Source organism: Felis catus, chromosome E1 (assembly GCF_018350175.1).
Source record: "Felis catus isolate Fca126 chromosome E1, F.catus_Fca126_mat1.0, whole genome shotgun sequence".
NCBI lineage: Eukaryota > Metazoa > Chordata > Mammalia > Carnivora > Felidae > Felis > Felis catus.
In genome coordinates, this window is record NC_058381.1 from 23195614 (window position 1) to 23250532 (window position 54919).

The 54919-nt window shown below is 46.2% G+C and overlaps 2 protein-coding genes and 2 long non-coding RNA genes across 10 annotated transcripts; 1 reads left to right on the forward strand and 3 right to left on the reverse strand.

Annotated features, from left to right (window-relative positions):
• Nucleotides 1-1723: 1723 nt before the first annotated feature.
• Nucleotides 1724-15151, reverse strand: HEATR9 (HEAT repeat containing 9). 7 transcript variants are annotated; one of them, XM_003996595.6, is made up of 15 exons: nt 14828-14959; nt 13638-13687; nt 11744-11925; nt 11358-11484; nt 11094-11150; nt 10845-10901; nt 10124-10181; nt 9649-9779; nt 5791-5973; nt 5086-5178; nt 4857-4976; nt 3712-3785; nt 2971-3022; nt 2442-2528; nt 1724-2211 (listed from the first exon to the last, which is right to left on the reverse strand). In XM_003996595.6, the coding sequence occupies exons 1-15, from the start codon at nt 14913-14915 to the stop codon at nt 1831-1833; spliced, it is 1740 nt and encodes a 579-aa protein (XP_003996644.2). In that variant the 5' UTR covers nt 14916-14959; the 3' UTR covers nt 1724-1830. The 7 variants fall into 7 exon arrangements, with proteins under 7 accessions (XP_003996644.2, XP_044900600.1, XP_044900599.1 ...); XM_045044665.1 differs by lacking the exon at nt 13638-13687 and having other exon boundaries at nt 9616-9779; nt 14828-15151; XM_045044664.1 differs by having other exon boundaries at nt 9616-9779; nt 11094-11484.
• Nucleotides 15152-15164: 13 nt separating this feature from the next.
• LOC123381937 lies at nt 15165-26838 on the forward strand. The gene is made up of 3 exons (XR_006589553.1): nt 15165-15284; nt 25501-25572; nt 26036-26838. It is a non-coding gene; the product is annotated as an uncharacterized LOC123381937 (long non-coding RNA).
• On the reverse strand, nt 16173-23115 carry CCL5 (C-C motif chemokine ligand 5). Its single transcript, NM_001009827.1, is given in 3 exon segments — nt 16173-16661; nt 21672-21783; nt 22984-23115. Coding segments are annotated over 3 exon segments (276 nt in total). The 5' UTR covers nt 23060-23115; the 3' UTR covers nt 16173-16573.
• A 3100-nt stretch (nt 26839-29938) lies between the features above and the next one.
• LOC123381997 lies at nt 29939-33137 on the reverse strand. The gene is made up of 2 exons (XR_006589698.1): nt 32464-33137; nt 29939-30363 (listed from the first exon to the last, which is right to left on the reverse strand). It is a non-coding gene; the product is annotated as an uncharacterized LOC123381997 (long non-coding RNA).
• Between the last annotated feature and the right edge of the window lie 21782 nt (nt 33138-54919).

The following is a 54919-nucleotide window of genomic DNA, read 5'->3' on the forward strand; positions in this document are numbered from 1 at the left end:
AGTCTTCTGATGAGGATTGGTGAAATTAGGATTGAGGTACTGCTGAGCAGAGACTATTACCTGGTTGAGTAACAAGATATCCTCTAGAAAGCCAGAAATATGGAAGAGTAGGAGGAGGGGTTAGAGATCTGTGGGCAGGATTTTATAGTAGTTGAGAGCCTAAATTAGGTAATAAGTGCTTGTTTGTACCCACAGGCTGTTAAGGTGCACGGAAATTTGTGTTAGGTTACTCATTGGCCCAAAGGTGCAGAGTGGGTAAGAGAAAGGAAGATCCATTTTTGCCATCTTTGGTCTGTGTGTTTTTACTTACAACTCTGTAAGGCAAAACGTGCATCTGAAAGTACTGGGGTAGGTAGGGAGATAACAGCTGAATGAAACATACCATGTTTTATTCAGAATAACCAGACCACTCTAAAACCTGGAGTGTGGGGAATGGAAAGGAGCATCTGTTTTACTTCGACCTTTCTCTGCTTGATGGGAAGAACTTGACCTCACATTAGGTCACTTCAATAAGATTGGGGAGAATATAGGGGTGGCATGACATTTTTAACCTCCAGTGGTCACAGGCACACATGATAACACTGAAGAGAGGAGAAGAGAGAAACACTCAATTTGAGTGCTTACTGTGTGATGCTAAGCACTCTATTGGGCTTTATATTATTGTTTTGCTCATCATAGGAGCTCTCTCAAGTAGTATGGATTATTCTCATTTTATTATAGGCGAAGAAATAGATTAACTTGTCCAAAGTCAAAGATCAAGTAAGTGATGGACCCTGGACCCTAGGATTCAATTTCAGATTTGTCTGACTCCAAAGCCTGAACTTTCCTTTTTTTGTTTTTGTTTTTGTTTTGTTTTTTTTACGTTAATTTATTTATTTTGAGGGAGAGGGAGAAAGAATCCCAAGCAGGTTCTGCGCTGACAGATCCCGGGATCATGACGTGAACTGAAATCAAGTCGGATGCTTAACCAACTGAGCCACCCACTCACTCCTGGGCTTTTCCTTTTGTAGGTTGTTGGGATTGGTGTGGCAGGTCCTATTGGTAAAGGGAAACTGAAGCCTTTAGTACAAATAAGGGAGAAACTGAAGCAGTTTTCAAGAGTAGAGAGAGTCTGTCACAGGGAATGGCTCTGAGGAAGGCAGAAAGCAAGTGTAGGAGAAGAGACAGAGAAGATGGCTGGTCTTGATTACAGCCTCATTATCTCCTAACCACTGGGAAATGGTTAGGGGGCAATTTAGTAAGAGGAAATGGCCCAAGAGTCCAGCTTTGCAGGATTTTCTCTTTTTCCTGTTTGCAGCCCATTCTAGGCAGAAGCTCATCAAATTCTGGGTATAGACAAGGGCTTGATTTAGGGAGGCAGACTGGCCATTGGAACAGCTCTGTCTCTTCTTCTCTTTCCCTTTTTGAGAAGGACATGTGACTGAGTGAATTAATACTCAGGGCGCCTGGGTGGCTCAGTCGGTTGAGCGTCTGAGATCATTTGGCTCAGATCATGATCTCACGGTTCATGGGTTCGAGCTCCGGGTCGGGCTCTGTGCTGACAGCTCAGAGCCTGGAGCCTGCTTTGGATTCTGTCTCTCCTCCCTCTGCCCCTCCCTGGCTGATGCTCTGTCTCAAAAATAAATAAACGGTTGAAACAAATGAAAAATAAATAACACTTAACCAAGAGTGTGGAGACAGGAGTTTCAATGCAGCCTCTGACAAAAGGAACAGCAGTGGTAGGTAGAGTGACACTCATTTATTCATGGAAGATAAGCATAGGTTGTTTTCCCAGGGGAACCTGAGAAGTAACATCAGGAAGAGAATGGGGGCTAGGCCCAAAGAACTGACCTATTTAGAGGTTTTAGCAAGGATCTGGAGCTGCTTCCTGATCCCTGGCACCCAGGGCCCTGTGGCCTGTGCCTTGTGTTTTGGTTTAGAGAAACATGTTGGGAAGGTAGAAGTGAGATAGAAGGCAGACTCTCTCTGGGCACTCAGCTTTTTCTGTTGGTCTGATGTGGCTCTGGACTTTGCAATAAACAAGGGGTTCAGCTGTGCTAGTTGAAAGTCTTGGATATTTAACTCTTCTGGGTTCTCAGGGTCTTTCCGGAACCTTGTAGGCTCTGCCTCCTCATTGGTCTTAGGTGCTTCATATACAAAGATAACCTTGTTCTTTAGCTTGTTTTGGATCCAAGGATCAGTTGAGGCCAGGAGAGTTAATGTTTCTTGTAGCTGCATTGAAACAAAGGTCCTATGGCTGGTTTACTTCAGGCTAAGGCTGGGAGGGGAGGGGGTGTCCCAGTGAGGGGGTGCCCTGGCCACAGGCGTCCCATGGAATGAAGTCAAGTGTGTGAGGGCTTATTCCCTTTCCTCCCTCCTGACAAAGAGCAAGTGGTAAGGATGGATGGGGGAGGCTTGGAGGAAGGGTAGAGAAGAGGAAGAGGTGGGCAGAAATGCCTTACACTGTTCTTCACAGCCTGGCTCTTTTCCGCATCTAGCATGTCCAACAGCAAGTGGAACACTTGTGGGCTGTGGATCCCCAGGACGCCCTGGCAGAGGCAGAATGTGCCTAAGTAGTCAGCCTAGGAAGATGCCCCATCTGTGCTCTTTTCCATTCTAGTCTCCATGATGACCCTGTCATCTGGCCTGGAGAGAGGGGGAGCTGTGGCTTCCCAGCTGAGGTGTATCCCTTTCCTTCCCTTTTGGGGCCACCGCATTGGGTTCCAGTACATACTGTTCACCAGAAAGAGTCAAGACAATTTCTGCAATACCTAAGCAATGCCTCTCATACCCATCTCCTGTCCCTTATCCCACCTACTTCCAATCCTGAAGAAAAGGTCATTGCTGAATTCGTGGTAGGGCTGGAATTCTAATATAAACCACCAAACCTCCCCAAACTTTACAGTCCTTTCTTCCCTGAAGTAATTGCCCTCAATTGCCTACTCCCCTTGCCATCAATACATCTGGTCAGAGAAGCAGGGCTGGCCTTACCAAAGAGATGACTGCTTCCTGGCGCGCAGTGGCATTTGAGTTCATTAGTTGCCTGTGTGGAAGGAAGTGAATGTGTTATCCAGTTAGAGGGAAGGAGGAGAAGGGCTGGTTGTTTCTTCTGACAGCCCAGAGTGAATCGAGCACAAGGCCAGAGAGTGATGCTGATTACATCAATTTCTCCCTCTTTTTTCTTGGGTTAGGAAAGGGGCTGGGAAGGGAAAGGCAGATACTACAATTTGCCAAAAGGTACCAAATGACAATTAGGACTTGCATCTGTCCAGAATTCTACCTTTTTATTTTTTTATTTTTATTTTTTAATGTTTATTTATTTTTGAGACAGAGACAGAGCATGAGTGGGGGAGGGTCAGAGAGAGAGGGAGACACAGAATCTGAAGCAGGCTCCAGGCTCTGAGCTGTCAGCACAGAGCCCGACGCAGGGCTCAAACTCACGGACCATGAGATCATGACCTGAGCTGAAGTCGGAAGCTCAACCGACTGAGCCACTCAGGTGCCCCCAGAACTCTACCTTTTACAGGTCCCTTTCATGTCCTCATCTTAATTCGAGCTTTTATGTTTTATATTTTATAGCATCCCTGAGTGGTAGGTATTAGCAGTACCCTTTTGCCAATGAAAATCCCAGGGGTCAAAGTAACTTGGCCAGGGGCACAGGCAAGAGAACTGGGATCAGATTCTCAGCTCTCTCTGACCCTGTGCCCCTTTCTGCCAGCCTGAGCCACTCACGCCTCCACCAGGTTCATCATCGTAGGCTTCATCTTCAGCTCTTCCACAGTTTCAGCCACAGCCTGCCTCATAGCCTGAAGAAGGATTAAGGTGGGACAGTAGAGAAAAGGAATGCAGGAGTGTGCCTTTAAGTGCTCACAAACCTTTACCTTGTGCTATGTATGGTCCTTGCCTTGAGGTCTGGTAGGGGAAGCGTGCAGGTGAGTAGACATGTACACTACTGTGGTAAGTGTTACAAATGAGCTAAGTATAGTGTGAAAATAGGGCCTCCTCAGTCTGGGTACCAGCAAGATGTTCTGGAGGAAGCAATGCCTCAGCTGCAGCCTGAAAGGTGAATGGGAGTTAACCAGTAGAAGGGTGGGGGTGGGAGATTTTGGGGCAGAGAGGAGGGCATGTACAAAAGCTTAGAGGCAAGAGAGCACAGAGAGGTTAGGAAACAAAAAGGAGTTCAGTGTAGCTAGGTGACCACACCGAGACTCTTCAGAGTGGGGCATTCTGAGGAGTTACACGGAGATAGCAGGTATAAACCAGGACAGGGTGATCTTAAGCATAGCTGGTGTGTGGCCGTGAGTGGGAGTGGGGAAAGCTGAAGCTAGAGAGGTGAGCAGGCCTTGGGTGGTGAAGGGCAATGTAAGCCATTCTGAGGGCACTGGGGAGCTACTGAAAAATTTTATGCAGAGGTGAGACACAATCTGATTTACATTTCAGAAAAATGGCTTTGGAAGTTCTGTGGCTGGTTCTGTAACAAGGTAGAATAGAGATAAAAGCAAAGGAACACAGAGGAATGCAGGGTTGATTCTGGTGGAGGTGATTTGGGAAAGCTTTCCATAGGAGGTGTTTGGACTGGCCTTGTAGCAGCAATGGTATTATAACAGGCAGAAGGAGGGAGGGAGTGAATAATAGCATGAGATAGTTTTCACCTTGCAGAGGGAGGGAGGGTTGACTTGTCATTGTGCTGAGAGAACTGCCTCCCTTGCAAAGGCAAGGTGGCTTGAAAACATTGGCTGCATTAGGGGAACAGGGAATGCGTTAGAGTGAATGTGATACATTTTGGGGCAGTGTGATGGGAGCCAAGTCAGGGAGGTCTTCAGAGAAGGGAGAGGAGATGGGTTTGGGTTGCCTGGGTTTGGGAGCTTTGGTCTCACAAGGAAAGGTTCATTGTAAGTCTTCCTCCAGAGCAGGTCAAATGTGAATCCCTCCAGCCCTTGTGCCTGGATCTTTTCCAGTCCAATGGTCTTGAGCATCTGGGTGGCTTCAAAGCGGTGCTAAGGGCAGAGGTGGGGAGGTATGAAGGATAGACTCTTCATCATCCCTCTTCATCATTCCCATCCTATTGCTGGAGAAGGAAGGGTGCTAGGTAGCCTTAGGCCTTACCTCCAGGACACTAGAAGAGCACAGCTGGTCTAGGATGGCCCTGATGACTGTGGCTGAGTGTACATGCATCATCTTGACCAGCATCCTAAGTGCCTGTGGGGGGCAGGCAGGTGGGATGGGGTGTACAGGGCCAAGAGGCATCTGGATGGCCAGGTAGGCTTGAGGGCTGAGCCTAAAACTCACAGGGAACAGTTGGGGTCCATTCTCCTGCCTCTTGGCCTCTTGAGTGAGAGCATGAGTTCATGTGTGCACATATGTGCACATTTTTTTTTAATGTTTTTATTTATTTTTGAGACAGAGGCAGAGCATGAGCAGGGAAGGGGCAGAGAGAGAGGGAGACACAGAATGTGAAGCAGGCTCCAGCACAGAGCCCGACACGGGGCTCAAACTCATGAACTGTGAGATCATGACCTGAGCCGAAGTCGGACGCTTAACCGACTGAGCCACCCAGGAGCCCCACATATGTGCACATTTAAAATGAACACTATTTCAAATCAAACATACACAGACATGTGCATGTACGCTTATGTCTACGTGACCCCATACTCATGTATATACATATTCACAGACATACAGAGGACCCCACAGTGTTCCCTGCTGAAGCTTCTTTGGTTGAGTATGACGGGGTCCAAACTGTACCAAAGTCAGCACTGGCCTTTGGTTCCCCAGCACTCCCCAGGGAGTCCAGCCTTCTGCCCCTCACACCTTCATCCGCTGGGTTTTGGACCCTTGGCTTAGGCATTGCAGCAAGAACTCTTGGGCTATTTTGCTGCAGGGCCTCAGGAAACCCAAGCACAAGGCTGCCTCCACAGCTGCTTCATTCGATGACTTCTTTATCAGCATCTGCAGAACAGGCACCAACTTCTCTTCATCCCCGACTTGAGTTCTCTGAGGGAGACAAGAAGTGAAATAGCCAGGGGAACTATATCTTCATCCAGACATTGTTAAGAGGGCAGTTCACTCTTACTTCCAGAGCATTCTTCTTCCTCCCTAAAATGAATCTCATGTCATCAGATTAATTTACCCATGTCCCCTTATTTTTGCTGTCATCCACATGCTCCTAGGTCATATCCCTTCATTTCTCTATGACATCCATCCTGGATGGATGGGTGTCATTCTCTAACACTTCTGCTGTCTTAATTCCTGACATTTAAAAAATATACATGCCATTGATCCCACTCCTGCTATCCAATAACCTTGTCCTTCATTCTGTGTCAGCCCCTAATTCTCAGGTTTTTATCATTACCCATTACTACGGCTTCTCCATGATCTCCATTCTATGGATCCCATTCTCTGACCATCACCGCTTATCTTTCCAGCTAACTTCCTGATGCCAGTAATTGTTGGACTCCACAAGGATTAACAATTCACTGAGCACCTTTTTATTGCTCATTTTCTTCACTCTCTACCCAGCTTAAACTTCATGGTCCTACTATAGTCACTTCTCTGCCTCACTCAACTCCTTTACCTCTTCTTGCTTCATTGTAGTCAACTTCCCACTTTGTGCCTGTACTTTCTGGAGAAAAGCCCACAGTCATGATGGCTGATCTTGCTTTAAACGTATGAACACAAACCTCACGTAGACCCTTAGTCCTACCTAGTAACCATACTGTTTTTCCTTGGGCAAGTCTTTTTCCCTCTCCTGATTCACACCCTGTCCTTTTGGAACCTCTAACACTTCTTCCTCTGTTCTTATTCTCAGCTGATGACCTTGCTTCTTTACTGAGCAAATAAAAGCAACTAGAAAAGAAGTTCCAAAGACACCTAACCACCATTTCTATCCAACTTTCAACACCTGCACCTATATGTTCTTCTCTTCCTCTTACTACTGGGTACTCTGACCATCTATCTAAAGTCAATCTCTCTACTTGTGTGTTAGATTTCATCTCTTCTCACCAAATCAAGAACATTTGTGCACAACTCTTTCTTCTCCCTTCAAAATTATCATTTTTCTGACTACTGGATCATTATCCCTTAGAATAGAAACATGCTGTTATTTTTCTTTTTTCTAAAATCCACCCCCAGTACCAACTACAGCCCTTTCCAACAACACTTGGAAAATTGTCCATTCTTGCCATCTCTAATTTCTTTCCTCCCGTTCACTCTTAAACTCATTATGTCAGACCTATACCCACCCCCACCAAAATTGTTCTTGTTAAGATATTCAAGGATTCCTGCATAATCTGTGTATTGATTCTCAGTCCTTATATTATTTGATACAGTTGATTTGTTTCCTTGATATATGTTTTTCACTTGATTTTCAGAATCTCAAGACTCTTGAGTTGTCTTCCTACCTATTGGCCACCTATCATTATTTCCTGGTTCTTCCTCTTCTCCCTGAGCTCTTAATGTTGGGATGCCCCTAGACTTGATTCTTGGTTCTACTGACCTCATCTAATTGAATGACATTAAATGCTGTCTGTATGCCAACAACTTACAAATTCCTTTCTCTAGTTCAGACTTCTAAACTCCAAATTGTACATACAACTGTTTACCTGCTGTCTCCCTTGGAGGTCCAATAGACATCTCAAACATAACTTGTCCAAAACAGGACTTCCGATATTACCTTCAAACCTGTTCCACCTGCAGCTTTCTCCATCTTAGTCGATAACAACTCCATCCTTCAGCTGCTAGGCCTAAAACCTTGGCTTCATCCTTGTTTCCTCATTGTCTTTTATAGTTCACATTCTACCTGTCAGAATTTTACTAGCCCCACTGCAACCACCGTGGTCCACGCCACCATTATATCTCACCAGGATTGCTTTAGTAGCCCCTAATTGGTCTTTCTGCTTACACCTGACACCCCACCCCCACCTCCCCATATTTCTCAGAACAGCAGTCATAGTGAACCTTTTGAAATGTAAGCTAGATCATGTCACTGCTTTGCTCAAAATGTGTAATGGCTTCTTACTTCACTCAGAGTGAAAAGCCCAAATACTAAAGTCGTCCAGAAAGCAGTGACCTAGTATGATCTAGTCTAGTGGATCTAGTAGATCTAGATCTAGTATAATTGAGTCTCCTGTTTACTACTTTGACATATCTTCATTTCCTACTGCTTTCTCTATTCCCACTCTGCTTCAGCCACACTGGCCTCCTTGCTGTCCCTTGACCATCCAAGCACGCTCCTGCCTCAGGGTCTCTGCATTGATTGGTCCTTCTGCCGGGAATGCCTTCTTTCAGATAACCTGCAAGGCTAATGCCCTGACCCTCTTTATGTCTTTGCTCAGATGACCCCTTCTAAATGAGGCCTTCCCTCCCTTCTGGGTTTAAAACTACGACCTGTTCCTGTCCCCATTTGGCATTCCTGATCATCCTTACCCTGCTATGTAATTTTTGCACTGCACTGGTTACCTGTAATATACTATATAATTAAGTTTATTGGTTATTAAATATCTCCTCGACTAGAAGGTAAGCTCCACAAGAGCAGGGGATCTTAGCCTGTTTAGTTCACTGATGTATCTCAAGGGCCTAGGACAGTGCCTGGCATGTGATAGCTGTTTAATATATATTTGTTGAGTAAATGGATGGATGACGAATTCTACTTCACGTGGAACAGTGATGGGATCAAAGTAAGAGGATCCTAAAAGGGGAAAATTTTTGATTAGTGTCAGCAGACTCTTGATCCCTTTCCCCTCTTGAGAGAGGTTTTTTCTTTAGTAGGTTTTTAAGGATGATAATGATTACCACTTAAAAAGCACAGGCGTTGTGGGACGCCTGGGTGGCGCAGCCGGTTAAGCGTCCGGCTTCAGCCAGGTCATGATCTTGCAGTCCGTGAGTTCGAGCCCCACGTCAGGCTCTGGGCTGATGGCTCAGAGCCTGGAGCCTGCTTCCGATTCTGTGTCTCCCTCTCTCTCTGCCCCTCCCCCGTTCATGCTCTGTCTCTCTCTGTCCCAAAAATAAATAAACGTTGAAAAAAAAATAAAAAAAAAAAAAAAAAGCACAGGCGTTGAACTAGATGCTTCACCTACATTATTGCATTTAGTCTTCCCAACATTGCTATAATTACTATCTTCATTTTATTTATTGGTTTAATCCATTATTGGTTTTTAGTTTTAGAAAGAGGGTGAGAGTGCAAGCTAGGGAGAGGGGCAGAGGGAGAGAGGGAGAATCCCAAGCAGGCTCCACACTCAGCACAGAGCAGGACACAGGGCTCCATCCCACGACCCCGGGATCATGATCTGAGCCAAAATCAAGAGTCAGATGCTCAACTGACTGAGCCACCCAGGCGCCCCTAATCCATTAATTTTTATGTTGGTTTCAGGTGTACAATATAGTGATTCACCAATTCTGTACATTACTCAGTGCTCACCACGATGAGTGTAGTTACTGTCAAGAGTTTAGAAATGGACAAACTGCGGCTCTGAAAGCTGGCTTGTCAGAGCTCGTGTGACCACGAAGTGGCTATGCCAGTGCTTCTGTGCAGGGAAGCTATTCCACAGGGAACTCCACAAAGACAGTGTCTTCTCCCATCAAGGCTAGGAGCCGGGTTACCTTCTCTCTGACCTAACCCCAGCCAACACCGTCAATTACCTTTCCCCAGTTACTGACTCTCCTCCCAGTCACCTTGTCTTTGGGGACAGCAGCCTGGGAGTTGAGAGCCACTCGTAGCCGTGTCAGAGAATCCATCCTTTCCTCCTCATTTTGCCCCTTCAACTGTGTGATGAGAACCTGGATCACGTGCTTATTCAGGCAACCTTGGACAGGGAGGGTCCTCAGGTCAGGGCAGAGCCTCAGGGACTGTTCTTCTCTGCCAGGATTCATTTGACTCGACTGTGCCCTCAAGACAGAAGTTCTCAGTACTAGGTCCTGAGGTGTTACCCATCTTCTCAGGACACTCATGCATGGCTGCAGTTCCAGGGGCCCTCTCTCTCCCTCCAGTCTCTTCTCTCTTTTCACCCCACTTTCCTCTCTCTGCCCACAGTGCTAGGCTGAAGTGACTTTCCTTACTCAAAGGGGAAAGGAGCTCCTCTGCTTCCTTTCTCACCTTTCCCTACTTCTCCCCACCCCCCCACCCGCCCCAGGGAGAGGACATACTCACCCAGGAGGGCCAGGCTTCGACAGGCCTCAGACTTCACTTTCTCTGAACCGGTTTGGGCCTGATTTAAGAGGCAGGTGGTGGAAACATGCCATAAGTTGATGGAATGTCAGAGCTTTCAGAATCATCTCAACTTTTCATTTACAAATGAGGAGACCAAGTCTAGAGAGTGACCTGTCTATGCTCAAACATAGAGTACAGGCAGGGCGGTGCAATGGAAGGAACACAACTTGGGAGTAAGACTTTCGTTCAAATCCCTATCTGGTATCTAGTAGCCATGTGGCCTTGGGCAAGTCACCTGGCCTCTCAGAGCTTCCGTTTATCTTTAGAAAAGTGCAGATACTACCACCTATTCCTAGTTTGTAAGATTTAAATGAGAATATGGACAAGAAAGCATGTTCCCCATTATAAATTGGCATATAAACACGGGGGATTAAATCAGTTAAGGTAGAGAATGAACTCAGTCCAAGTTCTTTCCTGGCTTTTCAGTTGAGGGTCTTTGTTAGACAAAGGGGACCTTCACATTCCTCCATCCCCATCAAGCTGTCCTTCAGAGGAGCCAAGGGCATGAGATAGTGCGTGCTGCACACTGGCAGCTCTCCTCACTGCATCTGACCCAGCATCGTTGCACCCTGGCAAGCCTTGTCTGTGCCCATGTGCCCATGCTCTACACACCTCAGACCCTGTTCCTCCTCTCATGAGCTTCATGTGGCCTCAGACTCACCACCTGCCATAGTGCTTCCATGACAAACTGCTCACTGACGCCCAGGCACCCCAGAGCCTGCAGGAACAGGGGTGGAGGAAAGGGAAGAGCCCTCAGGCAGCACCCCTATGAGTTACTGTCCTTTGGATACAGCTGGAGTTTTGCCTTGGAATACCTCCTCCCTCCCTCACTTCTCCCCCCAAGCATCTTTCTCCTCCCCAGCTCAGCTAGCTCCTGTGACTACGTTCCACCACCCTTGCCACCTCTCACCTGTGCTGCATAGAATTGCTCAGGCTCTCTGGGAGATTCCAGGCTTTTTGTGAGTTCCTGCCCATCCAAGGGAGCCAGTGGAAAGGAAGAAAGGGATAAATATAGTTGTAGAACTTCAAACAGGTGCTCATCCAATCCAGTCCCTTTTCCTTTCCTCCCTCCATTTTGCAGGCAGGGACTGAGGGCTGAAGGATAATGTGAGCCCAAGGTAAGGACACCCACAAAGGGAGTCTCCCCATTCTCTCTCCCACCATGGTCCCTGACCTTTAATCTTTGCCACTTCAGGGGGTCCCCAGCAGGGTCTGAGGGCTTGGATCCCATCTGAGATTGTATAGTCAGCTTGCTCATAGGGAGATGGAATTTTTGGATGGGGGTGCCCTCTTTGAGTTGCCTGTGTGAGAAATTGCACAGGCTGGCCTTGGACCCCTTGTTCCCTCCCTCCTACTTCACAAACTCTCCTCTGCCCTTGATCCTCAGCCCAGCTCAGAGATGGGACCAGAGGAAGACGGATGAGCCTCCTCCTACCCCAGGGTCCTCTCTGGGATCTATAAGCTGGGCTTGCCCCACCCCCTCTCCCACTCCTACCTTCTCCTTCTTCTCTTTCCCAGAAAGTGTGGAGGGTGTGGAGAATAGGAAAGGTCAAAACACACCTAGGGTGATCTCTCATTTTCCGCAGCATCTTCTCGGCCTCCCGTTTTTGTCGCTTATCATATAGGGTGTGCCAGTGTGTGTAGACCTCAGGCTTCTTGAAGTAGCAGTAAGGCACTGAAAGTGGCTTGCTTGGGTGCTGCCTCCAGCACTCTGGGCTAGGGGGAAACTCCTCCTTTGGCATCTGGGGGGTGTGAGTGGCACAACAGTGGCAGGGGGGTGTTCCTCAGCCAGGAAAAGGACCAGGATAAGAAGGGACTAGGTGGGATGCCTGGGTGGCTCAGTCAGTTAAGCATCCCGACTCTTGATTTCGGCTCAGGTCATGATCTCATGGTTCGTGGGATCAAGCCGCATGTAGGCCTCTGTGCTGACAGTCAGGGGTCTGCTTGGGATTCTCTCCCTCTCTCACTGCCCCTCCCCTTCTCGTTCTCTTAAAATATATAAACATTAAAAAAAAAAAGGGACTAGGTAAGAGAGACACCCTTCAGTCTCTCATCTGAGCTAGAGTCCGGGACTTCTACCCCTACCCTGTGTGACTTGGGCAAGTTACTTCACCCACCAAGATCTCAGTCTTCTCATCTGCAGAGTGGAGCTAATAATCCTTGTTCTCTCTGTACCCGTTGTTGCAAAGGACAAATGGAATAAAGATTGTGAAGCCATTGTTGATCTGTAAACCAGTCTTAGTACACAGTTTGGTTATTTGAGGATCTCAGAGCGCTTTGAGAAGGCCATCAGGGCAAGGAGATGGGAAAGGCAAGGGGCGAGGCAGATGTGGAGTAAAGAGGGGAAAAGACAGGCTACTGCTCCTTCATTCAGGCATGCAGCAGGTACTTACTGAGCACCTGCTAAGTGCCAAGCATTGTCCTAGGTGCTGGGGAGGCAGGTGTTACCCTGCTCTCATGGAATTTAACAGTGTCATTGGAAAAGCAGAATTTCTTTAAATACTCTATCTCTTAGGGGCGCCTGGGTGGCTCAGTTAGTTAAGTACCCGATTCTTAGTTTTGGCTCAGGTCATGATCTTAGGGTTCATGAGATCGAGCCCCGTGTTGGACTCCACGCTGACAGCATGGAGCCTGCTTGGGATTCTCTCTCTTTCTCCCTCTCTATGCCCTTCCCCCACTCATGCACATGTTCTCTCACAAAATAAATAAACTTAAAAAAATCTATCTCTTAAATGGTTGTGAAACTGTAGCTCTGATTGTAGTGAAGGGTTGTGTGTAGGTCAGGGGCTTTCTCTGCAGATTTGGCTTGGATTCATTCCTGTTTCTTCTCCAGTCTTCCTCAGAGTCAGTTCTTTGAGCAACAAAAAAGAGGGGCTTCAGCCAGTGGTTTTCATTTTGGTGATTGAGAAGATCATAGTGAAGATTGTCAAATCTTTGCCATTTTTTTCAGAAAGTGTAGTATTGATTCACAATGAGCAGGGTTGTCAGATTTAGTGAAAACCAAGCAAGTGAAAAACAGGACGTCCAGTTAAATTTAGATTTCAGGTATTGGATACCCTATTTGGGACATATTTATACTAAAAAAGTATTCATTGTTTATCTGAAATGCAAATTTAGTTGGGCATCCTGTATTTTATTTGGCAACTATAACTATGAGGATCCCTGTGTTAATGAATAATGATGACTCATTATTAAGCACTGCCTGCATAGCCCAGGCCTTACAGATAATATGTTGTAGCAACTCTACAAATGGAGCAGGACAGGGAGCCTGTGACAGAGGAAGCTCCTGAGACTCAGGGAGGGAAAGTGACTTGTCCAAGGTCACACAGAGTTAGTGGAAGCCCCAGGGGTGAGTGTGTAAGGGTTCTGTGAACTGACCTTAATGAAAAGGGACCATCTGCTGACGCTCCTACTTCAACAAAGTTCCCAGGGTGGCAAAAGTTAGGGGTCTTACCTGGTAGCGGGACAAGGGCAGGCGAACGGGAGCCATGGCTTTTCTGAGTTCTGTGGTACAAATGGTGGGCTAGGAATCACCCTTTTAGGCATTCACTTATTCAGCATTTAGTGAACACTGTGTATTAGAATTATTGGGGGGAACTTTTAACCTGCTTTGGCCCTGTGCTAGACTAATTGAATTTGATTCTCTGGGGATAGGGCTTAGGTATTTTAGAGAGTTCCCCAGAGGATTGTTTTTTCCTTTAATATTTATTTATTTATTTTGAGAGGGAGAGAGCACAAGTTGCAGAGGGGCAGAGAGAGAGGGAGGGAGGGAGGGAGAGAGAGAGAGAGAGAGAGAGAGAGAGAGAGAGAGAGAGAGAGAGAATCCCAACAGTGCAGAGCCTGATGCAGGGCTCAAACTCATGAACTGTGAGATCATGAACTGAGCCGAAACCAAGAGTTGGAGCTTAACTGACTGAGCCACCCAGGTACCCCTCTCCAGAGGATTCTAATGTACAGCTGATGGTGAAAAACAGCGGTCTTATTCAGTGGTTCTCAACCTTGAGTGTGCCATAGAATCATCTGGGAAGCTTGTTAAAATCGATTTCTGGCACTCAGTCTGAGTATAGATTCAGTAGATCTGGAGTGGGGGCTGGGAATTTGCATTTCTAACAAGATACTGATGCTGTTTGTCCTGGGAACACACTTTGAGAACCACTGGTCTAGCTGGTGAGACAACTGTTTACTAGTAACTAACAAAGGGAGAAAAATATGAAGATACAGGCACAGGTGGTACAGATGAAGGCCCCCCCTACTCTGGCTGTGGGGATCAGGGAAGGTTTTCCAGAGGCGATCATACACAGGCTCAGTCTTTAATCCACATAGGGGGTAGCCAGATAGATAAGGGGGAAGAGTGTTAGGTTCAGGGAACAAATTCTTTCAAAGACTGGGAGGTGGGGAATTGGGCAGAGAGCAGGGTGCAGAGAGGTGAGCAGAAGCTGGGGGGACACACAGATGTCCCATCTTCGAGGGCCCTGGTGACTTACTTTGAAGGCTGTGGGGAGCCATCAAAGTGTCCAATGGCCTGCCCTGACCCTTCCTGTGGATTTGTTGAACTCACCAGACCTGTGTCTGGGAGAGGGAGCCAGAGAGCTTTTCTTTTCAGGCCCCACCTTGACTCTGTTCCTGTCTGTATTCCAGCCTCACCTTTGGTCCTCTCTGGGTACTCCAGCCATGGGTACTTGAACATCGATGTGGCGATGTCAAGGATGTCAGCTGATATTTCGTAGGCCATCGTCTTCTTCTCCTGGCGGGGCCAGAGGGAGCCCAGACAGGGCAGTATAGGGCTGTTGAGAATGTGGGGGAACAGCTGGGGGAGACCTGTCCTCTGTGGCACAAGAGGGATTGGTGAGGAGTCGGGGCTTCTGTGGGTAGAAGCTTCTGAATGTTTTGAGCAACCAGGTCTCCTAGGTAAATGGAAGACTCCGGTTCCATTCTCCAGCTCCGCCCCCAACCCCTCTCCGTTTCCATTCTCCAGCTCCGCCCCCAACTCTTGGCATCTAACGGCTGTGGCCTTGAGCCAGTCGCTTTACCTCTAGGAGCTTCAGTTTCCTCATCTGAAAAGCTGGAAAGTCATGTCCATCTGGGAGTCAGAGGGGCTGAGGTGAGGCATAAATGTGAAGGAGAGTCAAAGCATTTGGTGAACTGTCAAGCTCATATCAGCCCATGTGAGGGGCAGGGGTGGTTCTTAGGATTAGTCACCAGGAAAATGGCAGGAACGGGAAAGCCCCTTTTATATACGCACCTCCCTCCTTGGCAGCAAGAGACTGGGCTTTTGTCTGTGTCATGACGAGCTGCCTTCCAGACCTCCTACTTTTGCATATGTTGTTCGCTCTACCTGCAAGTCCTTTCCTTTCCTACCTGCTAAACTGTTTCTCCAATCTTTCCAATTTCATTTAAAGGTTATCTCATCTCTGAAGTCTCTTTTGTCTGCCTGGGTCCCCCTCCTCACCTCCTTCAGTGGTATCCTTCCCCTCCACCACCGCCACCCCAGCGTGACCACAGCCTTTTGAACAATTGCTTCCTTTTAGGTGTGTATCATACATTTAATCTGCCTAAAGGTAAAGATTGTGGCTTGTGGCTCATTCACCTCTCCACTCTCCACCCCTCCGCAACCCCCCCATGCCTGGCATAGTGCCTGGCACACAGCAGGGAGCTGGCTGTGGCAAGAAAACATGAGCCGCCAGGCCATCAGACTCAACATCACCACCAGTAAGCCCATGAGACTCCACATGACCACCAGTAAGCTGACATGTACCCTGATGTGCTGCACTAAGACAGCAGCACCCATGCGGTGTCCCTGCTCAAAATGTTTAACCTGGATCTAATTATGAGGAAACGATCAGGCAGATCCAAACTGTGAAATATTCTACAAAGATTTGATCTGAACTCCTAAGAAAGAAATACTTGAAGACAAAAAAAGTGTGTTAAAAGTCACTAAAAGACATGGCCACTAAATTCAGTGTCAAATATTGAAAATCAAACCAGGAGCCTGCTTGGTAACTGCGACGAGAATTTTAATGGAAAGCTGATTTCTCACATTTGCCAGTCAGCCCTTCGCAGCGAAGGGGCTGCGAGGGGAGATTTGGCCACAGGAAGCCCAGTCTTTCTCCCTTCTTTGCCTCCAGAGACATACTGACTTCCTTTCTGATGGCAGAGCTGCAGCCTGAAGCTCAGAGCCAAGAGACTTTCTGCGCATAAGGCAGAGCCTCAGGAACTCTTGGAAGCTTTAGATGGAGGAGGCTTTTATAACTGCTGCTTAGTGGTGGAATATGCACCCTCCCAGGAGGGAGTGGGAGTAGGGCTGGGTGGGGACTTCCCCAAGCTAGTTAGGACATAAACAAGAAGCAGCAGGAAACTTTGCACAAGTTCAGGTTCTAGGCGCCCTCCATCCTAATTCATCTCCAAAGAGTTGATGTAGTCCCGCACCCATTTCTTCTGTGGGTTGGCACACACCTGGCGCTTCCTCCGGGTGACAAAGCTGTGGGAGAAGAGAACAGGATGAAACCTGGTCAGCACCCAGACAGCCAGGTTTGGGGATAATGGTACTGGGGTGGAGCATTCTTGAAGCTCCATGAGATTGGATTTGTAGCTTTTAAGGAAAGGATGTTTCCTCTTCTCTTGGGTCATATGGCTCCAAGCCAGAAGCAGATCTGTGTGCATTTTAACTCCCACACAAACATATGCAGCCTGGAGAGCTAAGGGGATATGGAGTCTGAGGGGTCCAGGGTTGAGCTGGTCAACCACTAGCCTTTTCTCTGAACTTCTTTGTCTCAGACCCTGTGCTGGGTGCTCTAGATGTAGAGCAAAGAGGTGTCTTCTAGGAACTGAGTGATGGTTGAGTAGGTGAGACATAAGAAGTGGTAAACATGTGATTTTTCTTTAGATAACAGTGTCTGGCACAGGGTAGATACTCAACAAATGAGTACATCTCCGCATGTGGGGGTGAATGAAAGGACATGAACCTGAGTCTGGATTTTACCACTTAACCTGGCAAATAACTTAAGGCCTCTGAATCTATTTGTTTACCTCTAAAATACATAGAGAGGGGCACCTGGGTGGCACAGTCAGTTAAGCGTCAGACTCTTGATATTGGCTCAGGTCATGATCTCACAGTTTATGAGATTGAACCCTGAGTTGGGTTCTGTGCTGATAGCGCAGAGCCTGCTTGGGATCCTCTCTCTCCCTCCCCGCCGCCAAATAAATAAATAAACTTAAAAATATATAAGTAGAGATAATTCCTACTTTGCACTGTTGTCGTGAAACTTAGTATGTGGGAGTTTTGGAATACCACACATGTATTATTATTGGAATGTTATGGGACCTCTTCTTTAGGATGGATCAGACCAACATGACACCAAAGGTCCTTGTACTGGGCATCGTGCTCACAGAGGTTGAAGGTCCCCAGATATTGCCAGCGTCAAAGCACTTCTACCAGTTAACTGGCCAGAATGCAGAGGCCTCTGAGAGCGAGAGGCCTTATCTCTACAGGTGTTGATAGCATGCGAGAGGTCTTATCTCTACAGGTGTTGACAGCATGTGTTGGAGGTATCAAAGCCTGTGGGGCTGGGGCTTGGTCCAGCTGCCTGTCTCATCTGTTTGCTGGGATACTGGTTCTATGGGGAGCAGGGGAGGGGTGCAGGGGTGGAAACCATGGCCTGGATAGCAGTGCTGTGCCAATTAACATGTTCCTTTTGGGCCAGCCCTGTCTACTTGGACCTTTCTCCAAACATTATGAGGCCAAATGTTTTCAAAGTGAAGGCTTAGGTTGTCTGGTGAGAATGAGGATTTCTTGGTTTCTTTTTAGGTTCTGTCCTGAATAGTGCTTGCTCTCAAGGAAGCTGCCTCTCCTTTTCTGAGACTCAGAGCCCCTTGACCATCTCTCTTTCTTCCGCTCTAGTGTGCAGAGGGAGGGGGTGGGGAGACAGAATACTGTGGGCTCTCGTGCCTCCTAGTGTTTGTTTTCTGATTTGGGTGCTGAGGGAGCCAGACCAAGACCCTGCCGTTGTTCAGCCAGAAGTCAGACAGGAAATCCTGTAGACTTGCTATCCTCTGGCCTCAGCCCCCTTAGCCTGTGGCCAGGAAATCAAAAGGGCAGGAAACAAATATCTGGGGTGAGGGTTTGTTTCTCAGGCCTCCGTTTCCTCCTAAAGAATGTGAGACTGAAGAACAACTCCTCCTGGCCAAGCTTCTCTCCCTGCCCCCATTTTGGGGACCCCCTACTTGCCTGATTTCCCTCCTGCCTTTCTGCTTGTTCTCTTGGGAGCAACCACCTTCACCTGCCCCTTGAGAACAGGTGTTCTCAAAATTGCTACCCTTTTCTGTGTGTGTGTTTAATGTTTTTATTTATTTTTGAGAGAGAGTGGGGGAGGGACAGAGAGAGAGAGGGAGACAGAGGATCTGAGGTGGGCTCTGTGCTGACAGTGGAGAGCCCAATGCAGGGCTCGAACTCACGAACTGTGAGCACATGACCTGAGCTGGCATCCGACACTTAACTGACTGAGCCACCCAGGTGTCCTGTGTTTTTTTTTTTTTAATGTTTATTTATTTTGAGAGAGAGAGAGCAAACATGAGTAGGGGAGGGGCAGAGAGGGAGGGAGAGAGAGGGAATCCCAAAGCAGGCTCTGCACCATCATCACAGAGTCCAATATGGGGCCTGAACGCCACAAACCTTGAGATCATGATTTGAGTTGAAGTCAAGAGTCAGACGCTTAACCAACTGAGCCACCCTGGTGCCCCTCTAGGTTTTTTCTGCCCCAAGTCGCTGGGCCTAGGACTTAATGGATGTTTATTGAATGAGTTAGTGAACGGATTGCATTCACTCATCAAGTTTTACTTGTCACTTCTATGTATATAATCATATATTTGGAGGAGGAAGAGCAGTTAACACATATCAGGTACAACTGTGTGCCAGGGAATATTCTAATATTGTTTTTCATTTCATTATTCTCACTTTGACCCAGTGAGGGAAGAACTCCTATTTCACTCCATTTTGCAGATGAAGAAATGGAGGCTCAGAGAGGTTAACTGATGGATGCAAGCTCCTGCAACTGCCTAGGGGCAGAGCTGGGACTCTAACAAAGACTGACTAGCTCTGGAGCCAGTGCTCACCAAGACTCTGCTATAGATTGCCACTCTAGTATCAAGAGACCCTTTCCTCCTATATAAAAAAATTCCGGGGTGACTGGGTGGCTCAGTCGGTTGAGTGTCCGACTTCAGCTCAGGTCATAATTTCAAGGTTCATGGGTTCAGGCCCCATGTGTCTCCATCTTTCTCTGCCCCTCCCCCACTTGCACTCTCTCTCTCTCAAAAATAAACATTTTTTAAAAATTAAAAAAAAAAAAAGCCCTATCTCTAGCGCCAGCACTGTTTCCTAGCTCCCAACCCCCCTTCTCACACTCCGTGCTGGACATTGCCACAGGGTTTTTGTGCTGCCACCTTGGCTCTTTCCTCTTTAAACAGCTCTTCCTTGAGACTTCAGGGGGCTCCACACTTCTCCAGCCATCTGGGTCAAAACCTTCATGTCACCCTTAACCCCCCTGTCATCCTTGCTCCTGACCTTACATCACCTGGCGGGGCTTGCCGACTCGGCCCTTGTCTCCTTCCCTTCCCTTCATGTCCCGTTCAGCCTCAGTACCGCTCGTGTGGATGAGCATAACAGCTTCTTATCTGGACCTGACTTTCCAGCTCACTTCACACTCGATCTGATGCTTTGGCGTAGTTGTGCTGACACTCAAGGTCCCAGTGCTTTCCTACACAGGGATGCTGCGTCAACCAAAGGAGAGTCTTGGCGACATTCGCTCTGCCTAGTGTACCCAGTCCCTCAGGCTTTTCTCAAACAGCACCTTCTGCAGCAAACTTGTCCCTTCTTCCAACCCCAAGGTGGGATGTGCTCCTGCTCTCCTTTTGTAATGTTTTTATTCAGGGTTGCTCTAGTCATTTTACATCTGTCTTTGCCTCGGATTAGACTGAGTCCCATGAGGGCAGCGATGGTGCTTTATTAATCTCTAGCTGCCCATAACAGGTGCTCAAAGAAGGATTGTTTTCTTTTGAAAAATATTTGCCTTCAGAAATAAAATTAGTAGTGCTAAATATTACCACTGACTTCAAAGGATGCACCAGAACTAAAGGCAATGCTGAATACCTATAGCTTTGCAAGTGTCCCAAGAGTTTTTGGATTAAAAAACTTCACCTTTATATAGGAAAGTTCTTGATTGCCCCATTTGCGTTCTTTAAGTCTCTATTATCTTAAATCTCTTTTTTTTAACTTTATGTATTTATGTTGAGAGAGAGAGAGAGAGAGAAGGTACAAGTGGGGGAAGGGCAGAGAGAGAGGGAGAGAGAGAATCCCAAGCAGCCTTTGCACGGTCAGCACAGAGCCTGATGTGGGGCTCGAACTTACGAACTGTGATATCATGACTGGAGCCGAGATCAAGGTCAGACACTTAACTGACTGAGCCACCCAGGCGCCCCTCATCTTAAATTTCAAAAGCAACTATTGACCTTTCTATAGTAGAAAGAGGAGGCTCCAAAGACAGTCTCTATCCCTCACTTACTTTGCAACCTTGGGCAAGTCCCCAAACCTCCCTGGGTCTCAGTTTCATTGTCTGAAACATGGAGAAAATTATGCATACCTAATTGTTATGCATGAAATTTTGTTACCATGAAATTGAGAGAGAACACACAAAGACATTTGATACACAGCAGGCACTTCTAGGTAGTAGGGATTAATTTTTTTTAAATGTATTAGTTTTCATTTAAAGGAAAATCTCGGGGCGCCTGGGTGGCTCAGTCGGTTGAGCATCTAACTTCAGCCCAGGTCATGATCTCGCCGTCCGTGAGTTCGAGCCCTGCGTCGGGCTCTGTGCTGACAGCTCGGAGCCCGGAGCCTGTTTCAGATTCTGTGTCTCCCTCTCTCTCTGACCCTGCCCTGTTCATGCTCTGTCTCTCTCTGTCTCAAAAATAAACATTAAAAAATTTTTTTAAAAAAAATTAAAAAAAAAGAAAATCTCATGTCATTATTTCTTCACCAACTGATAATTTTTTTTTAAATACACTCTAACTAGGATCCTGACCTCTGACCTCTCCTCCCTAGATCCTCTGAGGTTGTAGGTGGATTTGATTGGGTGTGAGATATGGGGGAATGTGGGGTTCTTAATTGGAGAGGGATGGCCACATTGATCTTTTCTCCACGCAGGAACATTGTAGATCACGTTAAAGTAAAATTCACGTCTCTAAGGATCAGAGACCTGATCCAGGGCATCAGAGTGGGGAGGACCCCCTGGGGACCCCTTGTCTAATTCTGTGTGACAGCAGAGGGGGGTCTGAAGCCTCAGAGGGAGGAGCTATGGCTATTTGGGCAGCTGGAGGATGGGTGGGAGCGGATAGGGCATCCTCTTAGAGGGCTCCTGTGGGGGACTGGCTGTGGGACAAAAGGTGTCCCTTCCTCACCCCCCACTCCCCCCAGAGGGTCCACAGGGCTGAGACTCACACGACCGCTGGCATGGAACACTTGCTGCTGGTGTAGAAATACTCCTGGAGGTGGGTGAGCGGCAGTGGGTGGGAGAGGTAGGCAAAGCAGCAGGGGGTGGTGTCCGAGGCATCTGGGAGGAGAAAGAAAGGAGACCCTTGTGTTCATTGCTGTTGCACATGGGGTATTGTGCTGGGTACGTTATCTTGGATAGACTTTTACCCTCCTTTGGCTGAAACTGAGGCTCGGAGAGCTACGGTCACTTGGCCATGGGCACATAGTAGCAGAGTGGGGATTCCAACAGAGAACTGAGAAGATCTCTACAATCCCTTATCTAATCCTTGAGTCTTGCTTGGACCCCTCCCTCTGCACCATAACCCCCTGCCTTCAGTTCTGCGGACATGCTGGGCTTCCTCCTGGCTTGTCTTGGGAACTTTGCCTTATTCTTGCCCTCCTGGGATCCTCAATGGATTCACAAGTTGCTTTCTTTGAGAGCTACGGTGGGGTAGAGGGAGGTTTCCAAAACTCACACTTCATGGCTCAGCCTCAACCCCTAAGAGGGGCCTGAACATATGTATTGCATCCTGGGAGCTTCTGGCTGAGGCATGGTAAAAAGGGCTCTGAACAGAGAAGGAGGAGTTTTTCTTGGTCCGTTAATTCAGGATGACCCTGGAAAGGGTCAGTTGCCATTTCCCAGTAGAGTAGGAGTGTTTAAGGGCCAGGTAGAACTGGATTTGAACACCAGTTTCCCCACTTCCTAGCTGTGTGACCTCAGGCAAGTTACTTAACTCCTCTGGGCCTCTGTTTCCCCATCTGTAAGTCAAGCTCAGCCACTCAAATAGTAGCCTCAAATATTAAATGATGTGGTATATAAAACAATCAGCCTAATAATTGATCCAGATTTTTAAAAAATCCTCTCCCAAGTCCCACTTTTTCCATCTATGAAATGGGGACAATATGACTGTCCCAGGAAGGTTTTACTAATGCTTAGAAGTTTCTTAGAAACCCTGCTGGTGATAGGCATGAGTTAGCTGTGTTTTGAGGTCAGTTTAGGCTACCTCTGACTGCTTATACCTCTGGCATCAGTCCACACTCAGCACCCGAAGGTCTTGGATGTAGACCTTGAGGACAGAAAAGTTGAGCAGAGGGTCCCTGCCATGAAGTGGCTTAGAGATCTATCAGGGACAATAGATCCTTTACTGTGTAAAGCAGTATATAGGGATGTAAATCATAGGGTTCAGACAGCATAAATACTGCAGTTGAAAAGAGGGCAAAGTCTGGGCCAATCTGAAGGTCTGGCCCCCGGGGCTGCAGTGGTCAGGACTTGACTTACATGGGGATGCAGAGGCAGGAGTGCAGAAAGCGGCAGCAGTGAGGAGGACTGCAAAGGCAGCTGTGGAGACCTTCATGATTCCTTTTGGGTGGAGGCTGCGGGAGATCCACCTGCTGTCTCAGAATCCTCTGCAGGGATTCTCTGCAGCTCAGACTGGCCCTTTATAGTCAGGCCAGTAGAGGGGGCACCACCCCACGGGGAGTTTCCAAAACAGTAGCCACACACTGGTTGATATCATAAGTGAAATTGCACAAAACGGAAAAGAAAACTGAAATAGGCTCCGGAAATTTGAGGCTCGCTCTGTCTTCTCACTGTCTCTGATCCAGAGTGAGCTCATCGGTTCCTCCAGAACCGCCCTCCAGGGCAAACCTCCATTTGCCGTCCAGAAGAGTTAGTATAGGCATTTGTGGTGGAAAACCTCTTTCTTTGATGGCATCCTCAGCTTCCTCTTCTAGGGAAGGGATCCTCATCAGAGGTCAGGACGAGGGGTCAGAAGAGGGCAGTTAGGACGGATTTGAAACAACTGGGTGTTTATTTGGTTGCTTTCAAAGTTAATTGCTCTTGCATTACAGATCTGTATTTCCCCTCTCATCCATGGAAGGGTGTTATTTATAAAGTGCTTGATTGGGAAGGGGAGGGTTCTCTGACATATAGCCCCAAAGGAAGCTAGCCACTATTCTAAAGACTTTACAGGTGTCAACTCATTTACTCTCATTGTGCCCATTTCCCCCATTTTACAGATGAAGACATTCATCTGTAAATTCTGGGATCCCATCTCGTTCCTAAGGTCGTCTTCAGTACAAAAGTTACAGAATTTGAAAGCTGCAGAGGACCCTAGGGATTATTTCTTCCATGTTCTTCAATTGCAGAGGGGAGGAGAAGTAACTTGCTAAGAACACACAGCCAATGAACGATGGGATCAGAACCTGGGTGCCCTGGTTCCTGCTTCAGTGCTCTGCCTACTCAGTACTGCTTACATGAAAATCTTAGTGGTTGGGGGGGGGCATTCTTGAACTGAATCCATGAAATGGTCTTGATTAGAGACAGGGTCCTTACTCCATTCCAAAGACTTGGGTAGAGTAAATCTTCATCAATTCCTAATTTGGATAATTCAGAATAGTGACAAGTTGACATCTGAATTATCTAAGAGAAAATTGTCTATAAACAATGACAAAAGCAAACACATTTTAAAAAAGTGTAACTTAAGAAATGCAACCTTCTAGAATGTTTTCTTGCTAGCTCTTGTGACATATGTAACTTGGTATCTGAGGGTGACTGAATCACCCAAAAGGGAACGACCTTACCTTGTTTCTTCCTCACCGTGACTTTGAGGAAGGGTGGTTATTCTCATTTTATAGAAGAGGTCAGTAAGGTCCTCAAAGTCACATGGCTGATTAGTGGGATTGAACCTGGGTGCTTCTGATGACCAGACTCCAGTCTTTTCCACTGACTCATATCAGGCCACTAACAGTTACTGCATCCCAAGTTGGTGCCAGGTGCTACTCTAAGCTTGTCATAGGAAGCCTCTCCTTCCTTCCTCATGACTCATGAACTAGGTTATAATAGAAACACAGCTTTGAAAAATGTGGCCATCTCATTTAAAGAAACCCATTGCAAGTACTTTGGAAACATTCATCTATCTACATACAAATGGTCTGCCTGTTTTTTTTTTTATTTTTTTAACGTTTATTTATTTTTGAGACAGAGAGAGACAGAGCATGAACATGGGAGGAGCAGAGAGAGAGGGAGACACAGAATCTGAAACAGGCTCCAGGCTCTGAGCTGTCAGCACAGAGCCCGACGCAGGGCTCGAACTCACGGACCGTGAGATCATGACCTGAGCCAAAGTCGGACGCTTAACCGACCAAGCCACCCAGGAGCCCCTGGTCTGCCTGTTTTAATTGTTCCCCTCACATAGTTCCCTTAGTTACCAAACATGTGGGGGGGGGGCTGTGTAGCCTGGTGGCCAAGAGCAGGGGCTTTGGTATTTTTCCCATTTTTTAGACAGTCTTTGGCAAATTACGTTATCTCTCTGGTTTTAGTTTCCTCATCTATAAACCAGGGAGGATAATTATGGTCCCTTCCACAGCTGTTGAGACAGTTAAGTTCCCATAAATGTGCTCATGCTTGTAAAGCTCTTAGTACAATGCCTGACACATTAAGTACTTAATAACATTAGCTATTATTATCAGGTTATTATTAAGAGTAAGAAAATGGCAGTCCCTTTGGGATATTCTATACTTTAGGCTTTTTAAAGTGTAGACCAGGCTCCCAAGTGATATGATTAGTGAGCTTTATCACAGAAACTGTGTATTTTGAAGCAGATGGGTCAATGGAGGCTTAGAGAGGTTAAGTGACGTGCTTAAGGTCACATAGTCTGAAGTGGTAGAACTCGACATTGAACCCAAGTCTTAGACTTTCTATCACACTGCACTATTTCTAGAGAAATCCTAAACTTCTGCTAAGGTTCAGTTTTTCCATGTGAGTTCCATTTCTGTTTCCTTTTTCTGATCTCAGTTTCCCTCTTTGAGGAAGAAAGCAAAGTATTTTCCTGGATACCAAATATGCTGAGTTGGGACACTAGCTGAGGTAAGAAGTGAGGGGAAACCAGAGATGGACTAGTATGATCCTCATCTTTACATCCTGATGACCCTTTCTGGTTGTGTGTGTGTGTGTGTGTGTGTGTGTGTGTGTGTGTGTAAAAGGTAGTGGGAATGGGTGGGTGGGTGGGTAGGGTGTTGTGTTGCTGAGCAGGAATAGGCAATGTGTATGTCAGGAGTATGTTTCCTTTTGGTGGTTCCAGTGGATTGTGGGGACCAGAGAGGGGGAAGACCTTAATTACAATTCTATTTCTACCCCTCACTGCCTCCTGTGCAAAATCACATCTGGACTCATGGAATCAGTATATTCTTTGGTTCTGAGGTACTGATTCCATGAGGAAATCAAAGTGCCTATGGAAAGTAAATGGTGTGGTACCTGGTGCAGGGTGCGTATTCAATGAATGGCAACTATCCTTATGATTCACCCAGCATTTTATGTTCCTGAAAACTAGGGACGCCTGTCTGTGTAACCCACACACGGGTGGTTGAGAGGATCAAGGAGAGTAATGACTGTGGACATGCTTAGGAGACTGTAAGGTGAGATACAAACATCACAAAGCCCTCTCTGCCCTTCCCCCACCTTCTGCCGGTATGTCTGGTCTACACCTGCTCAGTCAGTCCTTCTTCACCTGTAAACTGTTCCTGTGAACTGCTGTGAGCCAGGCACTGTTGTAGATGCTGCAGACAGCATGGTGAGCAAGTCAAACACCTGCCCTCTGGAGTGTGTGTGTGTGTGTGTGTGTGTGTGTGTGTGTCTGTGTGTGTGTGTCTGTGTGTGTGAAAATAACAAGTAAAAATATCTTCCTTTATTGTAAGTCACCTTGGCACTGGTCTTTTCTTAACTCCCTGGACATAGTAACATCTTCCGATTTTTGATTTCTAGTCATTTTTTGTATTCTCCCCCTGCTTTCCACCAAACTCTAGGACATGATAGACGCTGAATTCATGCTGGTTTAGTCTTAATAACTTCTTGTAGCATCTTAAGTGAGTACCTGTGCTCTTTAGAGTCGGATTGCTAGATTCACACACAGTGCTATTGCTAATCAGGGCCGACCTCGAGCAGATTGCTTACCTTCTCTGGGCCTCAGTTTCTTCATGTGTGAAGTGAGAGATTGGTTCCAACCTGTGTTGGGCGATGGAGCCCTTTAAGAATCTGGTGAGTGGGGCGCCGGGGTGGCTCAGTCGGTTAAGTGTCCGACTTCAGCTCAGGTCATGATCTCATGGTTCATGGGTTGGAGCCCTGCTTCAGGCTCTGTGCTGATGGCTCAGAGCCCGGAGCCTGCTTCGTATTCTGTCTCCCTCTCTCTCTGCCCCTCCCCCACTCTTGTGAATGTGTGTGTGTGTATGTGTGCTCTCTCTCTCTCTCAAAAATGAATAAACATAAACATTAGGGGCGCCTGGGTGGCTCAGTCGGTTGTGTCCAACTTCGGCTCAGGTCATGATCTCATGGTTCATGGGTTTGAGCCCCGCATCGGGCTCTGTGCTGACAGCTCAGAGCCTGGAGTCTGCTTTGGATTCTGTCTCCCTCCCTCTCTCTGCCCCTCCCCAGCTCGTGCTCTGTCTCTCTCTTAAAAATAAACAAACATTTAAAAAAAATGAATCAACATTTAAAAAAATGTTCAAAGAATCTGGTGAGAGCTGTGAATGCTTTCCATAAACATGTGGAGGCCTACGCAGACACACACACCTGATTTTGCATGAATGAGGTTCACAGACCCAGCAGGCTCATTGACGGGCCTCTCGAGTCCACGGAGCTGGTTGTCATCAGCCCCCACTCCTCCTGCACGTGAGCACATTCCTCGCTACAGCTAGACACACGCTGTCTTCCGCCTAGCAAGCCCTCCCTCCCCCTCCTGGCCCAGTCTCCCTTTTCCTCCTTCATTCCCTCTTTCCCTGAGCTCAGCTGGCTGCTTGCCCAGCTTCACACGGTGACGGTGACGTTAGGAAACCAAAGGCAGGCAAAGAAAGTGAAACCTCATTCCCTCTGGATTCCAAAGTTTTTCTCAGACCTGGAATTCCCCTCACAACACAACCATGTGTGTGTGTCGGGGGGCGGGGGGGGGGGCGGGGGGGGAGGCGCAGCTCTGGTTTTTCTGGCTGCTTTAAAAAAAAAAATGTCCAAAGCAGGGAATCCCAGGGAAGCCTGAGGCCAAGTCATTTCCTTTGATTATTTCCATCTGCGAATTGGAGAGTTGCTCCCTGGCTGCATCCCTCCTGTGTCCTTGTTTACAAATACAAATCCCGGTTTCCTCACAGGAGCCAGGTAGCTGCTCCCTCAGCCCTGTCTCCACAGGGCGCTGCCTGGGGGAGCTGCTCCGGCAGTGCTGTTGGAGGGTCTGTAGGGCAACACGGAGGACTTGCCCAGCTGCAGGCTGGATTCCAGCCCCTATCCAGGACTCTTTCTGCTGCACCTTGCCCTTGCTTTGGGTCTGGCTCTGGTTGGTTCTGTGTGATTCTATTCTACGCCTCCCCCTCCTCTCCCCGTCACCTCCTGTGCATTTCACCAGGTCAGGGGTACTAACCGTGACAACTGTTTTATAGTTTCAACCACATTCAGGCTGGAGGGCTGCAGCTTGGCCTCCCCCTGTGCTTCTCACCTCCACCACACAGAACAGTGTCTGTGTGCACCCGCTTGTTTTCCGCGAGACGGAGAGCGCGTGTGGTGTGATCGTTGATGTGCTCATCGCCTCAGGTCACTGGAGGAGCCCACCGCAAGATGCCTCGGGGATGGGGCAGCCCGGGGAGTGGGGGCCAGGGAGAAACACTGGTTCTTACAGAGTTTCTGAGTGACAGGTGATCTCAGGTCCTACTCCTCCTGATGCTTTCAAGTCGGCTTTTTGTTTTTGTCTTCCTCTGCTCGTTTGTCAGAAGCGGCCCCTTTCTTTGCGCCTACTCCCAGAGTATAACTGACCCCTCCTTTCCACTGTCCCCACCTCCAGGGGAAAGCCTGGTGGAGAAGGACAAACCTGGGGTAGAAGTCAGACAGATCACCTCCTCTCTGTATGGCTTTGGACAAGCTATTAACTGTTCTACAACCTTGGTTTCCTCTCTGGAAGTGGGGCAAAGAATGCCCAGCTCCAGGGACACCTCAGAGGATTAAACGTGCCAGTCAGTAAACTGTCCAGCACCGTTCCTGGCACAAGAAGAACGGGGGTAACCGTTCCTTCTGTTTCTTCCTCCAAATGTCCAGTCTCCAGTGCTTCTCCCCTCCACGTCTCCCCCTCCCAGTAGGGGTGTTCAGCTCAGTTCAGCGTTAAGGGACATGGGGGTGGGTGAGGGGGAGTTGACGGTGTTTTCCGTTAGTCATTAGGCACCGTGCTGGACACTGTAGGCATTATTTCACTTATTAGGAAGAAAACGTGTAGAAAACGGTGATGACTCAGGCCTGCCCTAAGCTTTCCCACCTTCTGTGCATTGGACTTCAGAGACTTCGCCTCCACAGTCTGTCCCTCACTGGAACTCTTTCTTGCGCCGGGCTTGGCTGTGGAGTGAGATACGCCCCACTCCCCTCCTTTTCCCTTGCTGGCTGTGTCCGCAGCCATCATGCAGACCCTTTGTTCAAAGAGTGTCACAGACAGGCTTACAAAGGAAGTGACACAAGTTTCAGAATCTTACAGGACTCTTGTGGTTGTGGTCTGAATTCTGTCCCTTTTTTGAGCTGGCCTTGGGAAGCCCCTTCTTGCCTGCTGCATCCATTCTCAGGGATGGGGGTCCCCAGTCTCTTGCTTCTCCTGTGTGCCACTTCCCCCAGTCCCTCCACCGGCCCCCCTCAGAACAGATGCCTGCAGAACATTCAGGTTACTATAGGGACCTGAGAACTTCCTGAGGCATCGGCATTTTTGAGGACCTCCAGCCTGGGTGAGGAAGTTCCCTTGGGGAATTTCCTTGAAATGGAATTTGGAAATTCTGCACCTTAGTCATTCCTTGTAGAGGCAGTTTTCAGCAGTGAAAACAGAAGGGACTGGGAATTAGGACCTCGAGTGTTAGTCCTAGCTCACTTGAAACCTAGTGAGATTTTTGGGAATCATTTGCCCTTTGTGGGCCTCAGTTTCCTCATGTAGGAAATGGAAGGCTTTCTCAGTTAAAATATACAAGGCTAAAGGAATTCTAGTGTACCGGAGGAGATTTGGGGGTGGGTGTCCTGTTGCCCCTAATTCAGTTCACATCACTCCTCTCGCGGTGAAACTGAAGGGTTATCATGCCTTCTCTCCCTCCCATCCTTCCAAGGCCCGGGACTCAATACTTAGTTCATAAAGTCCTTCCTGAGGCAGAGCTGCATTTATCCACTTCTGTTCCACCCTACTGTTCCTCCACCATCCATCTGTTGTTCATCCACTCATTCATCTTGGTGTCTGTGCCATTTAAGATTCATTGTTTATAAATACAGAAAACAACTTTGACTAAAGTAAGCAGGAAGGTAATGTACTGGGGGGGAAGTTGAGTAGCTTGTGGAGTGGATAAGACATTGGAGAACCTGACTGGGAACAAGAGTGGTAAGAAACCAGAGAAGCTCTGGGTGTTGGGGCAGCAGGTAATACCTGCCAGTCTCATCAGGGTACCACGGTTGAAATCATCGTACTCCAGCCATTCTTCCTACCCACTTCTCAACCTACTAAGGATTCACAGTCCTGGGGAGGCAGATGACCAGCCAGTCTTGTGTCATTTGCTTGCTTTTTGGCTGGGGGAGGATAGGGCACCTGGTCTTCAGTACCATTGAGACTGTATACCGTGGGGGAGAAGCAGTTCTGCTAAAGGTGATATTTGGAAGGCGTAATGGATGCTGTGTAGAAAAATTAAAACATAAAACAAATAATCAAAGAAACAAACTAAACCAATACTCCATCTACCCATTCACCCATCTATTCATCCATCCATCTACTCATCCATCCACCTACCTATCCATCACTCTTCTCCCATCTCCCCATCCATCCACCCATCCATCCTTTCAGCCACCTTTATTGAGCATTCCCGAGGTCATGCCAGGCACTTAGATATACTACAAAGCCACCCATCTGAAACACCCCAAGAGTCTCCTTAAAAAGACTTCTCTGTGGAGCTGAAACAAAGCTAAGGATCTAGGGAAAGGAATTTATGTATATCCATGTATCACAGGGTCCCGAACAACATTGCTAGGGACAGGGTGACTCAGTCTAGATGTGGGCAGAGAAGGGATGGTTTTTGTGGGTGCTTCATCCTGCCAGGAGATTGCTTATCATGGGGGCAGAACAGACTGTGGCCAGATTAGACACCAGAGAACCTGGATCAACCTCTAGTCTCTGCTCCTCTGGAGCAGTGGGCAAGTCATACCTCCTTTTCCTTATCTATGTAGTGGGAGGAATTAATGTAAGAGTCCCTACCTTGCCTAACTCAGAGCACTGCTGTGGAGGTAAAATGAATTAATGGATGTGAAAGGACTTTCTAAGTACAAAGACAGAGAACAGTTTTCACCATGCTTGCTTCTATTTCCAGAGTGGCTGATGATAACACCCACGGCTCATGTGTTATCCTCACTGTGTTCACGCCCTCACTGTCCACCACCGAGCGGTAACCATGGAGAGGGTCTGTTGAGTTTTTCAGTTCCTTAGGCTGGTGGATGAATGTCCACCCCAGAGAAGTGGAAGATCAAGGCTCCATGGGCCCCAAGTAGGCTGGAAAGAGCAGCTGGTGAGTGTGTATGTGTGGGAACAGGTCCTGGTTTCCTGTGGGTGGGAATGAAATGACAAGTGGAAGCCCAAACCATGTGGGTGGCCCAATTATTTTCGGCTCACAATAGGAAGGAGCTGGGTTCTCCAAGTGTGGCGGAGTCAGTGCAGGAGGCTACAGCTGAAACCAGAGGGTGAAGCATGCATGGTCTAAGGGAATTGGCTCCAGATTGACAGGGTTCCAGGCCGTGACCCTGGGTGAGGCATGTCAGCTCTCTGAGCCTGTTTTCTCATCTGTGAAATGGGTGGCTTGCCCGCAGGGAGCCGCCTGTTGGGCGGGCCTGCCTGTCTGCCCCTCAGCCAATCTCTTCCAGCTAAAGACCTTTCCTCATTTAAAAAGCACTCCCTGTGCTGCCTGTCATTGGTGGTGGATGACACGTTGCTGCAACCTCAATGGAGGGAGGGCAGTTTGGCAAAATCTATTAAAAACCTAAAAACACATATAGTATTTAATAAGCCCTAGCAATCCTACATCTAGGAATTTACCTTACACATATACTCACATGTTTAAGGGACTGATTAAGTAATCCTGGCACTTCCATATACTGGAGTATCAGGCAGCTACTAAAAAGAGTGAAGCTGGTCCCTACATGCAGCTATGGAATGATCTGTAAGATACACTAAGAAGCAAGGGACAGAATGGCTTGTGTAGTGTGTTACACATATATAAAAAAAAAATAGAGTCAACTATGCTTATAAATGCATAGATTCTCTTTTGGAGGCTCCTAAGAAATTGGTAACAGTTACTTTCCTTCCTGGCTAGGAAGGGTAGTGGGAGGAGGGACAGGAGTAGGAGGGAGACCTTATTTTCATTGTATATTTTTTTGTATCTTTAGAATTTTATATCACGTTCATTTCTGATGTATTTCTAGAGAGTCATCTGGCAGGCTGTGCCCAGATGTCTGGGGGAGAATTACCATGGAGTGTCCTTCCCAGTCTTAGTCTCTTTTATCCCTCAGTCCAGTGAGAGAACCAGTCCGTGGGGTTCTCTGAGATGGGTTGACTCACCCAGGGGCTCATCTTGGCACCTCCCTTACCCCACCCCTAATGACACCCTTCACCCCATGAGGGAAGTGGGTTTTAGAATCACATTTTGACACTTAGGTGCCTTCCCCAAAGAAGAGTGACATTTGATCATTATCTCCTCTGACAGAGGGTGTTTCATAGTGGAAACTCACGAGCCTTGGAGTTGCTCAAGCTTCAGTCCAAATTCCAGCTTCTGCTGCTTACACTGTGAAAGTTCAAGAGATTGCCACGATCTTGCTAGATGGTTCCCTCCTCTGCTACTGAACTCAAGGTGGGGCAGGGGGCACCACGAGATGAAGTCATTGTATACAATGTCTGGCACGTTATGAGTGCTCAGGAAATGGTAGCAGTTGTGTCTCACTGTCACTGAGGTCATTTCAGCCAGCTGGGCCCCTTACCATGAAGGAGGGAAGAAATAGTAGTGATTGGAACCGCACCCAGCTGGGCAAACACTGATGGCCCCTCTGGGCTTGGCCCCTTGCCCAGTAATGGTGGAAAAGGCACCGTGCCAGGGGTGCCTGTCAATCAGATGGTCTGGGAGGGCCTCAAGTTTGCAGTTAGAGAGAGAGAGAGAGAGAGAGAGAGAGAGAGAGAGAGAGAGAGAGAGAGAGAAAGAGAGAGAGAACCTCTCTGCAGGTCTGGGGTCTGGAGACAGTGAGGGTAGCCCCAAGGTGACTGTTTTGCAGGATGGATTTGGCACTGGGGTTCTCTGTGGAGGCTCTCTTGTCAGAGAAGAGGCTGACTTGGGAAGGAGCAAAGGTCCTGGAGGATGGGATCTGGGACCAGTAGGGACCCTGGAAGCAGGGGTTCTTATCTTCTGTCTCCAGAGATGACCTCACAGTGTGGGGATTGTTCTCTCCTGCCACATAGGAGTTGTCCGAGAAATGGATTCACCTCCTAGCTGTGGAAACACAGTTCCTTCTCCTAGGATGAGCAGTGGTGAGGAGCTGAATTCTCGCCTGGTTGTTGATTCACTCAGCGACTGTTATTGAACTTTGCTAGGCCTTGGTTTCCTTGTTTGTGAAATGGGGATAATAATATTACCCACTTCACTTTGAGGACTCAAAGAAACATGTGAGGTGTCACCAACAATGCTGTTTTAGTAGAGCTGGCTGGTCTAAAATGAGGGCAAAAATCTTAGTGAGGAAATGACTCTTTGGCTTCGGGGGAAGAATGTTCAGATGCATGTTTCATTGTAAAAGGAAAGATGCGGGAGACCCCCTACTTCACCCCACCCTCCCTGCATTGCTTAGAGAGGGCTAAATTGTTCTGCACAAGAAGGAAATAGGATTGGGAGTTGCTCCTGGTCAGTGTGAGAGCCGTTGTGGGGTTTTGAGGGAGAAGAGGGGAGATGTGCAGGGCCCCAGCCTTGGGAAGAAAAATCAGGCCAGAGGGAGATGAAGTCTTTCTGGCAGGGAATGGCCAAGGAATTTTAAGGCAGGGATCTTTATGGCTAATATCCTAGTTCAAATTCTCACCTAAATTATTCTGGGCTACATTCATGCTACATCATATTCTGAACCCATCCTATTTCCAAATGTCCAGTAAACATCTTTTGATATCCAATAGCCTTACATCAGTGCTGTTCTGGGAGAATGAAGGAACGAGGGCGCCGGCCCATGTGGGGAGAAACAGCAGGTGAGGAAATGGAGGGTCAGTGGAGGTGGAAGTTGGAGAAAGGGGTGCCAGGTTAGAACATGAGACTTCGGTTCTCCTTGGAGTGTGGATGGGGTCTGACTCGTGACTGCTTGCAGCATCTGAGGTGGGGGATGGAACAAAGGTTTCTGATATTCCGGTGAGGCTCCGGATGGTCCCATAGTAGAGGCTGCCACATGGATGCTTAAAGAAGGTGGAGGACATGCTGGGATGCAGGCACATGTGGGCTAGATGGGGCCGAGGCAGCAAGGGAGGAGCCACGGGCCCTGCCACACCCAAACAACAGACCACAGGTTCCCCCAGCTGTGGCACTGTGGCAGTCAGGAGGGCTCAGGGGCAAGGCAACACGAGCCATACCTCAGCACAACATCAACTGAAGCCGGCAGGATGGGAACCACGTTCCTCACCCTCAGCCAGGGCCACGAGGCAGCTTAAGTGCACCCTGAAGCCATCTTGGGAGGTAAGCAACAGCCCCGGTGAGAAGTCTGCTACTCCACACTGGCTGTGAATATTTCCCTGAAGTGCCACTGCTTTATTCCAGGGGAGATGGTTTCCCTTAATTGTCATTGTTGGTTTCGTCCACCATTCCAGTGTGATCATTTACTGAAAATAAAGAGAACAGCTTTTTCAGTGTATGTAAGTTGTAACCCGCACATTTTGACACGGCCACGTGATTGATGCTGAAGAAGCACCCCCCGCCGCCACATAGACCCACACCGCCCAGCGAGAAACCACCCTTTCATCTTACAGGCTCTGGCTGCTTTCTAGCCTCAGCACTGCAGACATTCAGACCACTAGGGTCTCTCTTCAAAGCCCCAGTTAACACTTCTGAAAACAAGGGGGAGTCTCCTTTTTGTGTCCTGCAGCTGTCCTTAGGTTGCCTCAAACCCCTTGAGGAGACTTGATTTCCCCCCAGGGACCAGGCAGGAAATACTCAGAAAGTAGGGTGTGGAACTGTTTTCTCAAGAAGAGAAAGAAGAGAAATGGCAAACACAGGCTGAGGCTGAGGCTGAGTCGCAGTGAGGAAGGGCTGGAGCCCGGCGTTTGCTCTTTATTGTTCTGTAGTACTGGTCCTTCTATACCTCTGGTAAGTGGGCATAATATTAGATGATTCTTCCCACAAGGCTCTTTGGGAGGTTTAAGTGAGTTGACAAAGAATTTAACAGTGCCCCGCACACTGGAAGCACTCCATACAACTATTGTGATTATTTTGATTATTCCCTCCCACCTTTGTCCTTTTGGTCCATTCTTTTCCTCTCTGCCCTCCACTTTCTCTATGAGTGCCGTTTTCTATGAGTGCTGTTTGTGAGGAAATGGGAACTCTCCAGTTGGAAGTGAGGGGCTGGCATGTGGAGGTAGAGAGCCTCGTGAGTAACACATCAGGGGCAGCCAAGTCAAAGCATTGTGGACTTTCTACCTCCCTCACCTCCTCTGCTCCTTGAAAACCAGCTCGACCTTGTTTGATCCTGGGAAGATGGCTTAACTTTTCTGAGCCTGTTTCCTTGTGGGTATTATGGGGATGGTTCTGTACTACAAACTGTGGCTGAGATAATTAATTGGCAAGCTCTGTGTAACGGGCCCTGCAGAATGCCTGGACATGGGAAGCGCTCAATACGTGTAGCTGCTTCAGCTAAAATCAGTATTGAAGCTTGACTGGTCAGGCCAGCAGCCTGGGAGTCACTCTTGACTTTTCTTTCTCTTGCACCTTTCTTAGGTTAGGATTCCCCAGAAGTGACCATGAAATAAGGGTTTTAGTGCACGTAGTTTATTGGGAGGTGATCCCAGGAAGTTCCAGTAGGAAAAGTGATAGCCAGGGAGGACTCCCAGGCAGAGCGGCACGTGCTTGCAATAGAGGGGTTGGCCAGGTGTTGCATGGCCTAGATTAAAAAAGATGAGCCGCACCAGTAAGATTCCTCTGTTGGGGCCTTGGCAGTCGGGAATCAGAGAGACTGGGCAGTGGGGGGCATGGTACCCCTAGAAGCTGAGCCCGGAGTGTAGATTCTAGAAAGATAGCCCACAGGGCCCACAGGGAGGGCTGGGTCAGGCACAGACAGGTCCCATCTGGGGGCCTGGACTCCGACACAGCTTTGGATTCTGGCTTGTTCACTTGCTAGTTGTGTGAGCCAGAGCAAGTTGCTTATACTCCCTGAACTCCGCGTGGTTTTCTCATATGGCTGTAAGATGCACCTGGCCTGCAAGGTGGAAAGTAGGATCAAGGTGGCATGTGTAGAGTGCCACTGATACATAAAATATAGCCAGTGAGTGTTTTTCCCCTTTTCATTTCTATCTGCCCCCACCTCTTGCTGCTTGGAGCTGGACAGTGACAGGGTTGCAGGGTCAGAAATGAGTTTGGGAACAGATGTTCCTCAGGAAGTGACAGGGAGAACTCCAGCTAGAAACGGGGAAGCGGAAGCCCTTTCATGACTCAGAACTTCCACTTTCAGGGTCCAAGGCAGGGTTGAGAGGAGAGTTCCCTGCCGTTGTGAGCTGTAGGCAGACAAGCCCAGAGTTTGTCACTCAGTGGGGGATTTCTGGAGAGGAAAAGTCCCCCCAGGAGGCTGGCAGGGAGTCTGATCTGCAAGTAGGTGAAAAAGGAGGTGGGTGGGCACTCTACCAGTCCTACAGCCACAGACTGCCTGCTGAGCCCAGGAAGGAGGCGGCTAGAGGTCCCACTCTGGTTCAGCCTCAGGATTGTGTGTGGGATGTCTGTGGTCAGACCAGAGTCACAGGGAAGCCACAGTGGGAACACCCTCAAGCTGACTCCTGCCTCTTTCATAGATTTCCATGCCAGGGACACGGGGTAAGAAAAACGTAATGATGATTATGCAAGTAAAACACTAACATAGAAAGGATACAAATCATTATAACAGATTCGATTAATGCAGAAGTACCCAGAGTTGTAGCTGGAATCTTCTAAGTCTACAAAGTCAGGTTTATAGGAAAGAAAACTTTGCTCCTATAACTTAATTTGATGTGTTTGCATCCTGCCCTTCTGCTGGTCTGATGGGAAACTTTAACCTCAGCCTTTCTGGGGTGTGCCTGGGTGTTTGGAGGGCCCCTATGATGATCTGTCCCCACAGGTTACTGCTGAGCCTTCCTACCTGGGGTTGCTATGGCCTATGGGTCTGATGACATTCTGAGAGTTTGGGGTCACACTTGAGGACATGGAGACCTTCCCCAGGGCTGCTTTGCCCCACTTGCCTGGACATTGTCCACAGCTCTTTCTTTGGGGTCCCCCTGCTCCCTGGTCATCCTGCTGGGATACCCGCCTCTCTCCAAACCAAACCAGGACTCTCTGGCTTGGAAGAAATCCACACTCCTTACTAAGTCTGGTGAAGACATTAAAAAAGATTACTTTGAATCCTCTTTGTCCTTTCTGTAGAGGACTTAGGCTTTTAGAACACACAAGGCAAAGAGACTCATAGTTTTAGTCACTGCCCTATGTCATGTCTCCCCTGAGACAGGTGGAGGAACTGCGTGGTGTGGATCATCTGTCTGAATGACGAAAGGGAAGAGGTGATAAAAATAGGAAAATACTTGAAAAATGTCCAACCAGAGAATGAAACTTGGAAGGCTGTCTTCCAGCAGCCCTCCCTTATCCAGAGGAAATGTCTGTGAGTAGTTTGAGCTGCATTTCTGCGCATGCGTATTTGGTACTCAGAATTAGTCTCTCGGAGTGCATTGCCCTCTATGTAGACCTAGTGGTATTTCTCTATCTCCTCCCCAGTGCCTGCCCACGATGCCCTTTAAAAAATGCCATGTTAGGGGGGGCCCGTGGGTGGCTCATTTGGTTAAGCGTCTGACTTTGGCTCAGGTCACAATCTCATGGTTTGTGGGTTTGAGCCCCACATTGGGCTCTGTGCTGACAGCTCAGAACCTGAAGCCTGCTTCAGATTCTGTGCCTCCCTCTCTCTCTACCCCTCCCCCGCTTGCGCTCTGTCTCTGTCTCTCTCAAAAATAAAACATTAAAAAAATTTTTTTAAATGCCATGCTAGGGAGCAGTAGAGTATAGCCCAATAGACAGGTCTGGTTGCATCAGCTCCCTCTGCACAATCATGGCTTTTTCCTGATAGATACATTGTTCTCAAAGGAGCAGCATAAAATTGCTGTCTCTGCTTTGCCAATGCTCTCAGTCTTCCAAACCTAAAGTCCTTATTTAAACAACAACAACAACAACAACAACAACAACAACAACAACAACAACAACTAGTGAGGGATAACTTCTATAAAGTGTACACAACTTATAGCTTGATGGGTTTTTAACAAACATGTATATCCTCACGTAGCTATCACCCAGATGCAGATAAAGAACATGTTTGGCTCCCCAGAAGTTTTCTTCATGTTCTCTTGTGAATATCCTCCAAAGGTAACCACTGTCTGACCTCTAGGACTGTCCTGACTATCCCTGAACTTCATATAAATGGACATATATAGTATGTGCTCTTACAGGTATGACTCGTTTGCTCCAAATCATGTCTGTGCAATTCACTCACACTGTGTTTACTGGTGGTTTGCTCTTTTTCATTGCTGTGTAATGTTCCACCACATGGGCTACACCACAGTTACTAAAGCTGAACGAAGCTTCTCTGATTTCAAGTTTCCCTTCCAGTCTGTGCTGAAGACAGAACTTCACAACACAGTTTGTTTGACTTGAGCCCTGCTCTCTGCTCCTCTGCTCACTCTTCTGGGAGTGAAAGGGGCAGGGTTTCCAGTTTCTCTACCTGGCTACATTAGACATTTCTCCTTCTGAGGAGGTGTTCATTGGCTCTGCCTTCTTTCCTGGGGCTATCTAACAAGGGGCGGGTTTACTGGGGAGGAGCTGTAGCAAGGTAAGCACTGCTGCGGAGTTTCTTTGGGACTCCTGATTGGTCAAGGAGGTTGGAGAGAGAGGATCTGGAGGAAATCTTGGGAGGAGCTCTGGACTTTCACAATGCTGTGGTATTGGGGTTATACCAAGTTTAATCAGATCTCTAAGGGCTGGGGTCTTGGTTATATATAAGGATACCCGAAGACAGGAGTCCCCCTGGTTCTTAGCTCAGTTCAAAGCAGGGCAAGCTGGATTCACTTGGAAAGGACATGGAAAGGGCCGGCTGGACTAGTAGGGGAAGCAGGCCTGCGCTGCTGGACTGGAGAATAAGATTTCACTTGGGAGGTCCCTGTCCCTAGGAGGCCCTAGCCAGAGGGTACCTGACAGGCTGGGTGGCCTTCTGGGGACATTAGGGAGCTTCTGACGGTCCTAGAGCGGCAGACAACTATTTCTGGACCCCACTTACCAGTGGGACATACCCTACTGATACCTTCTAGAAGATACTGGGGAGGGAGGAGTTTGTCTGCAGAGGCTGGGATAACTGGACTGTGGTGGGTATGGATACCTCTCCTCTCCAAAACTTTCTGCTTCTAGGCTTCTTCATTCAAGTGTCCAATTCAAGCCTGACCTCTCCAGGCATTCCCCCACAATCCATACGTACTCTTACCTATTTTTCAAAACTTTCCTTTTCTCAGGATGGTATGAATGAACAATACAGCAAATGTATTAGCTTCCTAAACTTGCTTGCATTTCAAAACTGAATGCTTGGCCCCAAAATTGAAGCACCAATAGATGGATGACTGGTACATGACAAGTTGATATGACCCTGGTGAGGGATGGGTGGGAGGGCTCCTTATCATGACCACAGTTTCTTGATAACCACCCCCCCCCACATTCTCCCACGCAATCCCCCTGTAGCCCAGATTACATGATGACACTTTAACCTAGGTCACTATTTGCCTGAGTAAATGACTTAGCCTTGTCAATCCCAACTCAGCCTTTTCTCTAATTAATCTTCCTGTATATATTTGGGAAAGGTGGTTTGCTCAATATCTGCTCTTGTGTCAGCTCCAAAAGAGGCTGCATCTCTGTCCTGTCAGCAATATGAAGGGTCATCAATCATTTTGCTGCTAGTCCAGGCTGTGATTCTTGTCCTCCTCCTCTCTCTTGAGGATCCTGTTACCTCCACTTTGGCATCAGTGGAAGGGCTTATTGATTTTTGGTTGAAAGAGGCAGAGATCCAATTCATATGAACTTAATCAAAAAGGAGACTTAATGATTCATGTAACTGGAAAGTGCATGAAAGCTTCAGGTCTAGCTTGATCCAGAAGCTTAAACAATGTCATCAAGGGTTTCTCGCATTCCACTTTTCATCTCTCCTTCTGTGTGTTGCCCAATTTTCTACTCCTGAAGATGGGCTTCCTTTATACAGAGGTGGGACAAAGCCTAGGCTGTTCAAGCTTTTCATCATCCTAGCTCAGCCAACCCCAGTAAAGAGTGTGCTTCTTTCTTCAAGTGTTTGTTACCAATCTTAGGTAGGGACTTGGTCTGGCCCTGTGTGGGTTGTGTACTCACCTCTTGGTCAAATCTTTATGGTTGGGTGTGGGAGGTGTAGTGGAGACAGACAATCCCATTAATACCATGCAGTGGGTAGACAAAACTGTCCACATTTACTGTGAGGTGTGAATATGGGGTAGGGCACACTTCTATCTACTACCCTGACCCTCTATTTCCCCTAATACTACTGTAACCAAACTAATGTGAGATCACTCCTTGGTGAGTCACAGATGAAAACTACACCAGGTAGACTTGTACAAAGTAAACTTTATTTGTAGCAAATCAGAAAGTCGAGGAGTAACTTCCAAAGCTGTGACTCTCCAAGCAAGGGCGAATGGTTTCCTTTGATTTAGGAATGAACATTGAAATAAAGGAGCCTTGTCATTGCATGTGGACATAGGGCATGTGGTGGCGCACATGCCTTAAGGAAATATGTCTATACATTCATTACGTGTTATGTAAATGAGGCCTATGCTCCTCCTTGGGCAGAGATTTTAGTATTCTAATTAGGTGAAGGTAACCGTGGGCCACTTCTGACTTCTGAGTATAAGTCTGCCTGACAAATTGTATGATCTTTGATATTTGAGCTTGGCCTGAAGGGGTCAATGGCTTAGTCTTTGTTTTCCCTGAAAAGGTTTTCAGAATGAGCAGTTGCACTTGACCTCAAACCCACACCACAAAAATTAGGAACTCAATCCATGCCTGTTGCCAACTCCAACTTTTTAAAAAAATATTTTAAAATTTTTTGAACGTTTATTATTTTTGAGAGAAAGAGAGAGCAAGCAGGGAGGGGTAGAGAGAGAGGGAGACACAGAATTGGAAGCAGGCTTCAGGTTTTGAGCTGTCAGCACAGAGCCTGACAAGGGGCTTGAACTCACAGACTGCGAGATCCTGACCTGAGCTGAAGTCAGCTGCTTAACTGACTGAGCCACCCAGGCAGCCCTACCAACTCCCAACTTTTAATGCCCCTCCAAAACCTGCCTGCTTGTGTACGGTCTCTTGTGCTCTCTGCTGCATTTAAAAAATATTTTCTGGAGTTTCTAGCTTTTATTTGTAGGACGATCAACTTATTGGATGTGTTTGGTGTGTCTGTTCTGCCTTGGTGTGGACTGAAAGCCTCAGCTCCCTGGAAAAGGGGAGAAATCAGGGAGGTGGAAAGGCGTGGGCACCAGGAGGAGCCATCTCAGCAGCTGGGTTTATGCATTATGCACCAGCTGATCTTGCTTCATAGACACAACCCCGTGTCTCAGTGAGCCCTTGAAGGAAATCAGAGTCTAGTCATTGTCGTTCTCAACCACTGGGTGGCTCTGTCCACTAATTTTCCTAACACCAAGTCAGGCTAGAATTGCTTTGCAGTGGCTGCAAACCCTTACCCTCCAGGACCCAGCTTAAAATGCCATCTCCATGGTGGCTCTTCCTGTCCTGACTCACTGCCAGAAGGACTCATCACATTGACTTCTGAACACACCTTCTGCCCAGCCAGCCCAAGGCCTTTGTGTGAATTTTCATGAATAGACATTTAGTGAAGGCTACTAGGTGCAAAGGGTAAATCCAAAGTGGTGGCTCACGCCTCCAAGGCAGCCTTTTTCAACTGACTGCAAAGATATGTGTTGGATGTAATGGATTAACTTCTCTCCTTTGCATCTAGGGTGGTGCTAGTTATGCATCATCCTTGGGAGAATTGAGAAAATAGTCTCACAAATCATCTGTGTTCTGTGGTTCAGATGAGAAACCCTATGTTATAGAGTCTGTGGGGGGAAGGCTCCTTTTCTGGGAAGAACATGAGGGAGAGAGAAAGGGAAGCTCTGCGTATGTGCTTTAGGGTGAAAGCAACTGTCCTCACAAACCACTTCTTGGTCCTGCCATTCACAACATGGTTCCTTTTCCACCAGCTCTTCCTCTGCCACAAGGCCACAAGGGGCAGTGTGGGAACTGAGAGCCGTCATCTTTCCTTTACCAGCGAGAACCTTCTGGATGCAAGCATTCTTTCTCTGGCAGAGGAGCCCTAAAGTACTGACCCTGCTATGAGCCAGATGTGAGACTGGACCCTTTATGTATGTTAACTGGTGTGATTTGCATAATAACCTGAAATTGTGGGTGTTTTGGTCTCGGTTTTACAGCACAAAACCGATGCTCAGAGCGGTTGAATACTTTGCACATCAACACACAGACACGCTCTAAATTCTCACATTAAAAAAAATTCTCCCTTGAGCCCATACCTGTTTCTGGCTCCAACCCTGAATTTTGTTTCCTTTCACAAAAAAGTTCTTAGTAGAGTTCCCTATGGAGCATCCTAGACCCTACTTCTACAGCCCCATTCTCTCACTCCCTTTGGTAGGGCTTCTGTCACTGCTCATCCAGGTCACTGGATATTCCTGAGTTGAACACAGTGGCCATCTCTCTATCCTTCTTTTATCTCTTGGTAGCACTCATCACGTTTGACCACTCACTCTTTCTTGAATTATTTTCTTCTCTTGGCTGCCAGATGACCACACTCTCCTGGATTTCCTGCTATCTTACTGGCTTCTCCTCCCTCCCATTTATGTGAGACTCCTGCTCTGTTCTACCTCTAAATGTCTGAGGGCCCTGGAGCCCACTGCTCATCACCTTCCTACATGACCCCATCTGGTCCCATGGCTTTATATCTCCAGCTTGGCCTTTCCCTGATGTTCCAGACTTACACAACCAGTCCCCTGCTCAGCGTGGCCACATGGATGGATAACTAACAAGTGTCTAAAAATTGTCATGTCCCTATCCTGATTCCACTCCTAACTTGCTTTTCCCCCAGACCTCCTCATTTCTAGACATTGTGCCAACATCCACCTAGTTGCTCAAGCCCTAATCTTTCTCAGTATTTCTTTTTAATTCTGTCCCCCAAGCAGTTCTCTAATTTGCTCATTTTCCTCTACCTCCACCACTTCCTGCCTGGCCCCAGCCACCGTCATCTGTAGCCTGGGCTGCTGTGGGGCTGTGCTAACTGGTTTCCCTTGCCTCCAGTAATCCTTGTCTGCATAGCAGCCAGTTTTCTTTAAATAGGTGGATCAGATGATGCTACTTGGCTGCTTAGAAGCATGCCCAACGGCTTCCCACCTCCCAGTGTAAGTCGCACACTCCTTAATCTGGCTGACAAAGTACTCCTGACATGCTCTGCTTTCCTCGTTCCTCATCCCACTCTCCCGGCTGTATGCTCCAGACATACTGCTCTTGCGGACCAAGCTAGCTCCTGCCCAGCGTTTTGCACTGGTCTGTCCCCTGTCCAGGAAGTTTTCTTCCTCACGCGGCTGATTTGCTTTAGTCATTTAGCTGTTGGGTTACACACATCACCTCCTTGGAGAGGCCTTTCCTCACCACCGAGTCTGAAGTAGCCAACCTGGCGTGTCCCTGGATCTTGAGAACTGCTTGGATCTTTCCACTCCCCACCCCAAGTTCTACTGTCTAGGGGAATCCAAAGTTTTTGCAAGACTTCTGTGACTCTCCAAGGACTTACTTCACACTTCTCAGTCTTTAATTCCTTGTTCTGGGGCCCTGGCCCTTTCTCACATCTATGTTAATCTTGACAGGGAGTTATCCCTCTTTGTAATTTCCTCCCAAACCACTCACATCAAATATTCTGAGAGCTACATAATTGATGGGACTCTTAAGAGTGCCAAGGAGGAGAGGGGCCCCACTGTTCATTGCTCTGGATCCAGCCCCTCCCCCCAAGACCCTCTCCCCACCACTCTCTGGCTCTCAAAGGTAAAACAGTCCCTCCCCTTGGTTTACTCCTTCCCCTGAAGTCTTGGCCCCAGTCTGTAATCCTGTCCTGGGAGAGTTTCCTGCCTTACCTGGGCTTACTGACACATTCTCTTAACAGAGGTTGTTTCCTCCATGAAAGGGATTCTTGTTCTTGCTGCTAAGAGAATAACAACATTTCCATTTTATTATAGTGCTTGTTCCAGACCCTGTAGTTGGGGATTGTCACAACAGCCCTATAAGGTATCAGTTCCACTTTGCAGATGAGGAATCTCAGCTCAATGAATTAGAGGATGATTAACACCAGGCTCAGGAGAGATTCAGTATCCCTCCCTGCATCTGCCTGTTGCTTCCTCAAAATCTTGACAGGAGTCAAGGGGTAGGTGGATGGAGGCCAGGCTCTCAGGAGCCCAGATCATGGAAAAGGAGGACCTCAGACCTTGAGCTGTGGCTCTTTTTGTGGGATGGATCCATTTTTCCCTACACTTACACAATCCTCAACCTCACCTAGATCAGAAGTTTCTTCTGTTTAAAATATGGCTCTCAGTTCTAACGCCAGATCTGCCAATGACTTGTAGTGCAGCCTTGGGCAAGTCACTGTTCCTCCTCTGAACTTTAGTTCACTTATCTCACAGTGAGAGAAAGCTCCTTTGTGTCCTACGTCCTATGGTATTAAAGAAAAGTCAGATGCTGGAATAATAAGACTCATCTACTGAACACTTGCTGTGTGCTATGTATTCTTTTAATCCTCTCAGCATCTGGAGGGAGGTCCTGTAATTGACCTATTTTTACAAACATCGAAACTGAGGCTTAGAAGGATTTAGTTGTCCCAAGGTCTGCCCCAAGTGGCAGAATTGGGTTTTGAACCTAGACTTACCTTTCTGAACTTGGAGCCAAAGCTTTTAAACCATTGCATCAATTAGGTCCTGCTAATACTAGTTCAGGCTGCTGATGACTCTCAATGGTCACTCACACACATGCATACACATATGTACTCTCTTGTGGGGAAACATGTGTACATCTGGCCTATCTTTGGAGGCCTCTCTGAAGGCCAAATACCATTTCTTTTTGTTTTTTTAATTTTTAAATTATTTAAATTAAAAACATTTTTAATTATTTTATTTTTTATTTAAATCCAAGTTAGTTAACATATAGTGTAATAATGATTTCAGGAATAGAATATAAAGATTTCAGGAATATGTAGTGATTCATTACTTACATATAACACCCAGTGCTCATCTCCACAAGTGCCATCCTTAATGTTCATCACCCATTTAGCCCATCCCCCCACCCATCATCCCGCCAGCAACCCTCAGTTTGTTCTCTGTATTTAAGAGTCTATTATAGTTTGTCTCCCTCTCTGTTTTTATTTTATTTTTGCTTCCCTTCCCCTATGTTCATCTGTTTTGTTTCTTAAATTACACATGAATGAAATCATATGATATTTGTCTTTCTCTGAGTTATTTCACTTAGCATAATACCCTCCAGTTGCATTCACATTGTTGCAAATGTCAAGATTTCATTCTTTTTGATCGTTGAGTAATATTCCATTGTGTATATATATACCACATCTTCTTTATCCATTCACCAGTCAATGGACATTTGGGCTCTTTCCATACTTTGGCTATTGTCAATAGTGCTGCTGTAATCATTGGGGTGCATGTGCCCCTTCAAATCAGCACTCCTGTATCCTTTGGATAAATACATAGTAGTGTAATTGCTGAGTCATAGGTAGTTCTATTTTTAATTTTTGAGGAACCTCCATACTGTTTTCCAGAGTAGCTGCCCCAGTTTGCATTCCCACCAGCAGTGCAAAAGGGTTCTTTTTTCTCTGCATCCTTGTCAACATCTGTTGTTTCCTGATTGTTTCCTTCCTTGCCAACATCTGTCATTTCTAGTTGTTAATGTTAGCCATTCTGACAGGTGTGAGGTGGTATCTCACTGTGGTTTTTATTTGTATTTCCCTGATGATGAGTGATGTTGAGCATCTTTTCATGTGTCATCTGGATGTCTTCTTTTGGAACCCTTTTATGCCTTTTGCCCATTTCTTTATGGGATCATTTGTCTTTTGGGTGTTTGGGAGTTTGATAAGTTCTTTATAGATTTTGGATACTAACCCTTTATCTAACATGTCGTTTGCAAATATCTTCTCCCATTCTGTTGGTTGCCTTTTAGTTTTGCTGATTGTTTCCTTTGCTGTGCAGAAGCTTTTTATTTTGATGAGGTCCCAGTAGTTCATTTTTGCTTTTGTTTCCCTTGCCTCTGGAGACATGTCAAGTAAGAAGTTGCTATGGCCGAGGTAAAAGAGGTTGTTGCCTGTTTTTTCCTCTAGGATTTTGATGGCTTCCTGCCTTATGTTTAGGTCTTGCATCCATTTTGAGTTTATTTTTGTGTATGGTGTAAAAGTGTTCCAGGTTCATTCTTCTGTATGTCACTGTCCAGTTTTCCCAACACCATTTGCTGAAGAGACTATCTTTTTTCCACTGGATATTTTTTCCTGCTTTGTCAAAGATTAGTTGGACATAGGTTTGTGGGCCCATTTCTGGGTTCTCTATTCTGTTCTATTGATATATGTGTCTTTTGTGTGTGTGTGTGTGCCAGTACCATACTGTCTTGATGATTTGTAATGCAGCTTGAAGTCTGGAATTATGATGCCTCCAGACTTGGTTTTCTTTTTCAACATTGCTTTGGCTATTTGGGGTCTTTTCTGGTTCCATACAAATTTTAGAATTGTTTGTTCTGTGAAGAATGCTGGTGTTATTTTGATAGGGATTGCACTGAATATGTAGATTGTTTTGGGTAGTATCAACATTTTAACAATATTTGTTCTTCCAATCCATGAGAATGGAATGTTTTTCCATTTTTTGGTGTCTTCTTTAATTTCTTTCATCAGCTTTCTGTAGTTTTTAGTGTATGGATTTTTCACCTCCTTGGTTAGGTTTATTCCTAGGTATTTTATGATTTTTGGTGCAATTGTAAATGGGATTGATTCATTGATTTGTCTTTCTGCTGCTTCATTATTGGTGTATAGCAATGCAACCAACTTCTGTGCATTGATTTTATATCCTGTGATTTTGCTGAATTCATGTTTCAGTTCTAGCTGTTTTTGCTGAAGTCTTTTGGGTTTTCCACATAGAATATCATGTCATCTGTGAAGAATGAAAGTTTGACTTCCTCCTTGCCAATTTGGATGCCTTTTATTTCTTTTTGTTGTCTGATTGCCGAGGCTAGGACTTCCAATGCTATGTTGAACAACAGTAGTGAGAGTGGACATCCCTGTCGTATTCCTGACTTCAGGATTCCCTGTTTTTCCCCATTGAGGATGATATTAACTGTGGGTCTTTCATATATGGCCTTTATGATCTTGAAGTATGTTCCTTTTATCTGTACTTTCTTGAGGGTTTTTGTCAAGAAAGGATACTGTATTTTGTCAAATGCGTTTTCTGCATCTGTCAAAAGGATCATGTAGTTCTTATTCTTTCTTTTATAAATGTGATGTATCACATTGATTGATTTACAGATATTGAATCAGCTCTGCATCCCAGGAATAAATCCCACTCGGTCGTGGTGAATAATTGTTTAAATGTGTTGTTGGATCTTGTTTGCTAGTATCTTGTTAAGAATTTTTGCATCCATGTTCATCAGGGAAATTGGTCTGTATTTCTCCTTTTTAGTGGGGTCTTTGTCTGGTTTTGGAATCAAGGTAATGCTGGCCTCATAGAAAGAGTTTGGAAGTTTTCCTTCCATTTCTATTTTTTTGGAACAGCTTCAAGAGAATAAGAGTTAACTCTTCCTTAAGTGTTTGGTAGAATTCCCCTGGAAAGCCATCTGGCCCTGGACTCTTGTTTTTTGGGAGATTTTTGATTACTGATTCAATTTCTTTACTGGTTATAGGTCTGGTCAGATTTTCTATTTCTTCCTGTTTCAGTTTTGGTAGTGTATATGTTTCTAGGAATTTGTCCATTTCTTCCAGATTACCCATTTTATTGGCATATAATTGCTCATAATATTCTCTTATTATAGTTTTTATTTCTGCGGTGTTGGTTGTGATCTCTCCTCTTTCATTCTTGACTTTATTTATTTGGGTCCTTTCCTTTTTCTTTTTGATCAAACTGGCTAGTGGTTTATCAATTTTGTTAATTCTTTCAAAGAACCAGCTTCTGGTTTCTTTGATCTGTTCTACTGTTTTGTTTTGTTTTTGTTTTTTGTTTTTTTTTTTTTTGGTTTCGATAGCATTAATTTCTGCTCTAATCTTTATTATTTCCTGTCTTCTGCTACTTTTGGCTTTTTATTTGCTGTTCTTTTTCCAGCTCTTTAAGGTATAAGGTTAGGTTGTGTATCTGAGCTCTTTCTTCCTTCTTTAGGAAGGCCTGGAAGGCTATATACTGCCCTCTTATGATTGCCTTTGCTGCGTCCCAGAGGTTTTGGGTTGTAATGTTATCATTTTCATTGGCTTCCATATATTTTTAATTTCCTTTTTAACTTCGTGGTTGGCCCATTCATTCTTTAGTAGGATGTTCTTTAGTCTCCAAGTATTTGTTGTCTTTCCAAATTTTTTCTTGTGGTTGATTTCGAGTTTCATAGCATTGTGGTCCGGAAATATGCACATTATGATCTCGATCTTTTTGTACTTGCTAAGGGCTGATTTGTGTCCCAGTGTGTGGTCTATTCTGGAGAACATTCCATGTACACTGAAGAAGAATGCATATCCCACTGCTTTAGGAGGAAATGTTCTGAATATATCTGTTAAGTCCATCTGGTCCAGTGTGTCATTCAAAGCTATTGTTTCATTGTTGATTTTTTGATTAGATGATCTGCCCATTGCTGTGAGTGGGGTGTTGAAGTGCCCTACTATTTTGGTATTACTATCAATGAGTTTCTTTATGTTTGTGATTAATTGATTTATATATTTGGGTGCTTCCACATTTGGCACATAAATGTTTACAATTGTTAGGTGTTCTTGGTGGATAGACCCCTTAATTATGATATGACCCCTTCTTCATCTCTTGATACAGTCTTTATTTTAAAGTCTAGATTGTCTGATATAAGTATGGTTACTCTGGCTTTCTTTTGTTGACCATTAGCATGATAGATGGTTCTCCATCCCCTTACTTTCAATCCGAAGGTGTCTTTAGGTCTAAAGTGGGTCTCTTGTAAACAGCATATAGATGGATCTTGTTTTCTTATCCATTTTGTTACCCTATTTTTTTTGATTGGAGCATTGAGTCCATTGACATTTAGAGTGAGTACTGAAAGATATGAATTTATTGCCATTATGTTGCTTGTAGAGTTGGAGTTTCTGGTGGTTTTCTCTGGTCCTTTCTAATCTTTGTTGCTTTTGGTCTTTCTTTCTTTCTTTCTTTCTTTCTTTCTTTCTTTCTTTCTTTCTTCTTTCCTTCCTTCTTTCTTCATCTTTTCTCCCCTCAGAGAGTCCCCCTTAAAATTTCTTGCAGGGATGGTTTAATGGTCACAAACTCCTTTAATTTTTGTTTGTCTGGGAAAATTTTGTCTCTCCTTCTATTTTGAATGACAGCCTTGCTGGATAAAGAATTCTTGGCTGCATATTTTTCTGATTCAGCACATTGAATATATCCTGCCACTCCTTTCTGGCCTGCCAAGTTTCTGTGGACAGGTCTGCTGCAAACCTGATCTGTCTTCCCTTGTAGGTTAAGGACATTTTTTTCCCTTGATGCTTTCATGATTCTCTCCTCACCTGAGTATTTTGTGAATTTGAATATGACATGCTTTGTTGATGATTGGTTTTTGTTGAATCTAATGGGAGTCTTTCCCTAGGTTAGGAAAGTTTTCTGCTATGATTTGCTCACATAACCCTTCTACCTCTATTTCTCTCTCTTCCTTTTCTGGGACCCCTATGATTCTGATGTTCCTTTTTAAGGAGTCACTGATTTCTCTAATTCTTAAATCATGCTCTTTTGCCTTAATCTCCCTCTTTTTTTATGCTTCATTATTCTCCATAAGTTTGTCCTCTATATCACTGATTCTCTGTTCTGCCTCATCCATCCTTGCTGCTGCCGCATCCATTCGAGATTGCAGCTCAGTTACAACATTTTTTATTTCATCCTGACCAGATTTTACTTCTTTTATCTCCATAGAAAGGGATTGTAATCTATTTTTGACTCCAGCTAGTATTCTTATTATCATGATTCTAAATTCTGGTTCAGACATCTTGCTCGTATCTGTGTTAGTTACGTCCTTGGCTGTCGTTTCTTCCTGCTCTTTCTTTTGGGGTTAACTCCTTCATTTCATCATTTTGAAGAGAGAAAAGGAATTAATGTGGTAGAAAAAATTAAAATTAAAAAAATATTGAAGTTAAAAAATTAAAAACAAACACCCACAAAAAAAATCAAATAAATGATGCTAGATCCTAGGTGTGTTTTGGTCTGGGTGTTGAAAGTGGCTTGATAGATTAGAGAAAAAAGGGATAGGGGCGCCTGGGTGGCGCAGTCGGTTAAGCGTCCGACTTCAGCCAGGTCACGATCTCGCGGTCCGTGAGTTCGAGCCCCGCGTCGGGCTCTGGGCTGATGGCTCAGAGCCTGGAGCCTGTTTCCGATTCTGTGTCTCCCTCTCTCTCTGCCCCTCCCCCGTTCATGCTCTGTCTCTCTCTGTCCCAAAAATAAATAAACGTTGAAAAAAAATTTAAAAAAAAAATAAAAAAGAAAAAAGGGATAAAAAGAAAAAAAAAAAGGAAATCATTTGAAAATTTGAAAAATGAATACACTGAAGTAGACTAAAATGAAATGATGGAAGTAAAATAGAATTTGAAAAAATGTACACAAAAGTAAAAAATATAGTAGAAAAAAAGAAAAATATTTTTAATAAAGTTTGACAATAAAAATGAATTTTTTTCTCTTTATGTATTCAAGAAAAAGAAAAGAAATTAAAAAGAGAAAAAAAAAGAAAGAAAGAAAGAAAATTGAATAGTTGGACCAGCTAACAGACTGAAATACGACTGAAATTGTTTCGTTTTCCCCTGAAGTCAAACTGTGAAGCGCTTTATAGTCCATAAACTAAGCAGGCGGTGAGACTTGTGTTCTTGAAGAGCGAGGTTGGCCGCTCTTGAAGAGCGAGTTGGGCAGGGCTTAGTGTAATGACTCGGTTCTCCACTAGATGGCGCTGATAGCCTACTGGGGTGGATTGTCATGGCGCTTGTAGGTGCATATGTGCATGTGTGGGAGCAGTGAAAATGGCGCTAGTCTCTAGTATTGGAATTCTGTTCTCCCCTATCAGCAATCGTGCACTGTCCTTTGTCTTTGGCATCTGTCCACTCCCCGCTTCCACACTGTCTATGACCAAGCCCCAGGCAACACCTCCCTTCCAAGTTTTGTCTCAGATGTGGCTGCCTTCCCCAGCCCCCCTTCCGAGGGACTGTGGCTTTGACCTGTTCTGCTCCTCTGCAGAGGGTCTCACTGAGCAATGGCTGGGTGCTGACCTCACCCAGGAATGTTTGTGGGACCGTGCTGCTGCTGATGCCCATCAGCAGACTATAGCCAGGTGCCAGCCCACCCCAGAAAATGTTTGCAAGACAGTGTAGCAGCAGCGCCTCAGGGATTATGGAAAATCACAACACACATCTGGCACCAGGCTTCATCCCCAATGACCTTGTTCCAACATCAGCAAATGTGGCCATTCTCTGGGGTCTACTGGGCCCAGGTGGCCTTACAGCCTCTACCAAATGTCCTTTCAGCGGTGGAACTGCTTCTCCCTGTGTGGCCCAAGAACCTCCTGGACCCCACTCTGCTCCTGGGGATTCTCCCTTCCCACCAGAACACCACGAGGTATCAAGCTGCAGAGTTTCAGACTCTGTGCTCCCCCTGTTTACAGTCTTAATGGAATTTAAACCCCCTCCTTTCTCCTTTCTCCCTTCTTAGTTCAGTCTCTGTGGCTGTTTCCAATTTTCCACTTTCTCTCCAGCTGCTTTTGGGGAGTGTTGCTTTTCCCATAATCTCCCCCGCCCCCATCTCCTTCCTCTCTCCACATGCAAAAGCAGCTCCCTGCCCTCTGCAGCTTCTCTCTCCCCAAGTTCATCTCTCCACGCTGTGTACCTGCTGAATTCTGTGGTTCAGGTTGTGCAGATTGTTGTGTTAATCCTCGGATCAGTTTTCTTGGTGTGCAGGATGGTTTAGTGTTGGTCTGGCTGTATTTCATGGATGTGAGACACACAAAAAACTTCCATGTTGTTCCACCATCTTGAAAGATCTTTAATTTATTTTAAATTTATTTTTAAATTTACATACAAGTTAGTTAGCATATAGTGCAACAATGATTTCAGGAGTAGATTCCTTAATGCCCCTTGCCCATTTAGTTCATCCCCCCTTCCACAAACCCTCCAGTAACCCTCTGTTTGTTCTGTATATTTAAGAGTCTCTTATGTTTTGTCCCCCTCCCTGTTTTTATATTATTTTTGCTTCGCTTCTCTTACGTTCATCTGTTTTGTATCTTAAATTCCTCATATGAGTGAAGTCATGATATTTGTCTTTCTCTGACTAATTTCATTTAGCATAATACATACCCTCTAGTTCCATCCGCATAGTTGCAAATGGAAAGATTTCATTCTTTTTGATTGCTGAGTAATACTCTATTGTATTATCAAGAAAGGATACCACATCTTCTTTATCCATTCATCTGTTGATGGACATTTGAGCTCTTTCCATACTTTGGCTATTGTTGATAGCGCTGCTATAAACATTGGGGTTCATGTGCCCCTTTGAAACAGCACACCTGTATCCCTTGGGTCAATACCTAGTAGTGCAATTGCTGGTTCATAAGGAAGTTCTATTTTTAATTTTTTGAGGAACCTCCATACTGTTTTCCAGAGTGGCTGCACCAGTTTGCATTCCCACCAGCAGTGCAAAAGAGATCCTCTTTCTCCACATCCTCACCAACATCTATTGTTGCCTGAGTTGTTAATGTTAGCTATTCTGACAGGTTTGAGGTGATATCTCATTGTGATTTTGAATAGTATTTCCCCAATGATGAGTGATGTTGAGCATTTTTTCATTAACCAGCTAGTATTCTTATTATCATGGTTCTAAGTTCTAGATTAGACATCTTACTTATATCTGTGTTGATTAAATCTCTGGCTGTCACTTCTTCCTGTTTTTTTTTGGGGGGGGTGATGGAGAATTCCATCCTTTTGTATTTTGGAGGAAGAAAAAAATTAATAAAATTAAAAGTAAAAATTAAAAAATTAAAAAAAAAACAAAAATCAAATAAAAGAAGCTAGATCCTAGATGTGCTTTGGTCTGCTTGTTGAAAGAAGCTTGATAAAATAGAGAAAAAAGGGAAAGGAAAGAAAAAAAAAGGTAAGAAAAAATTTAAAAGTTAAAAAAAATTATAGAATAAAATAAAATAAAGTCAAATAGAATAAAAATAAAATGATTAAATAAAGTAAAAAAGTAAACATAAAGTGTCCTTTCTGTATCCAAGAAACAGCAAGAAAAGAAAGAAAAAAGAAAACAATGCAAGCAAAAACAGAAGAAAGAAAACAAATAAGTTAACCAGCAAACAGAATGAAGCCTGAATGAAGTTACATCCAGTTTCCCCTAGAACTGAAACTATGAAGACTTTTATAGTCTGTACACTAAGCAGGTGGAGTGACTTGTGCTGGTCTTCTAGGGGATGTGCTTGGAGGGCACAGTTGGACTGGGCTAAGTGTAATGGCCCTGTTCTCCAGTAGGTGGCGCTGCTTAGCCAACCTAGTGGGTGGATCTGTGTGCGAGTTTATATGCGCTGGTGCGGCAGAGATGGAAATGGCTCCATCCAGCTCTCCAGTCTCTGGCGCAGGAACTTTGCTCTCTCACCCACCTGTAATCAAGCACCCTCCTTTATTTCAGGCCTCCGTCCACTCCTCGCCTCTACCCTGTCCATGTCCAAGCTGTCCACCTGCCAGGCGGCCCCTCCCTCCAGCTTTATCTCAGATGGGTTGTGTTTCTTATTTTATTTAAAAAAATTTTTTTTACATTTATTTATTTATTTTTGAGAGACAGAGAGAGAGAGAGAGCATAAGTGGGGGATGGGCAGAGAGAGAAGGAGACACAGAATCTGAAGTAGGCTCCAGGCTCCGAGCTGTCAGTACAGGGCTGGACGCGGGGCTCAAACTCACAAACCATGAGATCATGACCTGAGCCGAAGTCCGACGCTCAACTGACTGAGCCACCCAGGCGTCCCCAGATGGGGTTGTGTTTCAAAATCCCACATTTCAGAGACCCCCAGGGCTTGGACCCACCCTGATTCTCTGGGGGAGGATCTTGCTGAGCAATGGGGGGTGGGGGGCTGCCATCTTGCCCCAGAAAACATTCATGCTATAGACAATGGCAGAAGTTCAGGGATTATGGCAAATTGCAACACACCTGGAGCCAGGCCAAATACCATTTCTTACAGGCCAGCCAAATCCAGCCCCAGGACATCTGGTCATCTGGTTCAAATGCTCATGGTGCAGCAAATGGCTGTACAGAGAAGGGACATGTGGCCAGAACTCTCACCTCCACATAAAATTCTCGTTGTACTACCCAGAATTGTTTCCTCATGTTTTGCCTTCCTGTCCTGCCCATTGGTTCCTCCATGTTGCTGTGTGTGGTCTTCTCCTGTTTTGAGCTGAAGGCCTTTCTCTGATATAGCAGTGAAAACCACCCACTGTTCCAGGCCTTATTTTCCATTCCCTCCCAATTGATCACCCACGTCCCATAAGGCTGACAGTCAAGTAAGCTGGTTAGGTGTAGGTTTATGTGGATGAGGTCTTTGCTTTAGGATGACCAGGGCTAGAAGACCCTTGTGTGTCCTGATGAGGAGGGCCTTTGTGTGTGTGTGCATGTGTCTAAAGCCAGGCATCTATTTAC

Coding starts and splice junctions, on each gene's coding strand:
- HEATR9 (XM_045044661.1), bottom strand. CDS start 15,151: ATGGAAACGGAGAGGGGTTGGGGGCGGAGCTGGAGAATGGAACCGGAG. Junction 10,182..10,844: donor TGGAAGCACTATGGCAGGTG/GTGAGTCTGAGG, acceptor CTCTTAAATCAG/GCCCAAACCGGTTCAGAGAA. Junction 5,179..5,790: donor CCAAAACCCAGCGGATGAAG/GTGTGAGGGGCA, acceptor TGCCCCCCACAG/GCACTTAGGATGCTGGTCAA.